Source organism: Ochotona curzoniae, unplaced genomic scaffold (assembly GCF_017591425.1).
Source record: "Ochotona curzoniae isolate NIBS_2020 unplaced genomic scaffold, NIBS_Ocur_1.0 contig_2692, whole genome shotgun sequence".
Lineage (NCBI taxonomy): Eukaryota > Metazoa > Chordata > Mammalia > Lagomorpha > Ochotonidae > Ochotona > Ochotona curzoniae.
In genome coordinates, this window is record NW_024465556.1 from 2,293,251 (window position 1) to 2,353,724 (window position 60,474).

A 60,474-nucleotide genomic window follows, 5' to 3' on the forward strand; every position below is an offset into this window, starting at 1 on the left:
AGAGACTGCCCTGCCAGGGACTGGGTCAAGGTGACATGGATGATAAGCATCTAGAGAAGGGCAAAAGGTCATATACAGGAGTCTGGAGACTTTATGATTTATATCCTATTTTTTGAGTCGTGTTCCCTTTTGATCTTCCTTTCCTGTTCTAGAAACCATTTGACATTTCTGTATATGTTGCCTCATCTGAAAAATGGGTATAATGTATACATGGGTGAATATGTCAGGATGGTGGATAGGGAAAGACAGCTTGTCCTTGCTGATTCTGTGAGAGTCACTCAGAAATGAAATATTTACAGTCACTTAATCTCCATCTCACCTCAGGATTGTGTTCCTGCATATAGGAGGCAGATGTTTCGGTGGGTATTGTAAATCCCCTGGGCTCAGCATCTTACCTCCACTGGATCTGCCATAGTACTTGGAATCAACTCCATTCGCACCCCCTTATTATTCAGGTATGGACTGTCTATTGTTTCTGTAAGAGGAGATATGTCACTATTATATACTAAAAGCTGGGTAAAATGATTTTATCTGTCTAGATTGTGGTCACTGAGCGTGATTAGTGAGTGGGTAATGGCATGGCTTCTTTTTATGGGGAAAAAGGCTAGAGAGCTCTGGAAGAGACCACATGGGCACGCTGGAGGCCTCTCATTGCAAAGAAGATGGATGCAAAGGAGCAAAATCTAGTGGCAGGTGACTAGATGGTATCTGTTGCTTTCATCTGCCAACATTTAGCCCATCTTCATCTTATTTTGAAGAACATCCCTTTCTTCTTTGGGTATGCTCGGCAATTTCCATTTAAGTAGTGGCATCAGCAGGAAGATCGTGTAAATCCAAATTAGGCCAACCAGATGTTATCCTTCAGGACTGAGTCCAGAGTAGGACAATACAAAGGCATAGAATTGCTCGGATGCTTCTTTCTCAGGGGTGATGGCCTGAAGAGATGGTCCCACAGCTCCTGTACCTTAGATCTGCAGAACTGCCCACATTGCTGGCATTTCTAAGCCCCTGCCTTTAGTTTTTCTTGCTGTCTTTCCTATAATATTTTTTTCTTCCTTTGGGATCAGTTCAGCTGGTTTTGTTCTCCATACATTGTAATTAAGAATTAGAATTTCGGGCCTGGCGCGGTGGCGCAAGTGGTTAAAGGTCCTCGCCTTGCACGCCCGGGATCCCATATGGGTGCCGGTTCTAATCCCGGCAGCCCCGCTTCCCTTCCAGCTCCCTGCTTGTGGCCCGGGAAAGCAGTTGAGGACAGCCCAAAGCTTTGGGAACCTGCACCCGCGTGGGAGACCCGGAAGAGGCTCCTGGCTTTGGACCGGCATAGTATCGGCCCATTGCGCTCACTTGGGGAGTGAATCATCAGACGGAAGATCTTCCTCTCTGTCTCTCCTCTTTGTATATCTGCCTTTCCAATGAAAAAATAATAAAAATAAATCTTTAAAAAAAAAAGAAAAAAGAATTAGAATTTCACCAATATCAGCACCGATAATAAACTTGTTAACAAGTTAACAAGATTTAAGGTGCTCCCACCTATAGTAACAGAGCTTTCAAAGATCCACTATGTAATACTTTATTCGAAGGAACTTACACTGATAATACTTGGGTTGGAACTTTGGGAGCTGGTCTGTTGCCTAATTCTGCGTTGTTCTCTTTGATGGGATTCCTAGGCAGATTGGGCTTGCAAGAAGGAAAAAAGGAGGAGGGCTGGTCTATTTCTTGTTCTTTGTCTTGACAGGCCATGACTTAACTTTCCACTGTTTTGTAGCACGCATATTTTAAGAGGAAGTGTAATGCTGTATAGCCTTCATTGGACATGTGATGCATGGTTATACCAAGAGGCAGAAAGATGAAAGAAAAAAACACCCGGAATCACCAGTAATAGTGATAAACTAATAGATTGTTGATTTTTTAGGCATATGACCCCACATACTTAAAGTCAGATGTACTTAAATGGGATAATACTGTCTCATATTGTCCAGTGGTAGACATAGTCCATATTGATAACTAACATACATAAGTACTACCTTTGGTGTTGGGTTGATTGGCAGTGGTACATAAACCAGGTGCATGTTTTGTGGTCTGGGTTGCCGACCACAGTCTGTTAGGCTGAAAGAGATATATGAAGACTGGCATGACCTTCAGCTCAGCAGACCTTCTGCCACCTATTTCTCTGATGATAAGTCTCTCCCTGAAGATAGTTTGCATATAAGCCTTTTGTTATCAATACGTTTTAATCTTATCCATGTACCAAGGTGTGCTATTCAGAGTTCTGCCTCTGGAACTTGACTGTGCACATTTCTTCTCAGTAGATTTCAGGAAGCACTGTGAGAAGTCTGAATCCTGTACCATACAAGCAGAACGGGAGCAAGATTCTGGATGGTCACCTGCTGTCTTGGGATGTGGCAGCTCTTCTGAGTGGTGGATTCAGGTAAGCATGACTGGCTTTTCCTAGGGAGTGGGAAATCTTGGATCATCTTTCTGTCTAATACTAGAGAACCACGCAGTTCTCGTAGTCTAGAAATGCATTTTGTTGAATTAGTACTGTTTACTGTCACACCCTTGAAAAGCAAATGACTTGCTATTGTATTTTGACAGCATCGTAATTGTATCATGAGCTTGAAAGTATAGAACAGATTAAGTGGAAACCATGACATTTAGAATCTCTAAATAAAATTGTTGGCTTTGTGTCTCAAGATGCATTTCCCCCCTGAAGACAGATATGGCATCTATTTTAATATTCAAATTCATGGTTTAATTACTAGTAGGAAGAAGTACTACCAACCCATATCCTAATTTCTGTAAAGGTAGTGGTTGAGTCAGCTGAACTGGGTGCAAAAAATGTAATACATTGGCACTGATTCAGGAACTCCACAGAATGTTGGAACATGTGAGATTATTCAAATCTAAATTAGAGATAGAAGGTCTAATCTGAAATCAAGTATCATTCCTGGCTTGTATACAAGGCTATCATCTGTTTCATAGAGGAAAATTGGTACATGCACACAAACACACAGTGGTGTGGAATTTTTGTGTGTGTGTGTGTGCCATGTCTGTTTGATACACAGGTTCCTACTGTGTTGTTATAGAAATCAAAACTTTGAGCAGGAACTGGGCATGCTGGGTTGGAAATCTGCATCTGAACTACCGCCTAGGACCTAATAAGATACTCTAGGTCACCCGAGTGTCAGAGGTATACCTTAGAGGTGTTTCCTTTTCCTAAAGTTGATAATAGAAGTTGGTACCAAGACACTAAATGACTTTGTTTTTGCCCCAGATTTTCAATTGTCCCCACTATAAGTGGTGAATGTGATCACAGGGATGACAGATAAATGAGGAAAGATTTTCAATTCCGGTTTGTTTGTCCACTCCCAGCTTAACTGCACCTCTGAAACATCTGCTGTCAGACTGATCTTCCACTCTTGGATGGGGTTTAGAATGGCATGCCCACAGAAAAATCAGTAACTAAATAGAGATGACCCTCCTGGTAGGGACTGTGATTGACTGAGGAATCCCTGCTCTGCAAAAGGAAACAGCCACTAGTCCATCCTAGAAAACTTTAGTTTAACAAACTGAGTCCTAGGGAATTCTAGATCAGGTTTGCCACCTTACAAATTATTTTAAAATAAAAAGCAATCTGATTTTCACACCTGTAAATAAGAACTTATTTTCTTTTCAGCTAAAATTTTAAATACTATTTTTCATCTTGTCACATAAGTCAAATTAACACCAAAAAAGTTGTATGATCATATTGAATACCTGTTTATTTGTTGCTATTTGCAACTCTTGCTGGTAGCAAAAGTCTTAGCTGCAAATCAATCCATGTTGAAAGCAACTACTTGGATTTAATAACCCTTTAGTATTAGCCTCTTGTAAGCTCCTTGAAGACAGGGAGGAGTACAAACTCTGCTATTTTGGAAACTGATGATAAATGCTAGTGTTCTTTGTACTTATACTCTATTGAACAAAAATGGGATTGCTTACACCATTTCATCTTATTCTGAGAGGAACTATATGTGACAGGTCCTAACATTGTCAACATACCCCCATAGGGGTATTTACAGATGGGAGGGATAACGGAGGCTTGGTGTCAGGGGAAGATTCCCCAAAATTCCTTAATAAATGTATGAGACTAATTTTGCAATGAGATTTCAGAGTCTAAGCCTCCATGTTAATACATTTACCTATATTGCATGGATTTTAGCTTCTGTGTTGAATTTCTACCCTAAAACAGCTTAAGGAATCTCTTAGGCCATGCAATGCTTTTATGTAACACAGGGACTTAAAATTTTTTTTTTAAACTTGCTTGAAAGTCAGAGTTAGAGAGAAAAAGAGGGAGTGAAAGAGAGAGGTCTTTCATCTGCTGGCCTGTTCTCCAAATGGCTGCAATGGTCAGTCGGTGTCAGACTGAAGCCTGGAGTCAGCTACTTCATTCAGGTATCTCAGATGGGTGCAAGCACCCAAGTTTTTAAGCCGTCTTCTGCTGCTTCCTCAAGAGCATTATCAGGGAGATGCACTGGAGGTGCAGAAGTTAGGACATCCATAGGAGATCCTGAGTACTTTCCCAGGCCACAAGCAGGGAGCTGGATGGGAAGTGGAAAAAAGCTGGGACATGAACCAGCACCCATATGGGATCCTGGCACTTGGAGGTAGAGGATTAACCTATTGAACCATCACACCAGGTACCTGGGATCTTTCTGGTCACTGAAAGGAAATTGTAAAAATGTCCAATTTGAGATCAAAGATGCCATTCCTTTTTCTATGCCCTTTTACCACCATGTAATAACTGAAAGTTAAAAAAAGAATATATCATTCCACATCCATGTGTTGAAGACAGTTCTACTGAGTTCATAACCATCAAGTACAGCTCTGATCCCAGTGCGATTTTGTCCAAGTGCAAGAAAAGTATGTCCCTCAATCATCCTTGCTGTCAACAGTGTTCCCAACCCAGACCTGTAAACAGCGTCTTTGCTTATATGAAAGCAGTATGAGTAGCCAAGGAATGTGAAGATATTTTAATTCTGTTGTCACTGCCAAATCATGAGTGGTAGCTGCCAGGCACAGCACTGTGTTGAGCAGGATTTAGAAACCTCATCTGATCTAGTCAAAGTGAATGTTGTAAATTGGTCTTGTTTTCCATGGGATACTGAATTCGCAGTAGGTAGGCTCTGCGTTTTCCTTTCTTGGTACAGTGTTAATATGAAGGAGCGAAGGCATCTTAGCCTTAGGAGAGAGTTGAAGCATATGAATTATGTACATTTTAACTTGTGTTTCATTTTTCTTCCTCCTTTATATATATTTTCATCTCTGTTTTGCTTCAGGGAATATGGCCAAACGAAGCTTCTCCGCGTTGGAGGCATTCCTCATTTTCCTCCTTGTAATGATGACTGCCATTACCGTGGCCCTTCTCAGCCTCTTGTTTATCACCAGTGGCACCATTGAAAACAACAAAGGCAAGCATATGGGTTCCCATGGATGCCCTTCCGAGGCCTGTTGGGAAATGTTACCAAGAACCTCAAGATAAGGAGCAGGGCCTGCTGTTAGTTCAGTGTGTACTCACACTCACATGCACTTGGGGGTAGCCCTCTCCCTTTACTTTCATTACCTTGTCTGCTTGATAGCAGTTTTTATCTAGTTTACCTTTGTTCCCAAAGAGCCAGTTAGCAATTTCTGACTTGCAGAAATTTGCCTTTACTTAACCACTGATCTAACATAGCTCAAATTTTTCAAACACAATGATGTCAGCTTTTATATTAAACAGTTTATGTATTCATTTTTTATTCCTTTAAAGGGAGAGCACCACACAGATGTCTCCTCCAATCTTTGGTTCATTTCCCAAGTCCCCAAGATGGCTGGATGGGGCCAAGCAGCAGGTCTCCACCTTGACTGCAAATCATATTCAAATACATGAGCCATAGTCTGCTGCTTCCCAGGTGCCTCTGCAGGATGCTGGATTGGCAGCAGACATGAGGCTCAATTCCAGGCATTCCATTATGGGATGCAGTTGTCTCAAGGAGTAGCTTAACCTGATGTACCACAACATCTACTCCAACTTTTTGTGTCTAATATTTATGATATTTTTTCTTTGTCTCATTGTTGGTATCCTCAGTTCCTAAGATCAAAAGAAGAGTGAAAAGTCTATTAGGTGTCAATCAGTTTGTGAAAAACTTTCAGATAAGGGGGTGTTAAATGCCAAAAAAAAAATGGGTTACAGGAATCAATTAGGTTCCGTAAATGAGATGCAATAGGTAGCCAGTGCATGATTTTGTAAAGGGTATTCACAAGGCCTCCCCATTATCAGCTGCATGTTTTCATAATGTCACATGGGTTGAGCTTTTCAAAAGAAGCTGGAAAGATGATTTTTTATACATCTCTTTGAGGTCTTTCAAATTATTCAAATTGTAGGCTACTTTTCAAGAATTATTGGCAGTAGTTCTTTGTTGGAAGGTCTGTTTCAGGGTCAGGTTCCATACCTGCTAAATGAGTGAAGGGGGCAGAGACTGAATGCTCTGACAAAGCAGAAGGTGGGTCGGGTCTTAGGCTAAATGGAGAAGGAGATGATGTTTCTCACCACAGTGTTTCTTTTTATGGTCTCTATTTCCTGTGTGTGCTCTGTGTCCTGGTGCTTCTCATCCCTTAAAAACATTGAGGAAGAGACACCTTCTGTTCCAGAAGCAGGCAGGCAGGCAGGGTCTTGGACTGCTGGAAATGAAAGGATCCTTAGGACTCATTTAGCTCCTAATCAGGAGCTTCAACTTAAGGAAGTTATTAATAAAGACAGTAACTGTCCTGCCAATAGTGATTACTGCCTGTTGAATGGCCTCTTTATAGAGGGCGCTACTTGTTCTGGGCTAAGTGGTTAAGATTTCTATCTTGATAGCAATGAACTAAATAGCAAAGGTACCCACTTTCCTCTTTGAAATATTTGGTGTCATGAAAAAAACTTAGGTTTTGGTATGAGGAGACATTGTTTGTAGCCCTATCTGGAATTTGGCTGAAAAAGTATCTGAGTCTGAGCTCTAGGACCTAGGTTGGATATCTGATTCATCACATGCCCGTCATGAAATCTTGGTTAAATCACATCTCTTCTATAAAACTCAGGAGGCTGAGCCAGGTGATGTATAATTTCTTTTAGCTCTGAAAGCCCTAGAATTCTGGTGGGAATCTGCTGTTAATTCCTGGACAAAAACACTGTATGGCCACGAATGTTTTGTGACACCAACATGTCCTGCTCTGCCTACTCCTGACTAAAAGGTGTATGTAAGATATCTAGAGGTATAAGTAAACCCAAAGCTATACACTAGCATTGTTCTGTATTCTTGGAGTGCATGAATATATTGAATGTTCAAAACAATGCTAGGAAGCAGGCTGTTACTCTCATTTCCATTCAATGGATGGAAAATATGGGTGAGATACATTAAAGAATTTAATTAAGTAGTCATCAGAAAGTGTGTTTTTGGTAACTGACTTCTTAATCTTTGTCATTCTGCCTCCCATGGTATTCATGTTTATATGGAAAATGTATGTGTGAATAAATATGCCTAGATATGGATATATAGATACCAGAGTGATTTAAATAAGTTGCAGGTATGTCAACAAGTATATAGTTAGTATATATTAGTTCCATTATAGTTCCATATATAGTATATATTAGTTCCATTAATAAGTCTTTAGATAGTTGAGGAAGACCAGAGCAGTATAGAGAGAGTTGGGACATCCTGGAGATGAGGAGCAGAGCTGGAGCAAGAAGATCAACTCTGAGTGTTGGATGTTGGTTGGTGGAGTGGAAAGGAAGGAGACAACAGGATGGCAAGAATGGAAGAAGGAAATCCCCAGACATTGCGTTAGTAAATCACAGTGGAAATGATTCTTGTTTTATTTGTTGGAACAGATGAGTAGTCAAGTGAACAAAAGGGATGAGTTGACAAAAAAATGGTTCATGATGGGAAGGTGAAGGGCATTTGACTGTTAGTCTGAAACATCTCTAGTCTAAGAAAGAGACCCTGCTTAAAATTAGGATTTCCAACAGCATCTCTCACTGTACAGCTGACATACAAGAAAGTATATAGATATACGATTCCTTAGGAATTGGAACTTATATATTCTTTATGACACATAAGTGAGCCAAAATATTTCTCAAATGTCTTATTCCATTTTAAACTCAGGAAACGTGGACTTTTCAACCACCCAGAGCCCTCCAGGCACACAGGGCCCTGCAGCCACACAGTCTGCTCCTGTGACCTGCACCCCAGAGCCACCTCTGCCTCAGAACTTCAGTGGCTACCTTGTTGGGGCAGGGCGTGCTGACTGCACAGGACAAGTGGCAGACATCAATTTGGTAGGTAAACCCAATGCTCCTCAAGAAACCTGTAAGTCATTTGGTTATTTTATATCCTGCTTTCATTCCCAATTATTATTTCATTATTTTCTTCAATCTTTTGTATTAAATTTGTTCCTGTTTAGCACTATGAATAACAGACTCTGAGAAGGAGAAAATGTATTTAATCACAACTTTGTTGTAAAGACAACTGGACAGTTTTTTTTTTTTTTAATAAATGGAAGAGCCAGATCAGGCAAACTCAGATACTATGGAATGGGCATCAGTGTGTAAATGTCTCAAATGATTGAATCGGGTTTAATGGATGATCATGGATGTCTAGTAAACTCTCTATGTAGAAAAGGGATTAGTAGGAAATGGTGAGTACAAAGAAAAAAAAGTGCATGGCTGTAGCTGAGTGTTGCCATGTGGCAGTGTGGGCTCATGGGTGTGCTGTCTTTTTTTTTTTTTTTCCCTAGAGAAGTCAGAAAAATCTCTGGATTGAAGATGTGAGGATTTTAATCTATCACCTATTAAAAATAGGCAAAATTTATGGGTTAACTCTATGTAGGTCAGCTCTGGGGTGGCCTGACGATTACCAAAATGTGATATCTTGCCTATGATGGTTGAAATAACCATTTCTGTTAATGCTTTGCTGGGAAGCCTGAGCATGACAGTGTATGATAGGATTTTCTTCCTTCTACTATGTGATCTTCAGATTCTAGCAACTGCTGACTGTCCTGGCCTGGGAAATCTACATGAGCAGGGCATATCCTGAAGACCTGGGCATGACTTTGAGAGGTGGATTTGTGCCATGATGAAAAGGGGGGCTTAGACTAGACATGACACGGCTTAGGGAGTGATAGCACGATAGATATCAGGATGAAATCCCATCATAAAATTTACTTAATCATAGGGGTGGGGGAATCCCAGTGCCTATAAAACTATATCACATAATACAATGTTATTAACAATGAAAAAATTACTTAGTCATAAAGATATCATTTCTTCAGAAAGTCAAATCACACACCAGCCAACCAACATGAGAATGCCTCCTAGTTTCAGGGTGGAAATGGGGAATGTTTTTTTGCTCCTGCAGTGCCTTGGGCATCCTAGAGGAAAGCTGCTGTTTAAAGAACACAAAATCCCTTAAGGATCTTTAATGCAGTTATAGAATCCAGAGCCAGCCAAACTCCTCCTCGCCTGTGGGTCATTGAGTAACTTCTGCCATTCTGGTTAATATTGGCCTTCCCATTTTCTACACATAAGATTCAAGATGTCTTTATGGTTTTGGCTTTTTTTTTTTTAATTCTTGAAAAATTTTTTCTCATTCAGTGTTCTAGTGCTGTGATCTTTTTGTTTTGCCTGCCTAAAGTAATCCTTTCACATATGTCCCTGCCTGGATTCTGTCTTCCTCTTTAGATGGGCTACAGCAAAAGCGGCCAGAATGCACAGGGCGTACTCACGAGGCTATACAGTCGGGCTTTCATCGTGGCAGAATCTGATGGGTCAAATCGAGTCGTGTTTGTCAGCATTGAGATAGGCATGGTATCTCAACGACTCAGGTTGGAGGTAAGTGACAGAGGGGAAGAAGAAATGAGATGGTTAAAGGAAAGTCCCTGGGTGATTGTGATCACAACCAAGTCCTCCTGGTTTCAGTTCTAGAAGTTTCCATTTCCTTCAGTGTTAAGGAACACATGGCAATCTAGCAGACAATCATGCAAGAAGACTGAGCCTTGCTTCCTCATCCATGTTATCTTGATCAAAAATTGTATTCAATTCTGCTGATAGCTTTTTATCATTTGTGCAAATGTGCTTTGGACTGCTTATTCTGTTCCAGGCGACTTTCACATATATTCTGCCATTTAATCCTTTTGTTAGACATTTGAGAGTGCCACTTAGTCACTAACCTCTCGTTCAGATTCTCAGACAATTGAGACTAGTGAGAAGAATCAGATGAGAATTAAAATCCAACACTAAAGTGAAGCCACCCATGAATTGATAATTGCAGAATCCAGTGATACACAAAAGGGGCTCACTGTATCAGTCAGATTATTGTTATGTAGGTTGAAAATCTTCTACAAACATTTTTAAAAAATCTCTTAATCTTTAAATTATATTGTAGAATATGGCAGGAAAGAAAGAAAAAAAAGTTAGTGGAAAAAACAAACTTAAAAAGTAAATTTTGGCATGGAAAATTTTGAAATCCATGCATTATTTTTTGATAATGCACATTTCCCATTGCCTTTTTAAAAGATTTATTTATTTTTATTGGAAAGGCAGATCAACAGAGATGAAGAGAGACAGAGAGAAAGATCTTCCATCCATTGATTCACTCCCCAAGTGAGCGCAATGTCTGGAGCTGAGCCAATCTGAAGCCAGGAACCAGGAGTTTCCTTCTTGTTTCTCAAGTGGGTGCAGGGTCCCAAGGCTTTGGGCTGCCCCAGACTGCTTTCTCAGGCCACAAGCAGGGAGCTGGATGGGAAGTGGAGCTGCTGGGATTAGAATCGTTGCCCATATGGGATCCCGGGCGCGTGCAAGGCGAAGACTTTAACCACTATGCTGTTGCACCAGGCCCTCCATTGCCTTTTGAATAAACTTTGTACTTTCGGAGACAATGTAAGAGTAGTGAGGAGGTGTCGCTGGAGTTAGGATCAAATAGAATTAACTTAGAAACTTGCTGGGATGGAGAATAAAGATTACTTCATTAGAGGGATGTTAGGATCTTGGTTGTAGCATATTTCCTTTCCATATTTGCATCGTATCATACGATTGCTGGCATGAACGTGGTTACCCAATAATTCCGCTTTGGGGCAGGAAGAGGTTAGTGGGTCAAGATGGCTTGTAAGATCTTTCTGCTTTTGTGAGTGTATACTTGGAATTAGAGTGGTGTAGCTCTTCAATCAAAGTAGAAGAGGTTGAACAGAAATCTTTAAGAATGTGAAGTAAATAACGTACAAACAGCTCTTCCTGTGCAAGGGTGGAGTGCTATAACCTGCTTGGAGAGCCAATGATTAAATTCTCAGGAATGCTGTGAGCTGGCTCTTAAACTTGGTTGCTTGAAATTGACCAAGGTGGTTTATTTACAACATAGAAATTGGCAAACAATACAAATGAGAATTTCTTTTACCCTAAGTCCCTGATAGACAGTTTATCAGACTGTCTATATCACTGTATTAACTAGTTTTTCAGTATTTCAAAGCATCTAACAGGAACCACTTTGGAAGCAAGGTTTCTTCCCTAAATGGCTAGAGCTGATCTGATCTGAAGTCAGAAGCCAGGAGCTTCTTCTGGGTCTCCCATGTGTATACAGGGTCCCAAGACTTTGAGCCATTCTCTACTGCTTTCCTAGGCCCTAAACATGGGTTGGATGGGAAGTGGATGAGCTAGGACATGAACCAGTGGCCTTATGGGATCCTTATACTTGGAAGCTCTATTTAATTTTCATCATCAGAATAAGTATGTCTTCAAGGTAGAAGCTTCATATGTTACTTATACATAGAACAGTAGAATATTAGTACAATGTATTGAATGAAAATGGGAGTAAGAGTACTATTGTTAGAAAGACTTGGATCTGGAACCTGGCTCTACTCCTCATGAGATTAGTGGGCAAAATATTTAACTTCCATATATTTCAGTGTTTCAACTAAGATGGGAGGCTAACAATACCTACCTCTTGGGGATTGTGATAAAGATTCGTCAGTGACTAATGTATATAAAATACTAAGTATTGTGCTTGTACATGCTAGCTACTGCAATGACTGATGTTATTACTAAGATGACATAGTTAAACACAAATGGGGGTCCACTTTGAAAAGGTGTCACCGGTGTGGATCCATGACTGAACTCACCCAAGTACTTTGTCATGCTGAATAATAGGTCATGTCTCTTCTGTTCTTTTTCTGTTTTTTTTTTTTTTTTTTCCTGAAGGTCCTGAACAGATTACAAAGCAAATATGGTTCCCTGTACAGAAGGGACAACGTTATCTTGAGTGGCACCCATACACACTCAGGTCCAGCCGGCTATTTCCAGTACACTGTATTTGTCATCGCCAGTGAGGGATTTAGCAATCGAACTTTTGAGTACATGGTCAATGGCATTGTGAAGGTGAGCAAAGACCCCCAGAGGCTGCTGTCCTTTACCACTGCTTCCAAGCATTTAAGGGGTGATTTGGTGTGATAAGAAGAGACTTCCTGTGAAATGTGGATTTTAGCACATCTTGGCCCCCACCTTCTTCGTGATTCCCCTGACCTGTGGGCTTCTGGGACTGTAGCTCTGATTGACTGGTATAGCAAGTTTCTATGGCTTACTGTCCTATGTGTATTTTGCATGCAATCCTGAAAAATGATATAGAGTCCAACATGGTCTTCATAAAGGTATCTGAAACAAAACCTGTCATGGAACCAGAAGTAATTGCAAACAATACTAATATTTCATTATGCTTCCCAAAGGGTAGAGAATATCTAGTTGATGAACGTGTATGCATATTTTTAAAATCCTCTAGCATATATACAGGCTTTCATGGTGCACTAAGAACAATAGTATCCTGCTCCTCTCACATTCCCAGGTTGGAGAGCTTGTGCCTTTCTCCTTCTTGTCTTTAAGCCCATGCTTTTATTTCCTAGATTCTTGATCATTGTTTTCTTCATTTCTTTGCCTTCCAGGCACAGTTTCTGTTTATTTTCTTTTGTCATGGTATCATCCTGAAATTAGAGTAATCCGGCTGGCAAAGGCAGACATTTCTTTATAATGAAAATATTTTTCAAAATGAGGGAAGCAATTTACTAATGCTTTGTAAGGTCAATTTTATCAAGTATGATATGCATTCATTTAAAAAAGAACTTTTGTAAAATGTATTGGAAGATATCATACACCTAACACATGGTAAAAAATACTTGTTCTGTGATATTTTGCTTTAGGATGCATGTTTATATATGTGTTAAGTTGTGATGAAATACGTATCTCATTGTAGTTCACAGTCAAAAAAAAAAGTGAAGAGTTTTGCCTTACTGAGTGGTAAGACATTTACATATTAACTAATCTTGTCCCAATGTTATAAAAGTCAGGTTTCTTTTAAATTTTCCATCTGAAATTGTTCATCATGCATTGTTCAACAGCCCTGAGAACCACGCGGATGGAACTCTGTCAGTCCAGGCCTTGGCCAGCACTGGGATTCTCTCTGCACAGCCTTAATTCTATCCCAACCCAATGCAGTTGGGAAACAGCAGTCAAGTGGATCTCTAACATTTATCCCATAACAGAGACAGGCTACAGACAGAAGACTGTTCAGATTATTCATGGGGTTTTTCTGTTTGTATTGACTAGGTCGTGATCCTCAACAGGACTTTTACGTTTACAACACCTTTTTTGTTGTTGTTTTTTTAACTTTCAGAGCATTGAGATAGCACATGAAAATTTGAAACCAGGCAAAATCTTTATCAACAAAGGAATAGTGGATGGTGCACAGATCAATCGAAGCCCTTATTCTTATCTTCAGAATCCACAGTCAGAGAGAGCAAGGTGAGAAAGAATTATTGAAACAAGTTCACTGTGTTTCCCTCAGGGAACAGCTACACACTCTAAGAGTAGGGCTATTACTTGATAAATGTGGTGTGATCCTGGGAAAGCAATGAAGCCAAATAATTTTAAAACATGCTATGGGCTCAGAAGCAAGCACTAACTTTCCCACATATTTCTTGGCTCTGTTGACTGTGAGAGGTCATACAGATGTCTGAAGGAGTCCAGGCTTTACATTCAGGACAGATGTGGTCTCAATTAGTTTTATCATTTCCTAGTCTCCTAGTCGTGTGACCTTTAGTGGTTTACTTATCTTAATTTATTGGCTTTCAGCTTCTTCATCTGTAAGATGGAGATTAACATGTGCATACCAGGTCTTTGCGAAATTAGTGAATAGCTCTTTTATTACAAGTTATCAGGAAGAAATCATTCCAGTCCAGGAGAATATGACTAGAGAGAGAAGATAACAGAACAAAAATCTGGAAGAAAGAACAAGAGGAAAATCCAGCATAATTGATTGGAAGGATTGGGGAAGATGATTCTCTCTCTCTCTCTCTCTTTTTTTAAATTATGAAGTAGACTTGTAAATAGAAGAGAAGCATGTGGTTGCGATAGCAGTACAAAATAATATCTCAATTTCTACTTGACTTTCTACATTTTTGTCCTGTTCTTCAATAGCTTTTAAAGGAGCTTATTTTTACAAACCATGATCTGAATTTTCCTGAAAGAACATAAATGAGCATTTAAGTTATAGATTCTGACTGATTTAAATTTTGTGTACTTGCATATCTTTTAAAGAGATTTTTGTTAAAATTTGATATAGGTAGAAATTTGGTATCAAATACATGCATGTTGTATAATATTATACTTTTATTTCTGGTCCAGACAGTTGACCTGAGTTTGATCACAATTGTAAACCATTTGCTTACCCAAGGGATGAGAGAGGGGACACAGGGGACACTGCTTGTTGAGGAATCTCAGTTACCGAAACATGTTTTCATGTCAAATTTATCATTGTTAATGTGTGAAAGACAAGCTCTAACCTAGATTGACTAAGTTTCTTTGTTTTATGAACTAGGTATTCTTCAAATACAGACAAAGAAATGGTAGTCTTGAAAATGGTGGATTTGGATGGTGATGACTTGGGCCTTATCAGGTACTCTATATATTGTTTTTTAACCTTAAGATTTTTATTTATTTGACAGACAGAGACAAACAGAAAGATGGATAAAGAGCACTCCCAACTTCTAGTTAGGTTCTTAAATCTCTGTTGTAACTAGAATGACCCAGCCTCGAGTGGGTTGAAACTGGGAGATGGGAATGCACTCCTGGTTTCCCATGGGTGTGGCAGGAGCCTGTTTACTTGAACCATCACTGCTGTCTCCTAGCATCTGCATTTGCAGGAACCTGGAGTCAGTATGTAGCTGGGTGGCAGTGTGAGGCGCCCCAGGAATGCCTAACCTCCTCTTTTGTTTGTTTCTAAAGGTCATTTATTTATATTTAGGATTTATTTTTATTTAGAGGGCAGATTTTACCTAGAGATAGAGAAGGTCTTCCAATAGAAACAATGACCAAAGCTGAGCTGATCAGAAGCTGAAAGGGAGGAACATTTTCTGAATCTCTAACAACTACAAGTATGGAGCTGGATTGAAAGTGGAGCAGCCAGCACACAAATCGGCACCCATATGGGATACTGGTGCCATAGGCTGAGGATTAGCTAGCTAAGCCACCACACCAGCCCCTAACTTTTCTTTGATTGTAAGTCGGAAGATGAAACTAAATGGTGCCAGTAGATACTATGGGTAAGTTGAGTGGTTCAGACATCAGACTTGGGAGTCAGGCACAACTTAGACCCAGTCACGAGGTCTTGGGCCAAGCTCTTGGCCCCTCACCATTGAGTTCTACATCCCTGGCACAGGCTAATAATCAGATGAGGTCTATGAGCAATCCTGGAGGAGAGCTTAGCACAGTGTCTGATGTGTGATGTGTACTTTATCCAAAGCTCATGTGGAGAAATGCAGTGATAGTAGGTAGTTGTCTCTTGATAACATGAGAAAATGATATTACCAATCAGGCACATGGTTACAGATTTGAAATGATTTACCTGTGTTTTCCTAAAAAGAACTAAGTCTGATGCAGGGCTTTAACAGTAGGAATAGGAGCAGAATCAAAGACTCCTGGAGAAAATGGACCCAGATTTGTAACCTGGCACAGATTTGACCACCGTTGTCTGGCTGCAACAGCATACAGAAAAACACATGGATTTTTGTTTTCTTTGTGAAGAAGGCGTTTGCTTTCACATTTGGCTTTGATTAATGCAAATGGATGGACTCAGGAATGGAGTGGGTATCATAGCGCTGTATGCCTTAATCTATGGTCTTGCAAATGATGTAAAGGTAGCCTAAGGAGGTTTAGGATAGTGCTCGAGTACTGGCACCAAATCACTTGGGCCCATGCTCAGATCTCTCTTTTGGCCAGGTAGTTTTAGATAGTGACCACTGTTAGACTTAAAAAAAAAAAAATCCTTAAGCATTTCTGAGTACACTGTTGGGTGAAGAGTCCTGAAAATATTGGTGGTAAGTTCTAGGGAAATGTGGAGGGGACTACCAAGTAGAATGATAAAGTGTGTAAATGAAATATTCTGAGTAGAATTATAGGTAAATTGGAAGTAACTTGGTGGTGTGAAGAGTGAGGAGGAGTATGACTCATGGTTCATCACACACCTTAATTGGCCCAAAGACTAGGAGGGTTGTGCCTTGATGATAGATGTTCAAATTTTGGAGTAAAGTTGACTTGGGTTCAAATTTCAGCCCTGTCTGCTACTTACTAAGCCTCTGGCTAGGTAAAAATAACTTCATCACTTAGACTTCAACTGTCAGATTTGAAATTATGAGTAATGCTTCATAGGGTTGTTTGAGGATTAAATTTGTTAATGCATGCAAAGCTCTAGATCTGATTCTGGCACAGAACACGTGTTCAATCATTTAAATGGTAGGAAATAGAATACAATTGTGTTTCTTTTAAATAACTTCATTATTGACATGTGAAAGAATTTGAAATCCTTAGCGTTGGTTTACTCCTTTGGGCTTGAAGTGTGGTCAGAAAAAATATTCGGCTATATGGGCTGATTTTATTTTATTGTATTTGTGTTTTATTACAAGAAATTTGTGTATCAGTTAGTTGCCATCTAGTGTTTAACTCCTTAGACTTTCTAGCTATCAGGTAAGCAACGGAATATTTGGGAGTATGTTTTGATGAATAAGTCGTGGGTTCCTGTCTTCAAGAGTCTTGCAGGTTAATGGGGTGATCAGGCAGGAAACAGAGACAAACAGAGAAGTAATCCTAGCATAAATCAGACGACCAATAGTGCTGTTGCTTTTGGACGGTTGGAGGAGGTAGTTCTCAGCTTGCCTTAGAGCTTTGTAGAAATTTCCAAGAGAAATTAACCTGTAAGCCGAACCTTGGAGGGGTCAGGTGATTTCTCAGTCATGAACAACAGTGAGTTGTGAGGTCAGAGTGTGCAGGCCACTGGGGAGAAGTGAACTGGAAAGGTAAGCTGCCATCTTTAGGTTAAGAAGAACTTCACCGAGAAATCTGATTTGGAGAGGGTCTGGATAAGGGGATCCCTGACTAGTTAGACTATCACAAATTGGAAGAAGGTATATTTTCCCATTATGTTTCTGCTTAACTCCTGACTGAATTACCTGGGCCATATATGATTTGCTTTTATTATCTGACAACAGGAACCGATTCTCTAAAATGCTATCCAGATGTTCTTTGCCTCCTGGGATATAATCCTATCACATGCCTAAAAATTCCAGGGTCAGCTGTCAAGGTGACAGTAAAGGTTTTGCTTCTGCTTTGTTAACATCCGGCAGGAACTTTCCATTGTTTCATTAGCCACCATATGTTCTCCTTGATGTAATCGCTCCTGAAATTACCTCTTGTTACACAGTGATAATTGTCTTTTGACTACATTAAAAGTGACTCAGAAACACAAAATAAAAATCTGGCTGTTAAATAACTCTGCCACCACATGTAGGTACCTGCTGTTGGAACCCCAAGGTATGAGGAGTTCGGCAGCACAAAGTCTCAGAGCACAGAGATCATCTAGGTTAAACTTCAGTTGGGGCAAAGGATAATAAAGAGATGTTCTCTGCCAAGTGTTGCAGTCAAAATTCCCAGTGCAGTTTGTAGTTCAATCCTTCTGACTTTCATTTTTCTTAACAATCTCTTCAGTTGGTAAGTCTGCACTAGATGCCTACCTACTGCATGCTGTACACTACTGCCTAATTTGGGGAATAGTGGATCATTTAACCTTGAAATCAGATATCAAATACTTCACAAGTATCTGTGCTTCTTGTACAAGTCCCTTAAGCTTCGTGAGTCAGTTTAATATTGTTCCAATTGTCTCTCATATCTTCTTCCCACATAGAGATTACGATTCATTAATTTATTCTTTGTGGAATTTATGTGTCGTGAACTGAACTAATCCTAGAGACACACTGATGAGCCCAAGAATTGTTGCCCTTGTAGGACTATAGTCTATTTGCTTAGACAAAAGGCATTCAAGTTTTACAGAGGGGTGTATAATCCATGTTAAACTGTAATTGGGGTAAGTGCTAAGAATTATATAATTGTAGAATTAAACTATGGGTTAACAACTAAAAGGAAAAATATGTGTGTATATCTATGTTTGAGAAATGTGATCTTTCACAGGAATTGGGAAAAGTTTCTTAGGGAAGGTTGGCAAAGGTGCTGAATCCTAATGGGAGACTAGGAATTATCTGGCAAACCAGCTATTGAAAAGAACATCTAACATAGAGAAGCACATGCAAAAGTTCCACAGCCCATTCGGAAAACTGCTAAGAGGCCTGGGAGACTGGAGTGCAGAGCACCTGGGGCAGAGGGTTGTGAGATAAAGTCAGAGTTCAAGTAGAAGAATCTCTGAAATATTTTCTAAAGTGGGATGAGGACACTATTGAAGGGTTAGGGATGTGGTGGCTTGAGGAATGAAAAAAAAAAATTGTATGTGTGCAGTTATCCGAACCATGCTGCCTCTTTGGCTGGCTGCCCCTGTGGCTTCTTTGGGTCAGTAGGAGATGGCAGAGTGGGTCTGAGTCAGTGCAGACCCCAGGGTTCCTTTTCTTTAACACTTCATTACATTATTGCTTTAATTGGAAAATTTAGAATTTTTAGGGCAGTTTTAGGTTCTCAGAAGAATTGAGTGAAGAGCACAAAATGCTGCCATGTATGCCCGTTGTTGCAACTGATCAAGCTGCGTTAATACTTCGTCATCACCATGCTTTCTACATTAGTGTTCTATCAAGTGATTTTGTCCTGATCATCTTTGTTTTGTTCTTGTACTTCCTGAAAAATCTTACGTTAAAAAAGCCAAAAAATTATCTAGTAATCTTGAGATAGTCATCTACCAAATTTTTTTAGATTTTTTTTTAGACTTTTTCCTAAACAGATTTATAAACTTTTTATTTAGAAAAAGCTGAATTTGTATATACAGTTTGGTGTTTGTTTCTGTTTACTGATACTTCATGAGTATATTTCAATAATTGTTAGTATTTTTAAAATTAGTATTTAAAAATTGCTATTTGAAAATTATTGTGAGGTATCCCATTATATGTTTATGATTATTCAACAGATCAACCCCATTCAATATTTATGTTTTTACCTTATTGCCTTTATGCAATACATTTAATTATTTAGAAAAATAAGTATTTTGAAAAGGTGTATTGCACTTATATGTTATACTTCAAAAAAAAAAAAAAAGCCAGATGTTAAATTCAGGCACTCAAATGCAAGACACAGGACACAGACATCTTAACTGAAACCCAAACCAATTGGCTAGATGCCCACCTTGAGACTTTTACTTCCAGTTTTCCATGGAACTTTTTCTTGTATCCTTATATATTTGCCAATGATTTCCTTCAGCTAAGTTCTTAGAAGTGGGGATTGCTGAGCCAAAGACTATGTTTATATTTTACAGATTTTCCTATAAATTGCCCATCAGTCCTTTGGAAACATTTCACTGGTTTGCATTTCTGCTTCCCAAACACGAGCAGAATGTTGTTTCGCAAACTCCTGCCAATCTCAGTATTATTATGTTTGCAGTTGTTGCCAAGTAATATAAAAGCCAAATTACTGTTGTTTTCCTTTAAATTTCTTCAATTCCTAGTTAGACTGAATTTTTAAAAATACCCTTGCTGGCCTTTTCCTGCTTTTATTTTGTTGATCACTTAGACATGCTGCTCAAGGTGCAGGCATTTTAGTTGCCTTACACAAACCAGATTATCTCTCCAATATTGCCATTTTCAGGGGCTTTTTAATTCAGGTATTTTGAAGATAACAAAAAAAGATTTGTGGAGATTTTCTGTCTCTCCCCTGTAGTGGAGGGATAGGAATGGTCTCAGGATGCCATTTACCAGGTCCACCAGGTTTACCTGAAACCAGAAGGAGCCTTTTGGTAATGGCTTGTTTTTGTTTAATCTGGCAGTCTGTTCATATACATTGCTTTTGTTGTTTTAAAATTCAAAGGTTGCTGTTTTGAAAAAATTCCAGATACACAAATCCTTGCCTTATAAGAGTGAAACCATTCTTTCCTAATTCCCAGTTTATAATGAGATGGGTGAGGAGGGTTGTGAAGGAGGTGACAAGGAGGTGTGTTAATTAACGCAGTGCCATAGCAGACAGAACATGAAATGCCAGTGATTCCTGCATCAAAGACTTCACTCCCCACCCAGGCAAAGTCTAATGAGGTTTGGGAAGCCCTTCTGCACCCATGTTACTGGCCCGATCTATTCACATGCCCCACCCTGCAGGTGGGGCTGGGAAGTAGAAGAGCTCAGGAATATTTAAACAATCAAGTCTCTGCCACAAGAGGACTGTGTATGCTTATGTAATCATGTTATGGCTGCAGAATATGGGTTGGATATTCATGTGTTGAATGTGTGAAATATATATATGCATATACACTTTCCATATATTTCCACATTGCCTGACACTCATTGAATCATTTATATGTATATAAAATCTCAGCGCCTGTATCTCTTTCTCTTATCATCACCATCATTATCATCTTCAGCTGCAATGTTGGTATCAACATAATTAACATCATCACAATGAGAGCTTATTCTAATAGTAGGCAAGTTTAGGTGCTAAGCACTTTGCATGTATTTGTTTCTTATCAAGTATTATGGGATTCTTTTATTTTTATTATGCTATAGATAGTTGAAGTGATGTTCACATATGTTGAGTAACTTGTGTTTCATCCCAGAGGTGGTATTTTCTTAAATATAAAAGTTACTCAAATAACTTCTAGGCAGTAATGTTGAATATCCTGGTTTTAACTTCTGCACTTTTGCTCTTTTGTAAACAGGCCCCTTGGGAACTAACTTCACTGGTGATTTGGTTTGGTAGTGTGGTTTTAAAAATTCAAAATGGTTACCAACATGAAAACTTGGAGTGCTTTGTGTCACTAGTTTCCACATCAAGCTTCAATAGTTAATGATCTTATACCTAACTTCTATTTTATCCCTACCTTCTCTCTCTTGTTTGATAGAATATTATAAAGCAAATACAGGTGTCTTACATTTAACTCATGAATATTTCAGTGTGTATCTCTATCAGAGATAGAGATTTTAAATGTAACCACAATGATTACACAAAAATATTTAAAAGTGTTTCTTAATAGGATTTAATAATCAGTCTGTGTTTGTCTTTCTCTGATAATATCAATGAGGTCTTTACTTTTGACTATTGACTTAATGAATCAGAATCCAGACACAGTCTTCAAACCCTGTTGGCTATGTATCTTAAATCTCTTAATTTGTCATCTTTCCTTTCTTTGGCTTCACTTCATTTCCCTTTTAAGACTTGAAGTACAAGCATGAATTTGTGGGTTCTTTTAAGCAAGTGTGACTAGCTGGTAACACTGGCATACACTCCCACCTGGGTATCATTTGGCTGAAGCTTAGTAGAGGCTGTGGCATTTAGACTCTGCAGGTGCTTAGAGATCTCCAAATGCCAGACTATTCTTATTGCAGCAACCAGTGTAACTCACCTATGGTGCCTGCCCAACCACAGTGAGCTGAACACTTTTGACCCATGTATACTGTTAGGCAATGAGAACTGCATTTGAAAGATGATCTTGAAGTCCTAAAATATCCTTTATCATTAAGAAAATGCTTATTTTGAGTGCACTATATTACTTCTGTAGGACTGCAAGTGAAACTGTTTACAACTTTGGAGCAAAGATTTTAATAAAGAGTAGATTTATTTTTAAAAATTCCTAAATTAACCTGGAACTGCATACACTGGTATCTCTCTTTCCTTGAGCATTCCAGTTAGTCTGCTTCACTACTTCCATTCTGTAAATACCTTGTTCACCTGTGTGGAGGTTTGATCCTACAAAGTTCATTGGAAATGTCAGGAGACTCAGAGTGCAGTCCTTCTCCTCTGTGCAAATGATTTATCATTTCGCTTCTCTGACTCATCTATTGGAGGTAAACAGCTTATCCTTCATGGTTGTTGCGAAGCTCAAAGATGGTAACAGATGTGCAATTAGTTTATAAACTGCATAGCTCTATGCTTGAACTAAGTATTACTCTGCATAGGAATGTATTGAATTATCCAGAATATATTCCTTCACCCCTATGTGCCTTTATATTCCTCTGTTTCTTCTCCCCATAATGCCTTCAAAAATTAATGGCCAATTAACTTTGGTTTCCAAACACTCAATGTCTGTTTCTTCTTGCCATTTATCATATCGTATTTAAGCCATTAGTTCACATTTCAGCTTCCTGTGACAGTCTGAGTAAGCACAGTTTATTCAATGCTTGGAAGAAAGGTGACCCTCGGTAAATGACTAGAGAATTGGATTGGATTCATTTGGATAATTATTACCTAGGTACTTGACTTGAAGGACAAAGTCTATGTCTATACAGTTCCTTAAATGTGTCATCTGGTAACTGAATGGACTTGGGTCTTGTTAAAAGCATTTGATGAAGAAGGTGATCAAATATTGATGGAAATAAAATTCTGAGGTAGACTTATTCAAGCAAATTCCCAGATTTTTTTAGTTCCTTATTTATGATTCATCTCAGTGAAAATAATCTAAATGTGCAATTTCTATTATTTAATACTTTTTATATTTTAACATTTTAAAAGATTATTTTTATTGGAAAGTCAGGCACACAGAAGAGACAGAGAGGAAGATCCTCTGTCCACTGACCCGCTCCCCAAGTGGCCAAAACTGCCAGACTTGAGCTGACCCAAAGCCTCCCCTAGGTCTCCTACATGGGTGCAGGGTCCCAAAGCTTTGGGCCTTCCTTGACGGTCTTCCCAGGCCACTAGAAGACAGAATGGGAAGCAGAGCAGCCAGGGTTAGAACTGGTGCCGATATGGGATCCCATTGTATGCAAGACAAGGACTCTAGCCACTAGGCTATCATAAGGTCCTATTTAATGTGTTTTTTTCCTGCTACAGAAGATGGAAGCCTTCAGTCTCCATGTTTGGCTCCAGTTCTCTTGCTTTGTGAATAACTTAGGGATTCTAACTCTTTTTTAGCTGGTTTGCCATCCATCCTGTCAGCATGAACAACAGCAACCATCTTGTAAATAGTGACAATGTGGGCTATGCAGCTTACCTTTTTGAGCAAGAAAAGAACACAGGATATCTACCTGGAGAGGTGAGAATTTGTTCTTGGAAGATTATCCACTGAGTGTTCATGCAACGCTGAGAGTATCTGGATAAACTTGATAGAATAGAAAAAATACACTGCCTTTAATAGGGAAAAGAAAACTCAAGGTAACACGACATTTGTGGGTTTTTTTGTGGCAGGTGCTACATATAAAAATGATCTTGTGAAGCTATATTAATTGGATAAAGAAGGGCAAATTCAAGGGTTCCATAATACATAAACGTTTTTAATCAAGTTGGAAGCTTGTTTTTGTTTCTAGAGCTGTGGAAGGATTACACATCTTATTGGGGGTAAAATCCTTGAATGAGGACAGGTGATACATCTTTTTCCCTTGTCCTAACATTTCTCTTAATGGAGAAATTCTTCTCAAGGACATTGTTCTCTTTTCCTGCAATTAGGCCTAAGTCTGATAGTCTTATGCTATCAGAATTATTTTTATAACTTTCAAATTCAGTGAATGATGAGATGAGACATGAGGGTTCAAGAAGCCAGTCCACGCATTCCAAAAGACCATCAATTTTGGTTTAATTGGCAACTTGCAAAAGCTAAGTGGAGAGAGCCAGACCTTGCTCTACTTGACCCAGCATGCATAAGACTCAAATGTAAAAACATCTGATGGGATGGAGTCCCAAGTGCTTACTGTGCCTACTTAGAATGAATAGTTCGTTATAAAGATAAAGAACCTCAGTAAATTCATTCTGCTATTTTAGCATCTTGGTTGACAATACACACTCATTTTTTCATTGTAGTCTCTATTATGTGGAAAAAGTTGACATTGATAGTCTCAGCCAGGATGATAGGCACTTTGTCAAAATGTCTTTAGTAGATATCTATAACCTCTTAATAACCTCTTTCCCTAAGAAAATTTAAAACATTTAAGATGGACTGGTGGGCTAGCTTGATTGATATTGATGCCCTCCATGACTCTAATCTGATTGAACAGTTAAAGCAAAATACATGCAGGGCAGGTCCAGATGGCAAATGGTATATTTAGGATTCATTTTGCAACTGGAAAGTCTGCATTAGTTCTTTTCTTTTTAAGCTGATAAGATGTTTATTTTTAAAGGCCAAATTGATCCCTGATCTCCAGATAAAAGCATCAGGGAGACTAAATGGGTTGGTCAGCACTTTATTTTTGCATAGTACGTTTCCTGTCAAAATATTTCTGTCTGATGCGTAAGTTGGAAACTGTTCTTAAAGCAGTTCTGTTGATCACTGGGTTATTTTCCATAACATTATTGGTAGTGACAGCAATGAGAGATTTTCAGAAATAAAATATCTTCTCAGAATATTATACATCTGTCTACAGCCATACCACTCTGAACATGCCCGATCTCTTTGATCTCGGAAGCTAAGCAGGGTCAGGCCTGGTTAGTACTTGGATGGGAGAATATTATACATCTTTCTGTTTGTAGTTGATTTTTGAGTAGTTTGTCGGAATGGATTGAATGTTTGCATTTTAATGGAGGTCATTACAGGAAATAAGAGAATAAAAGGCAATTGCGTGTTTGTTTTGGCAGGGACCATATGTAGCAGCGTTTGCTTCATCGAACCTAGGAGATGTGTCCCCCAATATTCTTGGCCCCCGTTGCATCAACACGGGAGAATCTTGTGATAATGCCAATAGTTCTTGTCCCATTGGTGGGGTGAGTAACTGTGCTACATGACATCTTTGGTTTTGCATCTCATATACACTTCATGTTGGGATAATCATCATTAGTTTACAATTAGGTTGTCCTCATGTATGTTGATCCCCTGGCTCCAACCATCTGTTCTTCTTAAAGGTACCTGGACAAACTCAGTTTAACTTGGATAAAGTTGTGTTTTCCAGTGTGATTGACTTTTTTTTTATTTGTTTTAATGCTGAGAAAATGGAATGAATGTCAGAGATTAAGTATCCTTCCTCAAACCTGGACAGTCTGAAACGGTTTGCTTGACATTCCTAAACTTTAGGTTTGTGCCAGAAATTGCTTGCCTAAGGCATTGCTCACTGACTATAAAGTTTTTAACTTTTTTTCCCCAATATAAGATCAAAGTTCCTTTTCCTTTAAAAATTCTAACAAGGTGGAAACACATAGGTTGGTAAAAAGTGAAAGCTGCTGTCCACCTCTGTCCCTTCTGCCCTCCGCCTTTCCCACAGGTGACTGTTCTCATCCCCCCTGCCATGTATGTATGTATATATCGTGAACAAACTGTATTTATATTGTTACTTGTGTTTTCTAATTATCTCAGCAATACTTTTGGGTCTGTTTCCAGATCTACCTGTCAGTAAGTATAAGCACACCACTAGTTATTTAACTGCTTCTCCCCAGTGTTCGTTTGGATTGGTTTTCAATGGCATGAACAGTGGGTGCTGGTTTCTGTGGTCTTATTTAATTGGCCTGTGGAATATTTCACCTGTAATAATATCTTTTAGAATATACTATTTCTGGGTTATTAACTGTTCAGATCAGTCCCACCCAGTGAGCAATATAGCTTTAATAGTTTCACACTATATATTTATATGTACTATATATTGCTATTTTTATAAAGTTTTCTGTTCTTTATTTGCAAATTTTCACACATTAATTTGCAGTAAATTTTGAGATTACTTTGTGAGTTTCTAAAATTTGTAGGTAAGTGGTTAAATAAATGATGTTACTTTGTGCAGAAGGATATCATGCTTCAATTCAGTGTCTTATGTTGGAATTAGGAGTAGTGCGGGAAAAGTGCTCATGATGTGCAATGCCGAATGAGAAAGTCAGAATCTAATTTTACGTGTTTATTTTGAATGCTATTTTGGAAGTTAATAAAGTAAAAATATTAAATGAAGTAACCTGGATAAAAATGCTATTTTTTTCTTTTTGACAGCATTGTGGATGGTTTTTAATTTTTCCATTAATGCATTTTTGTATTTTTTCTGTGGTGGGCATTATAACTTTTAGAATCAGAAAAATACAAACAAAGGCATAACCCTCACCTTACCTCCATGCAACAGAATTCTGGTTGTTTCCTTTTGCATGTCCCTTGGGTTTGATTTGATTTGATTCCCTTGGGTTAACGTAGGATGGCTATCAGTGTAAGAAGACTTTGCACTCTCTCCCAAATACAGAGGCTAAGAGAGAATACACCTTCAGTCACGGAATGAGTATTCTTCCCTTTAGCTCAGTTGGACCAGTTTATGTCACTTGCTCGTCCCTGCAATAAACAATTTTCGGGGCAATGCAGGTATTGTTTGGCATAAGTGGGGATTTGTAAAGTAATCTCTTGCTCAGTCCAGGAGCTTCTGGGATCTTGTGGTTTGATCTAAGACTGCGAATGGATTCTGCTACCTCCGAGTCAAGGTGGCCTCCAGGGAGGGAAGGCTCTCTGAAAAAAAGATTTTTCATAAGAGAGAGGAACAGGAGGATGGGCAGTCACTTCAATATCTCTGGCACTGATACAGTTTCTTTAGAAAGTAGTAGTATCTTTATTATTTTAATTTAGAAAATAGCTTGGGTCTTTTTTTTTTTAAATTACATTTGCTTAAGAAAAAACAAGTATCAACATTTTTGGAGATTCAAATCTTAGCCCAAAGGGCCAACCCTTTAGCCCACAGTGCTCACTGTGTTAAAATGTTGTGGGCATCTTTCCAAAGAGCCTTTTCTTCTCACACAGGTGCATGTCCACCTTTACACCTGAAGAATTGCACTGGAAACTGTGCTGTGACCTGCCACCTTGTTCCCAATAACTATGCTATATTATATTATGTAACTGTGATTTTCCATTTAAAGTACTGCAGTGCAGTTAAGTCATCTTCTATGAGTGATGTTTACTTTGCCTCCATTCTTTGTTCTTTCACAAATCTTCTCTCCTCTCTTTCTTCCTGTAGACATGCCTTTTTTTGTCATACGTATTTCCACCTAGGAAAATTCTTAAAAGGCAGTGTGCTGTGTGCTACACTTCAGTAGCATTCCCACCTGCAGTATGTGAATGACAGTTTCTCCAAACCCTCACCCAAACCTTGGTTGTTTATGTTGCGGTCTTTACCAACGTGGTACATGAGGGGTTATCGCCTCATCATATAAATTTTAATTTCATTGTTCAAGAGGTTGAGCAAAATTTAATGTCAATGGATGTTTGCATTTTTTTGTATTACCTATTTAATACATTTTCCATGGTGTAACCATTAGGATTTTTTTATTGTTAGAGAAATTCCAACTCAATATGGATGAGTCAAAAAGACATTTAAAAGGGTATTTTTTGACTTTTTAATGTTCCTAATGTTTTAAAAGCTTAGTTTCTTTAACACTCAGTGCAACCTTTGTACTGCCCCCAGTTTATCAGACAGATGTCTTTCAAACTAGATTTTCCTGCCCCTAAAAGAAACAAAGTGTTTAGATTGTCAGATTTATAGCAGACCATATTTATTTGTTTGCTTTTTATTTACTTGAAAGACAAAGTTATATCAGTATGAAGTTGAACTGAAAATGGAGCAGCTCGGTCTCTAACTGGTACCCATATAGCTTGCTGCTGTTGTAGGACACAGCTTACCCACTATGGCGCTGTGCCAGCCATCCTGCAGACTATACAGTATGTTCACCCATTTTGGGGGGATATTTTTATTCCACCTATAATACTTAAATTATTTAGCCAATATTTTTCACATGTCTAAGGTAGGGTATAGGACCAGGTTTATTTGTTATTTTTTAGAAGCCAGCTAGCTGTTCCGATATCATCAATATCATTGCAATTGAGTTTACATAACAGTCAGCAGCCAGGGTCTTAGGCAAGAACAGGCTAGTAGAAAGATGCACACTGCCTGGAAGAGGCTGGCATCTGATACTGTCTCTATGATGTTCCACAAATCTTTTAGCCTAGTTCCTAATTCTAAAAACTTCTGCAATACATGCTTGCTAAAGACATTCATAGTTCTCTGTGTACAGTTTTATATCTTCTTGACATTGAGAAAATATCTGAAAAGAAATGATAGTATAAGGCATAAAAAGCTTGGTTGCCTACATTCAGTTGTAATTTCTTGTTGCTTAAAATCATCCCTTATTTCACTCAAAAGGCATTTTGTCTCTGTTGCAGTCTAATATGTGCATGGCAGCAGGACCTGGACAGGATATGCTTGACAGCACACAGATTATAGGACGCATCATATACCAGAGAGCGAAGGTATGGCTTGCCCCAGCTCTTTTTGTCTTCATTTAGAATTGTTGTTTCTTTTAAAATATTTATTGATTTATTTGAAATGCAGAGTTACAAGAGAGACATCAAGAGAGATTGAGACTGAGAGAGGCAGAGAGAGAGAGCCCCTATATGCTGGTTCACTATGCAAATGGCTGCAATGGACAGAGCTGGGTCAGATCAAATCCAGGAGCTAAGAATTTCTTGTAGATCTCCCTTGTGGATGATAGGGACCCTAAGAGTTAGGCCTTTTTCAAAATATTTTAACTGCCTTTCTAAGTACATTAATATGGAGCTGGATTGGAAATGGGGCACCCGGACATGATCTGATACCAATATGGGATACCTGTGTTGCATCTGGCAGCTTAACCAGCTGCACCACAATGCTGGATCCCTAGAATTGTTCCCAAACTCCACTGACCCCATTTGTTAAGAAAGTAGTAATTGTGAGAAGACAGCACGAGGTCAGGCTGTGTCAGGGAGCTGGCTTGAATGGTGGCCTTCTCAAGCCACAAAGGAGTCCCTCGCATGCTTTGGGTGTGATTTCTAATAGGAATCTAAAACCAAGTTATCAGGAAATCTTTCTGTTAGAAGGCTTAGAAAGCTTTCAGGTAGCAGCAAGAGGGATTCTAAGGTTTTCAATGAATTCAGCATCAGAAAGGTCCATACTGATCCAAATTCCAGAAATTCTCTGGGTCTTGTTTTTGCAATTGGTCCCTGTCCATTTTTTAATGTCTCCTTTGGTCATAAGTTGAAGCTGAGTGGACTAATTACACACTTCTGCATCTTGGGTGCCAATAAGTATCTGGCCTTTTCTAAAATGAAAAAAAAAATCACTCTTTTCTTAAAGAACAGACTTGATGAAGACAGAATCTGATCTCCAGTGAGATTATTGTGACTAATTGTATTCTCTATCGCCTATATTTTGTTTTCCATGTGTCCTCTTATTTTGCACCAGCTCCTGGAGAGACAAATTTTTGAGAGAAAAGACAAGACCTGAGATTAAGATGTCTATGATAGAGATAGTTTTGTCATTATAGCTAACTTGTATTTTGTCATGCCTGCCTGTGTTTAAGTAAATAATTTGTTTCAAAATTTCTAAATTGTTTCAGGAGCAATTAAGGAAGAACAAAAGGACATTGAAAAAAAAAATCAGACACAAAATTGGTGCCAGCAGCCAGCCTAATTGCTGTAGTTTCTTTTTAATTATTATGCTATTACCAGTAGATTATTCTAAATTAAGAGATTCCATTTAAGGTGTGTGCCCATGACACACTTTAGTGTCAGAAATTTTGTTTCTATTCCAGGCCTGGGAACCGAGAGCTTTGTCCCACATTCTGGATTCTCAGCAAGGCACAATGTCCCTCAGGATTTGGAGAGGCTAGTCACAGCAGGTGTTGCTGACAGCTTAACAGGAGAGCTCACGCATGCTGTGGAGACAGCAGGAGGGAGCTATTAGGAGACTTGTACTGAAGCAAGATTTGCCTGTGTTTTATGATACAGATGAAGAAAGCCAAAAATTTCTAAACATGTTTTGACTCCTATTTTCTATGTGATTAAAGAAGCCTCAGTGACCATATTACAAATTAAAACTATCACAGGGTGGATTGTGGGTGAGAGAGTTGATGCAGATGAAGTTGGGTCTGAAATTTTTTTTTAAATCAACCTTGTTACCAGTTCTGTTGATGGAATCTAAGATCCATAGAAGTAAGTTCCAGTAAGAGTACCATCTAAGGAATGTTCTTCGGGTCTGGTGGTTAAGGTGTCAGATTAGCTGTGCACATCTCACATCAGATGCCTGAGTTCAAGTCCCAGCTCCAACTCTTGAGTCCAGCTTTCTTGCAGTATGCAAAAGTTCCATTAGTTGGGTTTCTGTCACCAACACTTGAGTTTCGGGTGCCTAGGTTTGGCCACCTCTAGGCGCAGCTGATGTGGGCATTTGAGATGTGAATCATAAATGAGACCCCTCTCTGTGCATCTCAGACAAACAAATTAATAAACAAATAAATGTGCCCCCAAAAAGAAATAAACTTTCATTCTCACAAATGAAGTAATTAGGTTCACCTACTCCTAATCTTAAATTTTCTGGACTCTCTTTCAAGTGAGATTGGAGCCTTTTAGTACCATAGCCTTTAGCAGTGCAGTTTCCTGTATGTGGGAAGTAAAGATGCGTATCACCAGGGACTGAGCCTGTCAACCAGTGGGAAGCACCTGGGGCTGGCCAGGAGCTCCACACAGGGAGGGACTGTTAGCTGAGACGTGATTTTTCAAGTCAGCACTTCGCCAGTTGATGGCTGTTAGCACTCCAGCTTTTCTGCGTGGGACATTAAACCTGTGCGTGTTTTCTAGGAGCTGTATGCCTCTGCCTCTCAGGAGCTGACAGGAGCTCTGGGGTCAGCTCACCAGTGGGTCAATATGACAGATGTGACCGTCTGGCTCAATTCCACACATGCGGTAAGTATGGTTAAGTCAATGTGATTAGGCCACAAAGGTTAGGTTATAGGTTGATCATATTTACTCGCAGTTCAACTTCTGTTTCTTTCTTGTTTTGTTTTGGAAAACTTCCCTTAGGTAAAAACATGTAAACCAGCACTGGGCTACAGTTTTGCAGCTGGCACAATTGATGGAGTTGGAGGTCTCAATTTTACACAGGGTAAGATGAAGTTTGCCAAACCCTTGGCTGGTGAACTCTGAAGCTATGAGGTCTGTTCTCAGATGAGATTTATCTGTAGTCAAGATGTTCATTATGATTATATTCAGGCATCTGCAGGATTTGCAGATGTAAGAGCCAGGTTACCTAGGAGAGTGTCCATTCTTTCGGATGTAACCAGACACAAATGCTCTTTTATGGCAATGCATTTCAATTGCATTCAATTCAAATTTAATATTTTACTTACTCTTAAAATTATTTCTTTCTGTGACAGGTAATAGTTGTACATCTTTTGGAGGGTATGTTGGGATGTTTCAGTGCATTTGTGTTTTATACTGTGATCAAGTCAGGGAGATTAGGTTATTTATCATCACAGGCGTGTACTGCTGCTTTGCAACAAGAACGTTCAAGCCCTTCTTCTAACCACTTTGAATTTTGGTGCAGTGTTGTTAACTCCAGTCATGCTTACATATCATAGTACACCAGGCCTTATCTCTCCTATCTGGTTGTGACACTGTACCCATACACCATTTTCCCCGCATCACTTTTTCTCCCCTCTAGTCCTCAGCTCCCAACATCTATGAATTCTTTTGTAGATTCCACATCTGGGTGAATCATATGATACTTATCTTTCTCTGCCTGGCCTCTGTTACTTAACATTGTAACCGTCAAGCCCATCCAAGTTTCCACAAATGGTAGGATCTTGCCCTTTGGGGCATTGAATAGTATTCCACGCGTATGACTGTCATGCTCCCATCCACTTCTCTGTTGGTGGATACTCAGGTTGATAGTTTTGTGAATGGTGCTGGCGTAGATATGCAAGGACAAGTGAATAACCTTAGACTGGGCTGGGGCTTGGAGGGAGGGGAGAAAGGAGAAGGAGAATTCTTATTTAATAATAGGAATCTCCATTTCTTTTACTTGGTTCTCCCATCTGGTTCTTCAGTGTCGCTCAGATTCTTTAAGTGGCTTCAGAATTTACTCAGGACAGAGGGTTTTGGTAGCCTAAAGCCTGTAGACCTGGAGCTTCTTCCTACGTGTATTTCCAGAAGTTTATGACTGATTGTTTAGGTTCTGTGGCTTCATTCTGATTATCATTATACATAATAGAAAGTAGAAAACATTGAAGAGCACCACCTACAGGCAATGTTATGATTTATTTCATTCTTTTATTTATGTTTTAAAACAATTAGTTAAAAATTAATAAATAGAGTGGCAATTTGGTATAATATACTTCATATTTCCTGTTCATCTGTCATGCAATATGATTTACATTCCACAATATTATATAGTCTTTGCTTTCAACAATTTTATTGAGATAAAGTTCACACACCATGTGACCCGCTCATTTGGCGAGTGCAGTTCACAGATAAACACAACCATTACCTTAGTCAGTTTTAGCACATGCTCATTGCTGCAAAAGAAATTTTGCATACTTCAGGTTTGACACTGGCTACCTCATCTCTTCTAGATGTACATTATGGCTAATCTTTCTGTTTCTATATTTTCTTACTCTAGACATTTCACATAAATGAGATTATGTGATATGTGGGATGTTTGTGCTGGCTCCTTTCGGTTGGCATCATGATTTCCTTGTTCGTCTGTGCTGCTGTGTGCAGCAGTACCTGTTCCTTTTATGGCTGAATAATATTCTACTTTATCTGTATACCAGCTTTGCTTATACATTTCTCAGCTGAGCAAAATTTGAGTCATTCCATTTTTTGGCTATTATAAATATGTTGCTACTTATGTACAGGTGTTGTGTGAGGTTTTTATTTTATTTTTCTCTGGAGTGGTCTTGGCAGAGCATGTAGTTAGTCATATGAGGGAATGCCAGACTATATCTAAAATGGCGGTATCCTTTTATATTATCACAACCATCACAGGGTTCTGGGTTCACACCTTTTCTGATATTTGCTTTGTGTGCTTGTCATTTCTAGTCACCCAGCTGAGTGCAGTGTGATATCTCATTGTGGATTTGATTGGCATCTTCCTCATGACTAATAGTGTTCAGTGTTCTTCCTATGCTCCTTGATCATTTGGATATGAATAGAGAAATATCCGTTAATTTGTTTCTTATGTTAAAATGTGGATTCTTTTTCTTTTCGTTACCAAGATATATGAATTGCTAATATATCCTCCATTCAAGTTGCTTATCAGATGTACGATTTGCAAATATTTTCTTCTGTTCTGTGAATTGTCTTTTTGCTTTTTTGATTGCATTCTTGAAGCGAAAAAGGCTTAGCTTTTTTATGGATTCGTTAGGATTTTTGTATTTTTGTGTTGAGGTTTTCTACAAAAAAGATTGTTATCTTCAGATAGAAATAGTTTGAGTTCTTCGATTACAGTTAAATACTAATTATTTCTTTTTTTTCTTTCCCAAATGCTCTGGCTAAAGCCTTCAGCGCAATGCTGTGAATAGAAGTGACAGAGTAGACATTTTCTCTTGTTCCTGATAGTAAGATGAAATATTCAGCTATTTATCACTATTATGATGTTGCCTGTGGGTTGTCCCTTAAAGGGTGGTGGCAATGTCTAAATTTATTGAATGCTGTTTTATGAAATCGTCTTGCAATTTGAGCAAATGTTTTTAAAGTGTCTGTTGAGATTATCATGTGAATTTTAAAATATGTTAATATGTTGTACTATATTAATACATTTTTGAACATTAAATTTAATTTGTATTTCATGGATACATCACATTTTGTATGATCTATAATAATTCTTCCTATATGTTTTTAAATTTAGTTTGTCTGTATTCTGTTGTGCATTTTTATGACCATATTCCGAAGAAATATTGACATATGGTTTTCTTTGTGGTGATTTACTTGTTTGGTTTGGTATTAGTATAAAATGGGCCACCGAGAAAAAAACAAAAAGTTTTTCCTTTTCTAATGTTTTTGAAGAGTTTTTAAGGACTAATTCTTCATTTGGTAGAATCCAGCTGTGATGTTATCTGAATCAGGTTATTTTTGGTAGATTTTTGAAAACATGAAATGGTTTTCTAATTTAACTTTTGGATTTTTCATAGCAAATTGATATATAATATTATTTGTTTAATTTCTTTAGTTTTTTTGGAGGTATTTATATTGACTGTTTTTTCTGGAGTCACTTTTGGTACTTTGTGTTTTCCTGAAAATTTGTCTATTTCATCTAAATTAGATAACTTGTTGGCACACAAATATTCATACTATTTATTTATGCACACACACGTCAGTAGGGAAGCCTGCTCTAATTTCTAATTATAGAAATTTCCATTATTGCTCATTGCTCTTTCTCCCTTTCCATCTAGCTAAGGATTTGTCAATTTTGTTTATTTTTTTTCAAGGAACCAGGTTTTGGCTTCATTGTGTTTCTCTATTGATTTTTTATTTTCTGTTTAAGAGTCTCTAATTTTTGCAATGTCCTTCTTTTTGCTTGATTGTGGTTTAATTTGCTGCTCTAATCTTAAGATTTTAAAAATTTGATTTATTTTCTCATCATTTACTATTTAGGGACCATGTTGCCTAATTTTCACATGTCTATGAATTTCTCCAATTGTTCCTGTTAGCTATTTCTAGTTTCATCCCATTGTTGTTGGGTAACATACTTCGTGTTCTTTCTACTCTTTAAAACTTACTAAGGTAAACGTTATAACAAATGCACCATCTATTTGGATAACGTCCAGTAGATTAGAGAAAGATGTGTGTTTTGCTGTTGGAGAAGACTGTCCTATAATATGCCTCTTGAACCTGTTGGTTCCAAGTTTGTTGAGGCTTTCTATTTCCCTGTTGCTCTTCTGTATCGTTGTGCCAGTCATTCCTGAAAATAGGTTCGATTGGACACAGCACAATGGCTCGATTGGTTAATCCTCAGCCTTACAAATGCAGGGATCCTGTATGGGCACATGTCTGTGTCCTGGCGTCTCCACTTAGCATCCAGTTCCCTGCTTCTGGCCTGGAACAGCAGTGGAGGGTGACCCAAAGCCTTGGGACCTTGTACCCACGTGGGAGACCTGGAAGAAGCTCCTGGCTCCTGGTTTTAGATCAGCACAGCTCTGAGCATTGCAGCCATTTGGGGAATATACCAATAGTTGGAAGGTCTTTCTGTGTCTCCTTCTTTCTCTGTTAATCTACCTTTCCAATACAATCAAATGAATCTTTTTAAAGGGAGAAAATTCTATTATTTTTATTGAATTGCTTGTTCCTGTCTTCATTTCTGTCCATTTTGGTTCATGGATTTGGTGCATTTTGTTTATTACATACACGTTACTGTTACTCAATTTTTACAGTGAATTGTAGATTTTCAATTCATAGCTTTGCTAATTAGTGAACCCTTTTTTCAGATTCTGTGTTTTGTTTTTTTGCTTGCATTGTACATGTATGTAAGTGTGCGGAGGAAGAGATTAGATAATTAATGGTGATTGATTATTGAAGATTAAAGAACAGTTCTCTTAGGGATTAAAATCCAAAGAACTAGTACTTTTGTGTTGGTGGTGTCATTTTCAGGTTTCAAAATAGGCAAAGGTAATTTAGTTCCCAAGTCTACAGTTATTTATATCAAATTGATTTTGCTTGCAGCACATATGAGCAAGAGCAATAGAAATGAAATTTTATAGATATTGAAAATGTATTCTATTTTCTTAAGTGCACTGAGGATTAATTGAATAATGGCTATATTTAAGAAAATCTGATGCCTGTTATTGTTTGAAAGTTTTCAGCAATACTTTAATAAAACCTTTGACCCTTCTCCCAAAAAGATTGTTGTACAATATTTATCTCAATCATGACTTTTTCAGAGGTGTAGTTCAAGAAATCCTATTAATCAGAGAATTTTCTAATAGGAATGACAGAAGGGGATCCCTTTTGGGACACCATTCGAGATGAGCTCCTAGGCAAGCCATCTGAAGAACTCAAAGAATGTCATAAACCAAAGCCGATCCTTCTTCCTACAGGAGAGGTAAAGTGTTTTGGTTCTCCCAGTAGCATTAGTACATTCTTACTTTTTCCTTATGAATGTTTAAGTATTGAACAATGAATGATTTTAAGAATAAAATATGAATGCTGTGAATCCAATTCCATCAGATAAGAGTATGATTATTAAATTTACTGGTTTAATTACATTTATATTTAACTATATGAAACAATTAGAGCAATAACAAAAGAGGAATATGATTACAATCGTCTTTTTCATTGCCCATCTACTCTGTGGCTCCAGAAAGGAAGTTCACACAGAATTCTATATAGAGCAAAAGATATCAGATCACATAAAAAGAAACACGTTAATTCAGGAAACATTTTTAACTAAGTGGTTTTTGTCTAACATTTCTTTGGACTTCCATTTTTCAATTCTGATTGTCAAAGGATCATTCCATTATTCAGAAAAAGCAGATTATTAAGGCAGAAAGATCTTGAAAGTAGACTTTTCTTTTAAGTGCCATGGGAGTGAAAAAGGGATAATTATTGATTTTTATTACTCTAAATAGAGTTTACTTACTCATAATGTGTTAAGATAGTAACCCATAGTACTGTAGAAGTGCTCTTGCTTATCCATGACATGCTGTGATTCTTCAGTGAGAAATCTATCAAAAATTTTAATGTAGGACCTGGCGCCATAGCCTAGTGGCTAAATCCTCACCTTGTGTGTGCAGGGATCTCATATGCGCACTGGTTAATGCCCTGGTTAGTGTCCCACTTCCATTTGAGCTCCCTGCTTGTGGCCTGGGAGGGCAGTAGAAGATGGCCCAAGGCCTTGGGACCTTGAACCTGCCTGGGAGACCCAGAGGAGGCTCCTGGTTCCTGGCTTTGGATTGGAACAACTCTAGTTGTTGCAGCCACTTTGGGAGTGAAGCAAAAGATGGAGGATTCTTCTCTGTGTCTATCCTTGTCCCTGTGGATCTATCTTTCCAATAAAAATAAAATCAAAGAAAAACTGAAGTCTAGGTTAATGTACCATTGACATTTGAGGTTGGTGTGTTCTGATAAGGACATACTATATCATAAATTGAAAATCAACGCAACTAGCTTTAAATATTTAAAGGCCTTTAGTAAAGGAACCGCTGGAACTCTCTTCTATCTGTTACCATAAAAAGAGTAATACTCCTAACACAGCTTTCTCTGTTTGGGGCTCCAAGCTCTCACGACCTCATCCCTGGCATCCAGAGATTGTTGATGTTCAGATTATTACTATTGGGTCCTTGGCTGTCACTGCCATCCCTGGGGAGTTTACGTAAGTTCATGCTTCTACTTATTAGCTTAATGCATGTTTATTGTGTGTATGTTTTTGTTTGAATTACTTTTTAAAATCAAGTATCATGCCAATGTGATACGAGTACAAGAATAGACCCAAGTTAGTTTGTAGATATGTTACGTTCCTCCCTCTTTCTTTCTCTTCCTCCATCTCTCCCTCTTCCTTCCTTTTTGCCTCTCTCTGTCCCTCCCTTTCCCTTCTCTCCTCTCCCATCTTTCTTCCTTTTTATGGAAAGATAATTAAGTACTGACACCTTGGTATCCTCTTGCACTGTGTTTGGCAGCAGTGGTATTTCTATCCTCTTTTAGTGTGGCTTCTAAGAAATAGTTGTCTCTATGCCTATCGCTGGTGGCAGACCTGAAGTAAACATGAAAATTTATAACTTTAGCCTTCCAGATTTAAATAATATGGACACTCCAAATGATCGGTTTAGGTATTAAAAACATGGAGATTGGGGCCAGTGTTATAGTAGGCTAAGCTTCTGTTGGTGACACCAACATTGTTTATAGGTGTTGATTCATGTCCCAGCTGTTCCACTTCTGATCTAGTTCCCTGCCAGCTGTGGAGGATGGCTCAAATAGTAGGGTTCCTGATGTGTGTTGGATACTCAGATGATACTCCTTGCTCCTGGCTTCAAATCAGCTTAGCTCTGGTTACTGAAGCTTCTTGTGGAGTAAATCAATGGATGGACAATTTCTTTTTCTCTTCTTTTTAACTCTTTGTTTCCAATAAAAATAAGTAAAACTTTAAAAAATATATAAAGAACACCTAAAAGATGTTTCTTACAAAGCATTTCCTATCTTAGTGAGTGAAGATTTTCTATCTTTCTGGTTACTCAGGCCATGTGCCTTTGAGTTTTGCCTGAACTATATTACCTCTTATTTTCCCTCTTTCATTTTTTCAGCAAGTTCTGGATATTCTACCCATCACTTTGTATCACTAGTGTCCTGGTATAAACTACCACCATCTGTTACCCAGATTTATTGCTGTGACTTCCTGTTTTAAAAGTCGGCTTGATTCCTCTTTTACTTATCTATGATTTTTTCCTCCATGTTTCATGCTGCTGGCTGCATGAAACCCTTTCTGTCTCATCCCAAGTAAATCCACAGGCCCACAGCTGTTACCTGGTCTGTTGTTCAGGAAACTCTTTAATCTTCTTTCTTCACTGACTACTGTTTCAACCACCTTGACGGCATTGTGTTTTTCAGACTACCGAGGCCAGTGTTGTCTTAAAGCCTTTGAATTTCTAGTTTTTTTTTGTTTTGTTTTTGTTTTTCTGCCTGGAGAACTTTGTATTCTGCTATCTTCTCGACAGAGACTTTCATTGCTTTTTTTTTTTTCTCTCCAATCACAAAGATTCCAGGGAATACTATTCACACTATATAATATAGTCTTCATCTATCACCATGGCTACCACAACAACCCCTGCCACTATTACAATACCACTATCCTCATCCCAGTACCCACTTTATCTCATCCTATCCCTGCTTTATATTCTCCATAGAGTTTACATTCATCCTGTTTATAAGTTTCCTGTTGGACTTCTTTATATCCTCAAGTGAAAACTCCAAGCTATATAATCTTCAATGCATAGAATTGGGTTTGTATGCAGTAGATGCTCAATATTTTATTGTAGACTTAGCTGAATTAGTGGAATGGGAAGTTCTTCGAAAACAGAAAGACAAGTGTGCTCTCTACATGCCTGACCTGTTATAAATATAGAAGATAACTGATGTTTTTTGTTGAATCAATGAATGGAAAATGCTGATGCTCTTTTGTTAGTAAATTGGGTCTCTTTCCTCCTTTTATCTGGTTAGCCATTTCCAGTTTAGGATTTGACCTTGAGGGTAGGAGAGTCAAGAGAAACCAAGCTCAGCTTTACCTCTGTGTGGTCATTGAGACCTACATACTTTACTGTTGTATGACAAGCCAGGACAATTGGTTTTTTTGGTTTTCACTACAAGTATTTCTGCATATTTTGCATATACCATAAATAAGAAACCACTTTCATGATTTTGTTTTCTTGACATAGAACCATGTCTGGACGAAGACTTCGAGAGGCAGTTCAAGCAGTAAGTCTGTAATTCGCAACAATTGGAAATGTAAACTAATTTTTATGTGGACCTAAGGAGAATATACCTGGAACTTTAAGATTAATGAAAGATACTTTTACATGATTTTTTACAAATGAAGTGAAATATTCACAATTTAATATCCACTCAAGAGGAGAATATCTCCTATCCCTTAAATCTAGTAACTTTTAGAAAAAAAAAATTGTTTGAATGGTAAAAGAAGAGAGAGAAAGTGACACATACTTGCCCACACAGAGGTGTCTTCCTTTTGATGATTCACAACTCAAATGGCTACAATGGCTAATTTGTGTAGACCAAAGTCATGAGCCAGGACATCTATTCAGGTCTTCCACCTGGGTGGCACATCAAAGCTCTTGCTCCATAGTCTACTTCTTCCCATATCATTTGCAGGAAGCTGAATTGGAAGTGAAGCATCCTGGGCTCAAACCAGGTTCTGATATATGATGTTGTTGTTATAAGCAGCAGCTTAACCTACTATACCTACAATGCTGATCCTAACCTGGTACTTTTTGATCTTTCCTAATATGAATAAAATTTTACTTTTTTTGAAATCAATAGTTCGAGGCGGAAAGGAAATATTGGTGTTGTAAGGATTAGACTTGGGGTTGGCATTGTGGCATGGCCACTACCTGCAGCCCTGACATCCCAGCTGGGCACTAATTTGAGTCCCTGATGCTCCATTTCCAATCACAGCTTCCTGTTAACGTGCCAGGGAAAATAGCAGAAGAAGACCCAAGTACTTATGCCCCTGCATTCACGTGAAAGATTCCAGTAAAGCTCCTGGCTTTGACCTGGCCCGTTGCTGGCGGTTAAGATCATTTGGGAAGTAAGGCAGCAGATAGAAGATTTCTCTGTCTAAGCTTCTTCTTCTGCATTTGAATTTCTGCCTTTCGAATAAATAAATATTTTTAAAAGAACATTTAATAAATAAAAGAAAATATTGCCAGAGTAAGATGTTTTATCATCATTTATTTATTAACAATTTAAAATTTGATAATATTAAGAATCAAATAGTAAATATCTCCATAAATATCTTAAAACTTTAAATTCAAGTGAGTAATATCAATAAAAATGGATGGTGTTTTTAGAATTCTGGATTTTATGCCTTTTGATTTTTTTATATTTAGCTGGTATCATAAATGATTCTAAAGTTACATGCCAAATCATATGTGTTCCTTGGACCTGTAAATAATCATTCTGGCTAGCTATTAGTCATCCATTGTATTTTATTAGAATAGTGGCAAAATCTCTGTTTATTGAGCCCAGCACGGTGGCCTAGTGGCTAAAGTCCTCACCTTGAACGTGTCCGGATCACATATAGGCACTGGTTCTAATCCCAGCAACTCCACTTCCATCCAGCTCCCTGCTTGTGGTCTGGGAAAGCAGTCGAGGACAGCCCAAAGCCTTGGGTTCCTGCACTCACGTGGGAGACCTGGAGAAAGTTCCAGGCTCCAGGCTTCGGATCGGCACCAACCATTGCGGTCAATTGGGAGTGAATCATTGGATGGAAGATTCCTCTCTGTTTCTCCTCCTCTCTGTTTATCTGACTTGCAATTAAAAAATCTCTTTATTATTAATAAGAAGATACTATATCTGCAAATATCATCATTAAGGTCTTAATGGATCCATTGAGTTACCCCTCTATATAGTGCAGAGTTATAGCTGTCCCATTTGCTCATGGATTATTGGATGCCTCTGCTTTCCTATGCAGTTGTGGTCATTGTGAAGAAATTGTCTGGGTATTAGCTTGAACTAACCATTCACATCAATGACTGTGAATTTAGTGTAATGGGATGATAACATATTTTTAGATAGAGTGTGACTTTACTTTGCTCTACTTTTCCTCCTAGGAATTTGCAACTTATGGGATGAGGAATATGACTGTTACTGTTTCAGGTCTATGCAATGTTTATACACATTATATTACCACATATGAAGAATACCAGGTAAAGTAAAAAGTTCTCACCATGTGGACAAATTATACCCTCTTTAAGACAGTTATGTTAAATGTTATTGAACTTCTCCAATCATGTTTCTGAGAGGTGATTTTGTTTTAGGTTTGGAAAGTTAGGTGAATGAGGAGTCACACAGTTCTTTTTTAGCGACTTTACGTTCCTCCTTTCCAAGTTCACGTCCAAATTCTAGTCCCGCTCTCTTTCACCTTTGCTGAAATCAATTATCTTATCAAGGGACTGAAGACAAACCCAGCTTGGGAGCACACAGCATCCTAATCCTATTCATAAATCACTTGGTGTCTTACTCCTCTGTAAAACTTGGGGAAACTGTTACATTTAATTGAATACACTGATTATTTCTTTTTATGATTTATTGCTTGTATTGGAAAGGCAGATATACAGAGAGGAGGAGAAACGAAAAAAAGATCTTCCATCTGATGGTTCGCTCCCAAAGTGACTGCAATGGCCAGAGTTGAGACAATCTGAAGCCAGGAGCCAGGAGCCTCCTCCGGGTCTCCCACATGGGTACAGGGTCCCAAGGCTTTGGGCAGTCCTTGACTGCTTTCCCAGGGCACAAGCAGGGAGCTGGATGGGAAGCAGGGCTGCCAGGATTAGAATCCTTTCCCATATGGGATCCTGGCACGTGCAAGGTGATGATTTTAGCTACTATGCTATGGTTCCAGAGCCCAGCATTAGTTATTAAACTGAAGATATGATCTTAAGTAATCATTATAGTTTGTCTTAGAGTGCTGTTATGTTCATATTATAGATTTTTAAAAAGATCTATTTATTTATTTTATTGGAAAGGCAGATATACAGAAAGGAGCAGTGACAGAGAGGAAGGTCTTTTGTCCAATGGTTCCCAGGCCACAAGCAGGGAACTAGAAGGGAAGTGGGGCCATGAGACACAAACTGACACCCGTATGGGATCCTGGCATGTGCAAGACATGGACTTTAAACACCAAGCTACTGCACTGTGCCCCATATTATAGTTTTGAAAACAGAGTCCTTGAGGTTCAGTGAGGTTTGTGGCTGGTCATTCTTTCTTAAAAATAGTTCAAAGAACAGTCCAAGTAAGTTTTAAATGATAGTTGTTTAAAACATGAAAACAGTCTAGAGTCCCACACTGAATGGTTTCTAATACATCTGTTGGTGTATCAGGACAGAAAGACAGAGCGGTAACCCTTTGGCAAGAGTTTACTGCGGCCAGAGGTGGCGTCTGCCTGCTACTTCTGAAGTTTACTGTCTTCTCAAACGTGCTCTTGCATCTAGGTTCTTATCTGCATTATGTTCGAATAGAAACAATTAAAAATCATTTTTTCCTAGGTTAAACTAGAAATAATTGATTTTTTTCATGATCCTAGCACTTACCATTTCCTTCAATTATATATGTAGACAATAAACAATATTAGTGATGACTTTGTCACTAGTAGAAACCACAAATATTTTTTGTGTCACATACAGGTTTTATCTATCTGGAAATATCTTTTATTATTACTAATCTAAAATCTACCTCAAGATCTAGATGTACTTATAGATCTTGCTATTCAATAATGCAATAAAGGAGTATATATCTTACTATGTAGTTTATTGTAGCTGATAAATATGTTTCAACCTATTGATTCTCTTTATAAGCCTTTTGTGGTTTTTCTTATGCAGTAAGAACAGCTGTCCTGAGAGGGGTCCACAGGTTTTGACAGATTGCCCCAGAAATTAAAGAACCTCCACACATTGCCTCCCGGTTCAGGGATGAGGTCCTACAAGAATTCCTATTACTTAACTAATGATTTATTTATTCAACAGATGTGTTGTTGTGAGCCATTACACTTGATATTTTCTGGGACATAACAAAAGAAAGGATTTGCATGGCTGCCAGACCACTAGAAATTGAGTGGTCTAATAGAGAGGAAAGCAGATGGTTATGGTCCATGAAAGGCAGGCACAGATGCTATGAAAACAGAAAGGCTACCAGGCCATCCTGCATATTTGATGGGCTGGCAGACCTTCAGGAAAAGTTATCTCTCTGAGTTTTCGATAATAAGTAAGGTTTAATCAAGAAAATAAAAATGAGTATTCTTTGTAGAAGAAACTGTATATATATGTGAAAATCAAAGAGGACAGTCTCATCACATTTTGGACTGTATGTCATTGAGTATTATGATGTCTAATAAAGGTGATGGCAATAAGACAGCAGCTGCAGTGTGAGGCAAGAGTCAGTTGAGGAATTGTCTTATATGTAATGCTGTAAAGCTTCGACTCACGGGACAGGTTTTGAGGAACTTCTGGGCAGTGGTTTTATAGGATTTGAAGAGAGTGCACTAATCATATTTGTGATTTAGAAAGTCACTACAATCACCATGTGGGAAATAAATAGGAAGGAGTGTATTTAGGCAGAGACCAAAGTAAGATGCTGTGATTAGGTGTGAATGAGAGATGGGGGCTTGGGTGAAACTAAATGTAAAACAGAAAACCAGATGGACTTAAGAGAATTTTAAGAAATTTATTTGAAGTACAGGTAAAGAAAAAGGGAGTAAGAAAGGGAAAAGGCGAGAAAGAGACAGAGGAAGATTTTTTTGTCCTCTAGTTGGCTCCCCAAACTACTGCAAGTGGCTAGGAATGAGCCAGACTAAAACCAGGAACCCAGAAATCCAGCCAGGTCTTCCAAGAACACAAACACCAGGGTCATTTTCTGTGCTGCTTTCCCAGTTTTATTAGCAGGGAGCTGCATTGAAAGTGAAGCAGCTGGAACAGCTTCTAAGGGGTGCCAGTGTTGCGGACAGCGGCCATGCCATGCATCATTTCCTCAAGAGATTTTTTTAGAGTCCAAATGACGTGATTGGAAATTTACAAGATGTTGGATGAATGGGAAGGATAAATTTACTGTGATTTCTTGGTTATCTCCATGTGAAAGACTGGCACTGTCCATGATGCAGAACGTTGCAGAAGAAGCTGATGTGTCTGGAACCACGAGTTTCCTCTTAGAGTTGATGGCTTTCAGGTTCATGCAACGTGACTGTAGCACTGGAGTCCAGGATAAAGGAAATACATTTGGCTCCTGTTGTAGCTCTATTTTGGGTTCCATGTGCTTCTCCAGAGAGGGCAAACAACTTTCAGTTACCCCAGGAGTTGCCCCTAAGTCTCCTCTGCTCCTGTCCTTGGGGAAACATGTAAGTGGTTGTAGTAGTTGAAAGCTCAGGAATTCACTTTCTCTACCAGAGTAAATGATGCCACAGTCCAACTGGCATGAGCAAAGAGAACCCACTGCCTTTAGTATAGTTGCTGGGAGCCACTTATTTTAGTTGGTATATGGAAAACCCTATCCTTTTGGTCATAAATAATTTTGAAGATTATGCTGGTTTAGAGTAACTTGAGTTGTGCGAGCATTACTCCTTCTTAAAATGCTATACCTATGCAGATGGGTTGAACTTTGCAGAACTATGGACAACTCTCCCTGCTTCTTCTGCAGGCTCAGCGATATGAGGCAGCATCTACAATTTATGGACCACATAGTCTTTCTGCTTACATCCAGCTGTTCAGAGGCCTTGCTAAGGCCATTGCTACGGTAAGCAAATACTATGTGTGTGTGTTTGCTTCAGAGGGAGGAAATATAGGGAGAAGAAAAAAGGGAACCTTATCTTTGCAGTGTTTTGGGTTTTTTGTGAGTTTTTTTCTGATAGTCGTTATAATTTTAAAAAATCACAGCCATACAGCATCTTTAAGAAAGTAAAGAATGTCTTTAAAAAAATATTTATTTGAAAGACAAAGTTACAGAAAGAGGGACAGACAGAAAGGTTGAGACAGAGCATCTTCTAACTAGTGATTCATTCCCCATGTGGCCACACAAGCTGGGGAGGGGTCATGATGAAGCCAAGTTCTAGTAGCTTCCTCCAAATCTTGCATATGGGTGGCACCAAAACTCATAGCCAACCTCTGTTGCTTTCCCAGGTACATTTGTAGGGAGGTGGATTTGAAATGGAAGAGCTGGGTCATAAACTTGTGCTCACATGGGATGCTGGTCCTTCAAGTGCTGGCTTAATCTGATATGCCACAGTGCCAGTCCTGAAAAGAGCAATCTTACAGTAAAATTCAGACTCTGTTAATATCCTTTTGTGTGGCAGATATGTATATATACATATAATCTCATTGTGTCCCACAGCCACCATGCAATAATGATATATCATTTCTCCTCTAGTTTTCAGGGGAGTAAAATGTTTGAAGTTGGTGGGTGAGCACTGTAACAGTAACTGGGAGTTGAACCAGTGTCCCTGAATCCCCACCAGCTTCTCACAGTCACTCCAACAGTGGAGTGGATAGGTTCTACAATGCCCAGTTCCTACTTTATAGCACCTCTGATCCCAAAGGAGCCATCTTCCACTCAGAAATACTTTAATTAGTAGCATGTTTTACTTCTTTGGTGATCCAAAAAATAAGTTGCTATGATCTATAGAGGCTTACATTTGGTGAAAAACTGTAGCACCTTGGAATACACATAACATATCGACCTAAACAAAAACTGTGTGATAAATATGGCATAGCTAAGACAATCAAGTACATATACAGGAAGCATGGTTATATCATATTGGAACAAAGTAAGTGCTGTTTCTGAAGGCAAGTCCTATGAGTGCTTCTAAGTTCATTTATTTTCACCAACAGTTGATGATTCTGTACTTCAAATTTCAGGACAATGTGTTTACTTTGTGGTATTTTATTAATTTGTTTTATCATAATGTTCATCTCAGTGATTTGTGTCATGGTCAAGCATTTTAGTTATATGGTCTTAGAAATAGCTGTATCATTTTGGAAAACAGCTTGCTAAATATCTCCAATGTTAGTTTCTCATTTGCAAACTGAGGATGACAGCACATGCCTGTCTCATTCATGTGGCTGTTATAAAGATTAAATATATGATGTGAGGATTAAAGAACGTAAAATATGTATCATGGGCCACTTAAAACCATTGTGATTTGCATTTTGATGGTATAGTCAAGGTCAGATTAAACCTAACATGATGGATGCTAACAACTTTTAAATAAAATATATATTCACTATCTTTCTTAATTCGAACAAGTAAGTATTCAGGAGGAATCTTGAAGTGGACTTCAGGTGAAAGAAGCCCAATACTTTTTAAAAATCAGAAAGATAATTATACTGTTGCATGAGAAAATTGTCATGTGCTAGGCCCCCAAAGTGACATAATTTAAAAATGATCGCCCTGAAATATGCAGTTTGCATGCTAACTCTGCATCTAAGGCAATCAAAGGATTGCCTACGACCAGAACTTTCTTCTTGTGACAAAAGTTTAAATTGTAGGTGTGTAGGCTCACATTTTGGCAAGATTCCCCTCATATTTTGTTAGAGGTTGCTGTCTCTTGCACTTGTGCCTTTGGTGAAGGGATTTCTGGGGTTGGAGGGCTGGGCAAAGGGTGTTTGAATCAATATTGTGCTTTGCTTAAGCAAATGCTTTCTCTTCCAGGACACAGTAGCCAATCTGAGCAAAGGCCCAGAGCCTCCATTTTTCAGTCAGTTGATACTCCCATTAATTCCTAATATTGCGGACAGAACACCATTAGGCAGAAATTTTGGGGATGTCCTGGAGCCCGTGAAACCTGAATACCGAGTGGTAAGACCCAGAGAAGGCCTGTGTGGAGGGGTGTGGGCAGGGTTTGTTTGTTTTTTTTTCAATGCAAGTACCTGCTGCTAATTATACCATAGATATGTGTTAGCAGTACTAATTTGGACAACTGTGTTTACCTCCACAGAGAATAGGCAAAATCAATGAAAATGGGGAGATATTTTTTTTCCTGCAAGTAATTATGTAAAATTGAGTTTCTAAAATACAGATGATTCTCTTTATAAATGTACAGTCATGAACACATTAACTGGACCTGAGAGAAGATGTCTTTTAAAATACAAGAAAAGCACGAAAAAATGAAGCTGGATCTTTATCATTATGTTTCTGCTGTATCTCACAACTTTGCAAAATCATTTATTAGTTCCAGTGGGATTGTGTCTATTGTCTTGTTTTGACCTGATTTTTATGTGTGTTCCTTAGAAATTTCAACATATAGTATGTCAGCTACAAGTAATAATAGGTTTTCTTATTTTTTTTTCTGATTCTTTAATTGCTGTCCTTTCTCTAACCTATCAGAACCTCTCAACCACACTGAATAAACGTTTTAAGACTGGAATCCTTGTTTTGATTCTGATATCAGAAGAAAGAAATTTGGCTTTTAACCATTTTGTATGATATTTTCTTTAGGATTTTTTGTGATTTTTTTTATCAGGTTTAGAACTTTTCCTTCTATGCCAGATTTTGGGCCAGTAGACACTCCAAGGTGTTAAGCTGCGATGCCTTAGAATTCACCTAGGTTTTCTACCACTGAAGGGTCATAGTATCTAACTAATTGATATCCATTGTTTTTAAAATCATTGCTTAATATTTTTCCCATTTTTGTTTTGGGTGGGAGGATGAATATAGATCCTGTACCGCTATCTCATAAATGAAGTGTACACACAAGTTTGTTTGTTATGGTGACTACTGTTCTAATACAGTAGGTGAATTATACATATAGAGTACTTGCATATATGTGAGAGGGAGCTGTGAAAGAATAGGAAGTGCACAAGAAAACTTTTTAATGTACAATCACTGACATCGACAATAACTCTAGCTTTTTCATCTATAGCTAAATATGCCAAAACAATATCCTCGGCCAAAAATGTCTTATGTCATTGTGGCGAGGGTATTTTTCCATTATATTCTTAGAAAATAATTCATTTAACTCAATAAAGAATATTCACAGGCCTCCAAAATCCTACAACAGAGAATGAATGATGCTTGATATGTGACTATGATGAAATATTTTATAGAAAATGTTAAATGAGCTTTTATTTTCAGGGAGAAGTTGTTGAAGTTGTTTTTGTAGGTGCTAACCCAAAGAATTCAGCAGAAAACCAGGTAAGAGTTACTAATCAATGATTTTATTTTTGTACAGTTAGATCCATTTTTTATCTTCTCTTTTACCCCCAAAGAAAATCACTTTAGAGGTTAACAACATAACGGCAAAATGTGCCAACTTATTTTCTGTATTCTTTTGTAGTTGTGAAAAAATGCTCAATGGACATTGGTGATATTGAACTGACTCTAGAGAAAATATTAGAAAGCACTTACCTTGCTCTTTTTAGAATCACGTAGAAGTAAGGCATAACATATAACTGAGTTTTTAAAAGCTTGTGGAAAGCAAGATTATTTGAAAAAATTGAAATTCTATGTAATTTTTCATATTCTTAATAAATTTCAGGAGACATGCCAGAGGATTATGCTGTCTTTTGGGACATTGTTAGGTTGAACCCAGATCCATTTGTGAAATAAGATAGAAAGCTCCATGAATTTAGTGAAACAACAAAATCAAGAGGCAAAGCAAGCGAATCATCATCTTTGGTTTTTTTCTCTCTGCCTTTTTGGATGCTGCTCCTCCTCCCACACCACCACCACCCCTGAGGGAATGGTTAAATGCCCACGTCATGTTCTGTGATCTGTGATCCCAGCTCATTTGCCTTGCTGCAGCGTGCAATAACTTTTTCCCATTCTTTACTCCTGGCACTAATATGGCCTCTCTATATTAATTTTGAAAAATGACATGAAAAATACATATTCAATGTGAAAGAAAATAAAGGTATGTAGATTTTGAAAATACCCCTGTGTGACAACTCTGATTTTGGGGTATTCATTGTTACAGTTTGTTACAAAGCACTTCTTACTTTTTTGTTTTTTATTGTATGAAGTCTGAACACATACATAATTTACCTAGTAATAAAAATAAGTAATTTTCACTTTCTATAGCTTCCTTTAAATCTTTGCGTATTACTCAATTAATAACTGGACACATTCTAGTTGTAAAAATTAGAACAATAACAAAATTGACAAAGGAAAAAAAATGGCCATAAAGGTGACTTTCTATTATTTTACTGTTGAGGAAACATTCATTTAGAATGTGTCCCCGCATTCCTGTTTATTAAAATATCATACTTGCCATGGTAACAACTGTAGCAATATGACCCTGTCAAGTATAACATTGGGGAAAAATGTTCGATTGCTTGGATAGTTAGTAGGCACCTATTTGAGATATTTTTCTCAGAAGTCAGGCTATATAATAATATCTACATGTTTGTCTTAGGATTTTCTGAATCTTATCAAAGGACAGTATCAAAATAATAGCCTTAATTGTCATCTGCTGTGCTTAGATAGTGAAATATCATTATCATTATTGTCACTGTAATGAGACCAGAATTAATTTCTAACAATGTAAAATACTTTCTGATATCCTTCATTACCTGCAGTCACATCATCCTCATCCTCATCATCACCATTGTCTTTTTTTTTAAGATTTATTTTATCTTTATTGCAAAGTCAGATAAACAGAGAGGAAGAGAGACAGAAGTATCTTCCATCCGATGATTCACTCCCTAAGTGGCCGCAATGGCCAGTGTTGCCCTGATCCGAAGCCAGGAGACTGGAACTTCCTCCAGATCTCCCACATGGGTGCAGGGTCCCAAGACTTTGGGCCATCCTCGACTCCCTTCCCAGGTCACAAGCAGAGAACTGGATGGGAAGCAGGGTTGCCGCCAGGATTAGAACTGGTGCTCATATGAGATCCCAGCATGTTCAAAGTGAAGGCTTTAGCCATTAGGCCACTGCACCAGGCTCTATCACCATCATCTTTAGTGGTTATCACTTGCAGGTGCACTAGGCTGAGTGCTGTATATAGGAGGAACGTCAGCAAGTTCATGGAAAATGTACATTATCATTCCATTAATTTTCCACAAACTTTTCGTAGCCCTCTCATACATTATCTCACCCATACCCAATGACTTTTATGATACACACATAACATATTTATAAAATACAAATGTGTAAACTTTCCCCTAGAGAGCATTAGTAACTTAATATTAAGTGATTATGCATCTGGAAAAATCTGTGTTGAGGTGATAAGAGGACAGTTCCACTGGCTGCTGACTGTCAGTGGTCTAGGCTCATTCTTAGCTAGAGCTCATCAGCAGAGCCCACTGGAGATCTTCATCCATTGCCTTCTCAATTCCATTCTGGTGGAAATGACAGAAATGCATTTCTTTGTAAGTCTCCATAGTTATAAAGCTTATCAACAGAATAGAATATATGGGCCCCGGCACAATAGCCTAGCAGTTACAGTCCTCATCTTGCAGGCACCAGGGTCCCACATGGGTACCGGTTCTAATCCTGGCAGCCCTGCTTTCCAGCCAGTTCCCTGCTTCTGGCCTAGAAAGGCAGTCAAGGACAGCCCAAACTCTTGGGACCCTGCACCCGCGTGTGGGAGACCTGGAGGAGACTCCTGACTCCTGGCTTTGGATTGGCTAAGCTCCAGCCTTTGCGGCCACTTGAGTGAATCAACTGATGGAAGATCTTCCACTCTGGCTCTGCTTCTCTCTGTATATCTGCCTTTCCAATAAAATTAAAATTAAAAAAGTTTTTTTTAAGATTTATTTTCATTATTTATTTATTGGAAAGGCAGATATACAGAGAGGAGAGACAGAGAGGAAGATCTTCCATCCAATGATTCACTCCCCAAGTGAGCGCAACGGCCGATGCTATGCTGATCTGAAGCCAGGAGCCTCTTCCAGGTCTCCCACGCGGGTGCAGGGTCCCAAGCTTTGGGCCGTCCTCGACTGCTTTCCCGGGCCACAGGCAGGGAGCTGGAAGGGAAGCGGGGCTGCTGGGATTAGAACCGGCGCCCATATGGGATCCCGGGGCATGCAAGGCGAGGACCTTAACCACTGCGCCACCGCACTGGGCCCTAAAAATATTTTAAATATTATCTATTGATTGATTAAATGAGCAGAGCTTTAAAAAAAGGACTGTGAAGGATAAAGATGACTTAGGTGTAAGTCTTAACTTTATGGGCCACAATGTGGAATATTTTTTTTTAAGATTTATTTTATTTTTATTGGAAAGGTGGATATACAGAGAGGAGAGACAGACAGGAAGATCTTCCGTCCAATGATTCACTCCCCAGGTGGCCGCAATGGCTGGAGCTGAGCCAATCTGAAGCCAGGAGTCTCTTCTGGGTCTCCCACGTGGGTGCAGGTTCCCAAAGCTCTGGGCCGTCCTCAACTGCTTTCCCAGGCCACAAGCAGGGAGCTGGATTAGAACTGGCGCCCATATGGGAACCTGGGCGTGCAAGGCGAGGACCTTAACCACTGCACCATCGCGCCAGGCCCCACAATGTGGAATATTTTGAAGCAAACTGTAGAGTTATAGCTTTTTAAAAAAATTTATTAACTTGTCCTATCATTCAAACTTGTGCTTTATGTGAAACTGAATTTTTGGTCAGGAACAAATTGCTCTATTATGGTATTCTTCCAGTGAGGAAATAAAATCTGCCTATGGCATGTTTCTAAAAACTCATTAGAACCAAGCACAGGTACTGCCGTTAGCACTCCAGGACAAGAAAGATTTATGCATTCTTTTCAATTCTTTTACTCTCAGGGGTGAAATAACTAGTAATTCGCTTATCTGGAGATGAAAATATGAGTAAACCATAGCATTTTCCCTTCTAAATCTTGAGGTTACTAAAGTCTAGTGATATAAATTAATGCACACATCATGAAAACAGTTGACTTACATCTTTATAAAATTTCAACTTTTGTTCCCAGTTTTTCCTCTGCTCTTATTTTCAAGACTGGGTATAACCTCCTTAATTTTGCTTCTTTCACATTTCTAAAAATAATATGGTAGGCTGGAAATAAACATTCTGAAGACATTGTACATAATGCCAAGTGTTGCTCAGTTAACATGTGATCAAAAATTGGAATTTTACAGAGATTTTTCTGTGAGTGTGTATGACCAGATTGGTTATGTTAATTATGTTTCAGACTCATTCGACTTTCCTCGCTGTGGAGAAGTATGAAGACGATTCAGCCACATGGCGGGTGGTGCATAATGATGCTTCGTGGGAAACTCGGTGAGTGTGTCTGTTGACTGTTTAGTGTTTTGAGCCCCAAACATGAGAGGACTAATGCAATTCCTGGTACTAATGATAGCAAATTTCCAAGGAGCCTATTTGACCATATTGAGTTGATGTTTAAGACTTCATTTTGCTTCTATTTTTCTCCCAAATAGAGTCAGATTAGAGTCGATGGAGAGTATCATTTCCAATCTTACAGAGATCTTGTTACTTCTGTTTCCACCATGGTCACAGTTTGATCCCCTAAAGCTGCCTAGCCTTCTTACAAGTAGATTGCATGTTGAACAAGAAAGTTGACATGGCATTGTAGAGCCTGGTTTTCCTATTGGAAAATAGTTGAGTTTATTCCAGGGATCTGGTGCACACTTTTAGATAGTCAGTGATTCTGCATTTGGGAGAGTAAAACACGTGAGACTTGATTTTTTTTAAAGCTTTATTTATTTGAAAGGCAGAATTACAGGGAGAGGGCAAGAAATGGAGAGATTTTCTATCTGCTGATTCACTGCAAGACCCAAACCTTGGCCAGGCCGAAACCCAAAGCCTGGAGTTCCAGCCCTGCTCCTGTATGGGCAGCAGGGGCCCAAGCACCTGGAATATTCTCCCCTTCTTTTCCCAGACCTTTAGCAGTGTGCTGGATAGGAAGTGGAGCAGCCACAAACTAGTACATGCATGGGATGCTGGCAATTGGAAGTGGTGTTTCACCTATCAAGTCACAACACCAGTCCCATTGTTTAACGCAGCAATTCAAGGAGGTCACAGGCTCATGGAGCTTTCTGAGACAGCTCTCTCAGAACCTTTTGTTATCAGATTTGTTAGCAAAGCAGATATTTTGAAGAGGCAAGAATATGCTTTTGTTCATTGCTGTATCTTCAAAGTCTAGTAAAACTTCCTTCCACACCAGGTCGTGATCTTCTGTTACTCTTTTACACCTAGGCTCTGCAGCAGAATATCCACTAGTCACATGTTATTATTAAGTCTGAAATACAGTTGTTCTGAGAGGCATTGGAACTGTAAAATGCAAAATAAAAAATGTGTTATAAGTAAGAATATAAGACATCTCATTAATAAACATACTACTACATGTTGAGTACATTAAACAGAAAATACTTTGGTTTTATAAATGATTAAAATAAGATATGTTGATGGAGCAGGCATTGTGGATCCAGGCTGGTTAGACCAGCACTTAAGATCCGTATCTGCTGGAGTGCCTAGGATTGGTCCATCTCTGGTTCCCATCTAATGTCCCGCTGGTGTATCTACCTGGTGATGGCTTGAGAGAAGAGTGTTTTCCTTGTGGTATGGCCTCCCTAAATCTGTACTGAATGAATCATCACATTTTATAATGACACATTGTTAGGAGTAAAATTGGGTTATGCTTGTTTGTTTGTTTTCCACCCACAGTTTTTATTGGCACAAGGGATTACTGGGCCTGAGCAATGTGACAATAGAATGGCATATTCCAGACACTGCGCAGCCTGGAATCTACAGAATAAAATACTTTGGAAACAATCGGAAGCAGGAACTTCTGCAGCCCGCAGTTATACTTTCCTTTGAAGGAACTTCATCTGCTTTTGAAGTTGTAACTACTTATTGGAAAGTTGACACATCATTTAAAGGGTAGCTTTAATCTGTATGTGCTGTCTAACTGATCCCATGTGAACATGAGCCACTGGGTTCTATAATCGTTCCTGTTTAGGGACAGATAAAAATTGCTAATGGAACAGGATGGGGGTTTATAGGAAGGGGGGAGAAGAAAACAGGAGACTAATGGGAGAGGGACAGGGAGAGAAGAGTCCTGTTGTCCCATTTGATTTCTTGCCTGGCAGCCTTGCACTCCATGTCCTACAAGCGAACACATGGTTTGTCTTGAAGCCTTGTGATTGTTTGAAGAACAATTCCCTTAGTTAGAAACTGTTGGTGAGAGAATTCAAAGCTGTGTGAACAATATTGAACCTATTTAGTTAGAGATTATTGGATGTTCACACTAGAAATATTTATAACAATTGTCTACTTTGATCCTTTATTTTACAACCAGGAAATATGAGGTTTGTGGACTTAAAATTACAATAATATTCTAGGACCTATTCTCCCAATTGCATTTGAGAAATACATAGATCAATTAGAGAAGCAGAAAATTAGCATGCCAGTTTTTCTGTATTCAAATAAGCATGATTCAAAGCAGAAACCCTGGTGTTGACTACCCTGGTTTAGGGTTCTTAATTCTCAATCATTTCTGAAATTGTCCTCAGAGAACAATTATGAAAAAGTCAGACTTGGAATGTTTTGGTCATGCCTTGTGTTTCCTTAAGTGTCCTTATCCCACTAGATTGTGTCCCTTATTCCCTGGACTTACTCGAAGTGATTTTTTCACTATTTTCATAAATCAGGTTCCTCTAAAGCCATGAAGCTATTCTGTTAGTGCTGACATTTAAGTGAAAGTGTTATTGGCTGGGGAAGGCAGTCCACAACATGGAGGTTCTAAATGAATTTTTCTCCTCTCTCATCACTGATTCATTCGTTCATTTATGGATTATTCAGTCATAGGATATTGATTTAGACTTACATACCAAATATTACACTAGTGCCTGGGTCTTGGTAGGCATTGGGATTTGTGCATTGGATAAAAGCAACTCAAAAGTAACTACTCTGATGGAGAAGCTTCACTTTCTTATAAGAATTCTGGAGAGAAATTTAAAAATGAGTAATGTGCAAGTCATATCTTGTTTAGCATCTGTGTTGGAGATTCTAATTTGAAGGGAAAGAGGCTCTGAACAGTTTATCAAACACTGTCTTCAAAATATGTGTCAGCCTTGTATATTATATCCAACCTAATGTGCCAAAGAATGAAATATGACAATCTGACTGTCTCTCCAAAGTTATCTGTTAGTTAGAAATTCTCAGCCTGAGAAGTTCAACTTCTTAACTCCAAGTCACATTTTGTATGAGTGTAAAAGCTTTAATATTTTAAGGAAAAATTAACCTTTACTTAAAAAACTGTAAGGGTTGAAATGATAGTGACAATAATAATGACAATACTAACATTAATTTGGGGTTTGGTTTAATTGTATCTTGAATTAGAATGAACCTGAACCTTGGACATGTTTTGATGAATCAGTACTGTACCGACTATTTCTATGCAAATTAACTGCTATGGAATCAGCTAATCATGCTTTCTAGGAGTTGTGATTAGTTTGCCTAATGATACTACCAGCTTTAAAAGGTTCAGAGACCTGCAAGAGCTAGTATTTCTGAAAAATGGTTCACCTAGACAGAAAAGAACTTATGGAATGGTCTTGAAAAAAGTATTTCTCATGAATAACAAGAGTTTATGAAATACTTTCACCGCCTTCATTCCTCCTGTTGAGGCTTTCCTTTCTGCCCAAGATGTTCACTGAATCTAGATCAAGGCAACAGTGATGTCAGCCACTGATCTTGCTGCACCCTAACTCGTCCTACTGTGACCCACAGAACCGTCTGCCTCCTGCTGATCCTTCGCACCTTCCTATACCCTACTGATCTTTCCACACTCTGTTGTTCACTTTTGATCTTCCTGTACCTTAATGCATCTCCTGATCCTTATGTATTCTGTTGTACCCACTGGTCCTTCTGACCCAGTCGTCTCTCAACCATACTGTGAGTCTTAAAAAGCCTAAGAATCTGTTGTCTATCTGGCTGTCACCTCTTTTAGACCGTAAAGTTATTATTTTTTTTCATCAGAGTAAAGCCAAACCCATCCATTGCAGATGCTTGAGCATAAAAGAAGGCTGCAGATCAACTGATTTCATGTATTAATTAAAAATTCAAATTAAAAATCACTTTGTATCTTTAATTGCTGCCGGAGAGAGACACATTGGAGCCAAACCGCAAAGAAACTACTTAAATTGGCGGATTAGGTGAAAAGCAACCAATAGGTTGGGTTGGTGCGAGAACTCTGAATATTTTAGAGCACATAATGTTTCTCATAGTAGAGTTTTATTTATTTGTTTTTTTTTTTGGTCTCTTGCTTGATTTGGTGTTAAGATTGCTGTGACTTCTTCAAATGGAACTGCTGTTTCCACTTCTAGATTAATATTTTTAAATGAATATTATGCAACATTGTCACTATCAGAATATTTAGCAATAAATTAAGAATTATACTTAAGAGCATTTCCTAATGAGTGGTGATAAGGACAATCAAAAATTTATATTTCAAAAAAATAAAGGCAATGAAAGAGGATGGGTTATGTGTAAATCAGGTTGGAAGATGATAAAGATAACTACAACAGCTACTGAAGCATAATGGAACCAGTTCTTCATCAGCTTCTTCCCAACTTCAGAAGATCTACTGCAGGTAAAGTATGCTCATATGGCTAGTATTGTTTTACTCTGAGAACAATTGCTGGATTTCTAGATAGACCGCTAATTATAAATTTGGTTTATTAGATAATTACAACAAGGAAATCAAAATTAAGTTTACTTTGGGGTATCCTTTTCCATCTTTCTTCTCATAACTTTCCTCCAATATAGGTAAGCTTGCTTTTCTTTTGCTCATATTAACATGTCAATTTTATTTTCCGGTCAGAAGTTTTTATTGCTAGATGAAGACAATGTCTTTTTTTTTTCCGGATGATGCATTTTGTTCCTGGGTATTCAGTCTGCCTTGCTGGATGTCAGACTGGAATGTCCGGAATGTCAGACTGATGTAATGCTGGAGAAGGGGGTGTGCATATCCTTCACACCATTGTTAGGATATGGTTATGTGTAATACAATATTCCTAATCAATGGAGGTCTAAATATAAAATCACTGGCAGCCTCATGCTGCATGAAGTCTTGCAGTGCTGTCATCAGGCTTGAAGAAATTTCATGTATTGTGCAGCTAGTCAGTGATGTCACTGATGATTTTCCTTTTTCTCTTAAGATTTATTTGCAATATGGGGCCATGAAATATGGAGGGAGAAATGGAGGAAGAGGAGAAGGGAAAGAGAGAGAGAGAAAGGGAAAGAGAAGGATAGATAGATCTTCCATCCACTAGTTCACCCTCCAAATAATCACAGCAGCCTGGGTAAATCAAGCTCCATCTGGATTTCATTGAAGGGTTGTGGGAGTTCCAGTACTTAAGGCACCATTGACTGCCAGTCAGGCACCTTAACAAGGAGCTGGGTTAGAATCAGAGTAGCTGGGACTAGGACCTGTGCTCTGACAGGGGCTGTGGATGTCCCATATGGCAGCCTAACCCTTCTCACTACAGAGCCTGCTCTCACAGATGCTTTTCTTAATGTATTCACTGTAAGGCTCTTCCTCTTATTCAAAAGATGATTCTCTCTTACTTCATGTAATCATGTGCAGCAGCAAAGTGGGAGAGGAGGATTCTCTACAGAATCTTCTATTGGAAATTGGAGAATGCTTAGTAGGAATACAAGTATAATTTCTCTTGGATCTTCTTGTCCACAACTGTGTCACATGGCTATCCTTACCTATAAGGAAAATAAAAAGAGGGAATTTTTCCCCTCTTATTGATTGGGAGGCAATTTTTGATAACAAGATAGAAGAGATGTTGCACATAGCTATTACAAGCTGAGTCAGCATGGTGGCTCAACAAGCTAATCCTCAGTCTGCAACACTAGCATTCCATAAGGGTACCTTTCATGTCCTAGCTGCTCCATTTCCCAACCAGTTCCCTTCCTGTGGCAGAGGAAGGCAGTGGAGGATGACCAAAGCCTTGGGACCCTGCACTCACATGGGAGACCCAGAAGAAGCTCCTGGCTCCTGACTTTACATTTGCTCAGCTTGAGCTGTATGGATCATTTGGGGAGTGAACCAGAGATGCAAGATCTCTATCTGGATGTCTGTCTTTCCTTTTCTCTGTAAAATAAAATTGAAAAAAGTAATTTAACAAAGTCAAATAAAAAATAAATCTTTTTAAAAAAAGTATATCAGGCTGTCCAAACTAATTTTGCTGCTACCAGGGATTATACACACACACACACACACACACACACACACACACACACACACACATACACACACACACACACATATATAAATTTATTTATTTGGAAGTTATGGTTTCAGAGGAAGAGTGAGAGAGGAAGAAAGAGAGGTCTTCTGTTTGCTGGTTCCCTCCCCCAGTAACTACAACAGCCAGAGGTAAACTAAGTGGAAGCCAAGAGCTTTGGGAAGGTCTCCCAGATGTGTTGCAGGAGCCCAAACACGTGGACCATTTTCCACTGCTTTTCCTAGGTTGTTAGCAGGAAGCTGGTCAGGACATCAGCCAGTTCTCATACGGCTTGTGTCACAGGCAGCAATTTGACCTGTTAGACCACAACACCGGCCTGAGGGATACAGTTTTTAATCCTTTTACATGATCACGGGAGCCGCCTGGAGGCTCAGTTCTACATTTTAGCCTGAATCATAGACTGAAAGAGCTTCCTGTCCAAAATACACTGCAATGTTAGGGAAGGAACTGGTGCTTCCCTGGTTGGGGAGCTCTACGCCAGATTCTGAGGTGTCGTTCGTTCTTTCTTCCTTCCTAGGCATGAGGAAACCACATTTTTTTTTTCACACTTTGATTTTTTTTCTTTATGTTACACACATATACATGTACACTATTTTGTCCTGAAAGCAGTACTATAGATATTAAAAGGTAAGTAATTCATGACAATGATTAAAACATGGGAACAGGAGGTTATTTTGACATGTACAAGGTATAATTCAATGAGGGAATATTTGTAACTATATACCCAATGATAGAATATCCACAGTCTTTATACAACATTTATTAACTTTCTTAATGTTTAAAGAGAGAAAAATAATAGCACTTACCTTTGAGGTTGTGAAATAAAATGAGGTGAGTTTGTTGGCACAGTTCCTAGTAAATGGTGTGCACATAATTGACTTAGCTATTAATTTATTGAACTGTCAGTGTTTATAAGATAATACATCTAAGTGTCTGGAAAATCATAGGAGCTGAAAAATTCTTCCGTTGAGAACCGAATGATAGCTGGCTTCCATGGAACGAGGCCCTCCTTGATTTTTTTCCTCAAGGTTGTATATTGAAGTCTCTGTTGTTAGTGTATAAAGATTTGGCAGGGGGCAGATATCTGAGACGTTAGAGTGGCCAGGACTGAGAGATAATGACACTCAAAACCAGCATAGTGATGTTAGGAGCAGGTAAGAAGGGCTTGGGTGTGTAATTGTCTAGAGTTAAAGTGAACACATTTATTGGACCCTGCAGCATTGTTTGGGCAACAGTAAGAGTATGAATGAGAGTAGAGACAAAAGAAGGCAGATTTCAGAAACTAATGGTTAATCTAGTTTAAAAGATCTGAAATGTTTTTAATTAAAAATATTTGCTTGGCAGGAAGAGTTATTTTTGTAAGGTTTATTTATTTTTATTGGAAAGGCAGATTTACAGAGGGAAGGAGGTATGGAAAGAACCTTCATCCTCTGGTTCACTTCCCAAGCAGCTATTATGGCCAGAGCTGAGCCCATTTGAATCCAGGAATGTCTTCCTGGTTTCCCACATGGGTGCAAGGTCCCAAGGCTTTGGGCCTTTCTCTACTGCTTTTCTAGGCCAAAAGTAGGGTGCTGGATGGGAAGTGGAGCACCAGGACATGAATTGGTGTGCATATGGGAATCTGGCTGTTGCAAGATGAGATTTTAGCTATTGGGTCATCTCTTTGGGTCTGGAAGAGTTATTTTTAAGATGATATTTATATAGTAGGCAAAGTTTGAAAGAGAGAGAGAGAGAGAGAACACCTCTCTCTGGTTCACTCTGCTGACTGGTCCACTCTCTGCATGGCAGCAACAGTTTAGAAGGCCAGGTCAAAGCCAGAGTTTGAAGCTCAATCTGGGTCTCCATTGTCACTTGTTAAGAA

At 38.6% G+C, this 60,474-nt stretch overlaps 1 protein-coding gene across 1 annotated transcript; it reads left to right on the plus strand.

Annotated features, from left to right (window-relative positions):
• The first annotated feature begins 1,919 nt into the window (after positions 1-1,919).
• Positions 1,920-56,758, plus strand: ASAH2 (N-acylsphingosine amidohydrolase 2). The gene is made up of 21 exons (XM_040975779.1): positions 1,920-2,428; positions 5,319-5,450; positions 8,157-8,335; positions 9,737-9,886; positions 12,245-12,421; positions 13,707-13,834; positions 14,910-14,987; positions 23,411-23,531; positions 25,064-25,189; positions 28,596-28,682; positions 31,044-31,148; positions 31,266-31,347; positions 36,167-36,282; positions 37,457-37,551; positions 39,605-39,644; positions 41,516-41,611; positions 45,087-45,182; positions 47,094-47,240; positions 48,516-48,575; positions 52,526-52,614; positions 54,019-56,758. Exons 2-21 carry the CDS (start codon positions 5,324-5,326, stop codon positions 54,236-54,238), a joined length of 2,319 nt encoding a protein of 772 aa, XP_040831713.1. The 5' UTR covers positions 1,920-2,428; positions 5,319-5,323; the 3' UTR covers positions 54,239-56,758.
• The last annotated feature ends 3,716 nt before the right edge of the window (positions 56,759-60,474 follow it).

What these genes read in the sequence shown, in the direction of transcription:
- ASAH2 (XM_040975779.1), top strand. Translation starts at nt 5,324, where the DNA reads ATGGCCAAACGAAGCTTCTCCGCGTTGGAGGCATTCCTCATTTTCCTC. An exon ending in GTTCTTGTCCCATTGGTGGG is followed by an intron (nt 25,190 to 28,595) that starts GTGAGTAACTGT and finishes TCTCTGTTGCAG; the next exon opens with TCTAATATGTGCATGGCAGC. An exon ending in TGAAACCTGAATACCGAGTG is followed by an intron (nt 47,241 to 48,515) that starts GTAAGACCCAGA and finishes TTTTATTTTCAG; the next exon opens with GGAGAAGTTGTTGAAGTTGT.